The following is a 67,867-nucleotide window of genomic DNA, read 5'->3' on the forward strand; positions in this document are numbered from 1 at the left end:
AATTATCTTCTTTTCTGGGCTTTTAAACATGAGCAGTGATTTCCTTTGTCAGTTGTATTTCCTGATGTAAAAGATATTCCGCAAGAGTCAGCCTTGTTAATAGGTGATTACTGTGCCTTTATGGGAACCAGGCTTTGTACCACTACACAGTTGATTGCCACATTTGTCGTTGATGGTAAACATATAAAAAGTATTATTCTACTTTGCATGTGGTCGTGTACAGAAGATTATCCGACAGCCACAATCAAATCTTTTCGTGGAGTCATCCTTGAAGATGAATCTATTAGCATTTCAAATCATGGCTTTTCTGAAGCTTAAGTTCAGGCCATTTGCAAATTTTATGACAACAGAGAGCAGTACATGTTTTTGTTCATAGATTGTGTTAAACCTGTTATCTCTTTCGTTGAACGGATATCAATCAGACCTCATAATGGTCCCTGTTTCTGGCATCTCCAGCTTCTAATACCATGTATAATTGTAAACGCCAGATTGTTCTGGATTTGACTTGACAGTAAAGAGCTGAAAACTATTTACATTTTGCTGCGTTAACGGCAGCCCGTAGCCTAAATATTGCGCTTGTATCCTCAGCCCTTAACAAAATAACAGTAGGTATGGCGTCAACTTTTCACCAGCCTACATAGCCTATTCCTCTATACATCTTAGCATTCAAGGGGCATGGGGTGGTAGCGTCCCACGTTTGAGTGCACTTTCAGTTAAGCTAAATAAAGACCATAAACGAATCAAGGATCGTTATCGATTTTAACATCCGACGAACTGTTCGTTTACATTTCTTATAGGTAATGAGTCAGGGCGTACTGACACTATCCGAATTCGAAACACAATGAATTTGCTCATGGTGAATACTTTCACCAGAAGCATTAGGAGACCAGGCATCTGTAACTTACAGTGGCCTCTTGTACATGTCGTGTCGGTTTCAGAACTAGCTCATTGATATACCATGTTTATCATGGATACCCCACTCTGACACAATGTACGGGGGCCGTGGAATAGCCAAGTGGTTAAAGCGTTCGCTCGTCAGGCCGAAGACCCGGGTTCGAGTTCCCACATGGGTACAATGTGTGAAGCCAATTTCTGGTGTACTCCGCTGTGATATTGCTGCAGTATTGTTAAAAGGGTCGTAAAACTAAACTCACTCACTCACTCAAACCCACCCACACACCCTATCACTCACTCACTCAAACCCATCCACCCACCCACCCACCCACTCACTCATACCCACCCACTCACTCACTCACTCGGACCCCGAAACGACCAACCCTTGCTTTATCCCTCTCAATGCCGAAAGTCAGAGTAACACCACGTAATGGCGTGTAGGTCCTATTTGTCTAATTAGTCTGTGAAATTAACAACAAATAAATAAAAAATACATTAAAAGGTAGAATAATTGATCTGTGCTAAATTGTATCATTTCTTTTTATATACTAATGCACATTAACAAATGAATCGTTTTATAATAAATACGATATGATTTTATATTAAACTCTCACATAAGCTTCTTACGAGGCGGGGCGTTGGGGTAGCCTAATGGTTAAAGCGTTCGCTCGTCACGCCGAAGACCTGGGTTCGATTCCCCACATGGGTACAATTTGTGAAGCCCATTTCTGGTGTTCCCCGCTGTAATCTTGTGCTGGAATATTGCTAAAAGCGGCGTAAAACCATACTCACTCACTTCTAACTCCTCTGTTTATCTTGGGTTTTGTATGACAAAAAGTCAGAGATATGTAATTTGGCACAAACCTGTCTGGTCTCTTATTTGAATCGAGTGTCGGAGATTCGCTTTACCAAGAGGATCTACAAACTGGATAGTGTGAGAACTCAACCAAGCCTTTTGACATGACACGTCCCGGACAGAAACACCGACCTTCCTCTCTCCGGACAGACCATTGACCTTACATATAGCAACTTGTTCAAAAACATAAATTAATGAACTCCTCAATCACTTCTGTATAAGGGGCGGTGGGGTAGCCTAGTGGTAAAAGCGTTCGCTCGTCACGCCGAAGACCCGGGTTCGATTCTCCACATGGGTACAATCTGTGAAGCCCATTTCTTGTGTCCCCCGCCGTGATATTGTTGGAATATTGCTAAAAGCGGCGTAAAACCATACTCACTCACTCACTTCTGTATAACATCTCCTTTACGCCTTTATAACATCCTAAATACACATATACGACGTCCCGGTTAACTGGGTGCATAGAGGTGTACTGACAGAATTACAAACACAGGTATTACTCCCGACTTAGTTATTGGTTAACCGATCGGTCAGGTATTCAACTTCCAACGTTTGGCCTGAGATCCGCAGAGAGATGCATGGCCTCCTGTCTTATCTGATCAGCTATGTGAATTTATACGCCAACTGCCTCTATCCAAAAATAACAGGTGCTCCACCAATATGTTGTAACTAATTTGTAGTTTGTATGTTATTGATCACGTTGCTAGGATACACCCAATGTACATCTTACAAGCGATAGAATTACGAAGAGTATTTTGCGGTATTCTGCATATTCCGCTTCCAATGGCATAAACCCAAGTGTGGCGATTGTTCGTTTTCCTCCCGATACATAATATAGAACTAATATCTTACTTGTCTCCTATCTGACAAGCAGTCATAGATTAAATACATAAATTCAGCGACATTCTTCAATTTTGGGATTGCGAATATATTGACGTCCATTAGGTGAAAGACTAAGCTTCAAAGGGCAGCGTTTCTAAGGAGGCTATTATAAACTGTATTCATAAATTATGGATGAGGATATGTTGTGATGACCTTTCCGAAGACAGTAATGTGCCTGCCAGCAGACGATTCCGCTTCAAATTATGGTCAGATCAGAAAATAGAACGATGCACACAACGTTAAGAACAAGTAAATGATGTAAAGTTTGGTCGGCCAGTTAAAAATATAAAGGATAAAAACAAAGAAATCCTCATTTTTTGTAAATCTACATAAAAAGAAACATTTGTAGCTTCGATTCTGCTGTATTTGACCTTCTTGGGAGTGGCTGTGGGACATCTGCAAAATCAATACAAGAAACATGAAAACACTAATTCTGAATCTGGAAAACACTTATTCTGCGTCTGGAAAACACTTCCGTTTTCTTTGGTATTCGGGAAATGGCAGCAAAACCATTTGTTGTCAAATTTGCTGATTTCAAAACCATAAAACAAATTCCAGTGCAAGCAAAGACGGTAGAGAACGTCAAAATCAGAAGTTATTATCACAAAGTGAGACACATGTTTCGTCACTCCTCATCATATGATGGTGCATTTATAAATGAAATGTAAAGGAAGAAGAATATTACGATATTACACTTAGTCTTCGTGTGAATGTTCAATTGTCCTCTGCCTACAACCTTCAGCCCGGCATTGGCACAGAAAGTCAGCAGTTGAAAGAACCGAGTTCGAGACGGTGAAATAAAAAAACCCAACATTTTTCGGGCCGGCGGCCAACTTTCAGTCGGTCGGGGGATGAGAAACACGAAAATAAAAAATGTTGCCCTAAGTGTGAACATGGTATATCACGACAGTCTACATTGGTATAAAAAAAAGAATACAATACGTTAATTATGTGTTCGATGTTGTTCCCAGATGTACTTTTGTTATGGTGCTTCATGCTTAGCCAGAAACATTCTGAAAAATAGGTTCAACTACGAATTCTAAATCTTCCTTGAATATAACCCTTAGTTTTTTAAGCCTTATGTATAGTATAAAAGGGATGTATTCTGAAAGGAAGTGAATTTCAGCGTGTGGCAAAGGTTAGAAATCAGCGTAGACCCTCGGTGTGTTTAAAGTTGATATCATACAGTATAGACTAAATAGGCATAAACTTAATATCGACATGCAGAGTAAAGGGATAACAACGTGCAATAAGTTTGATGACAGTAGCATTAGATTTTACACTTTACAACAATATAAAAGGTAATTGTACCTGCAGGGTGTTAAAGTCAATCGTATTGTTGACATTTAAGTAGACGAAAGCGACAGCCCATTTCCATGATCATGATACATCGCCACTAAAAGCAAAAATCATGTGTATGATTCTGAATGATAAGCACCTGTTTATCATGATCAGAGTCCTATGGGTCCAGCCTCGCCAGTGGCAACAGTTACAGACATCTGCGAAGGCAAATGGTTTAAAGTAGAACTATAATAAAATATTATAATTAGTGCAAGTTAGAATACGGAATTCCTTCGAACATCAATTTTACAGCCTAAACTAATTTTTATTTGAGGCTTCAAATGTTGTAACCCTGATCAATCAAATTTTAAGTAATCTCGTGAAGCTCTTTGAAATCTTTGTGGAATGAGGGAGTTTAATTTTACGCCGCACTCAGCAATATTCCTGCTATATGGCGGCGGTCTGTAAATAATCGAGTCTGGATCAGACAATCCAGTGATCAACAGCATGAGCATCGATCTGCGCATTTGGGAACCGATGACATGTGTCAACCAAGTCAGCGAGCCTGACCACCCGATCCCGTTAGTCGTCTCTGACGACAAGCATGGGTTACTGAAGATTCTAACATATTGGAACATAACAGAGCATCCTCGTTTAGATTCAAACATTGTGTTATCATGACCAGAGAATAAAGATATATCGTTAGCTATCAGAAAGTTGAAGCCACCACACTTAACAAAAGTCTTCCTGTCTTTTGTCACTCTGAATCTTGATATCACGCTGGACATAAACAAATTAATCTATGACAATACGTATGCTAAACACACGTGGCTTGTATCTTGTTGCAAGGACCTGTAGTTTAACAGCCAGAATGGATGGATCTTAAGTGCTGAGGTTGATTTGTAGTCTGTTCAGAACTGTTATTATGCAGACAGGTTGGGAACCACAGTGTTTGGGGATTTGATATAACAAATATCTGCCCGATAAGAACGAAAGTGGAAGGCATGGGCATACAAATGCAGATATGAAGAATCAACGCCAGAAGTGATGTAGGTCAGATGTTCACCTCTTTCCTGGAACCCACAGATACAGGTACTATGGTAACAAGTCAGTACAGATACATATGTTGTCAAGAACTTGCCAAAGATCTTTGATGCTCCCACGCATACAATACGTAGATGTAAGTACATGTATATGTGTGTGTGCGTGTGTGCGTGTGTGTGTGTGAACAACATTTCATGATGATGTTTCCCTGTGAACTTTACCTTGGCAGGTGCAAATTTATATATTATCTAGTCATGGGACATTACTCGGGGGAATTCTACCCGTATCCCTGACACTTCGTGTGGACATATTGTGTTATAAATGTCACTTTATAGTACAAATAATCCAAATCAGTGCCTTAAAACACGTGTCTCGACATGTATTTCCCATTTACATGATAGACGTTCGTCTACATCTGCTGACAGCTTTCAGGATGTGTACTGTGTGTGGTGTACTATTGGATAACGTGCTTTTAGGTATTGATTCGGATTAGGTTGATTCAAACCTAGTCCTTCACTCTTTTCGTCTGCTTATGAGTTACTCAAAAATGAGAGTGAGGAAGTAAATGCACCTCTGCTAGAAATTATCTGCCCCGAACAACTGACAGAATATCCTGGCACTTATGTCGCGAACACTGACATTGTAAAGAAAAATAATTGTTCGTCTTTATCAAACACCATTATCAAATTACCGCGGACACATTATGTATGTATATGTACTTCGTCAACAGAAACCCCAAATGTAGGTGACATATCTTCGTCTTTCGATGTGAGCCATGGATCCCCTGAGAACAAGAACGAAGCAGTCTGCAAGTACGGCGTTATACTGGAAGACAGTTTCTTGCGTAAATTTCCAGTTCAATTTGTTTCTCTATCGCTTTTAGAAATCGTTTAAATAAAAACGGAGGGCGGCCAGGCCATTTAAGACATTTACAGGAGAGTGACTGCAAGAAATCGATAGACACAGAATGAGCGAGTCCACCTAACGCGATACTGCATGGAATGTAATAATGTTTGAGGATACAAATGAGAACTCGATTTCTCAACAACTTTCTTGCTCTGAAGCCGAAAGTATTATGGTGGAGTAACACGGTGAGCCGAACGGATTCGTCTAATTTTAATGCTACTAGTTTTAGAAAGTTGTAAGGAACGTGCCAATTTTAGCATTGTTAGGAGAAGAAACCTTGGCATCCTACGTTGAAGAACCAAACCCAAAACAAACCAAGACACGACGATGTGCACGGAAACAGTGAGTGAGTGAGTTTAGTTTCACGCCGCTCTCAGCAATATTCCAGCTATATGGCGGCGGTCGATAATCAACCGAGTCTGGACCAGAAACGCAGTGGGCAACAGCATGAGCATCGATCCGCGCAATTGAGAACCGATGGCATGTGTCAACCAAGCCAGCGAGCCTGACCTCCCGAACCCGTTAGTCGCCTCTTACGATAAGTAGGGTTCATTCGAACGATTACGACAAGCCCGAAGGTTCACGGGTACACAGACACAGAACCAGGGCCCCATTCCAGACACGATCTTAGCGCTAGGAGGATCGTAACTCCATACTTGAATATTACCCGACGACAGTAGTAGCGATAAGGTTGTTTTATGGAACGGGATCCAGATGTCGTTGAATATCGTAGGAGACAATACGTTGTGAATGTATAACGGGACAGAGCACTAAGCTAATGGTAAACCGAACTATCTCACTTTGACTCCGTGTTTGTAAGGCTGCTGCTGTATGAATGTTATCAGTCGTGTATTCGTGTTATATTAGCAATATTCTTACATTATATATCTATTTGTTTACTACCTCTGTGTTCTGGTGGATGGACCATTGTCCTTGTGGAAGTTGGATTGATTTATCCCGGCGTCACGCAAAACGACATTATAAGACATCTGCAAACACACACGCACATACACACGTACGCACATATGCACATACGCATCCATGTCTCGATAAAGTACGAAAGTCTTAAACCCCATTTTACCTGAGTCTGTTTGATCAATCATGATACTTTGTATGATGACAGATGATATTTCGGTATATATATATATCAAATTATCATGATATTTAATAATCGCCATATCATTTTTAGTTTTTACTAGTGCATTCATTCAACGATTTGCTACAGGTATGGTAGGGCGGTGAAGTAACCCAATGTTTAAGGTATTCGCTCGTCATACCGAAGACCCACATGTTATAATGTGTGAAGGCCACCTTGGTTCCCGCGGTATGGTAATGCTGGAGTATTGCTAAATGCGGTGTAAAATACTACTCAGTCACCTTTACGACAGTAATAGGTAACTGCAAGTTGCCACAGCTGCCACATGCTTCCTCCGATGCACGACACGCGCTAACATATCTGATGTTGTTTATGCGTGAAGGTCCGGGTTAGAATGAACCTTCAGTAACCCATGCTTGTCGTAAGAGGCGACTAACAGGATCGCGTGGTCAGGCTTGCTGGCTTGGTTGACATATGTCATCGGTTCCGAATGGCGCGGATCGATGCTCATGGATTATTGCTGAGTGCGGCTTAAAACTAAACTCACTCACTCAGTCACATATTCCTATATACTCCAGTATATTTTGCAAAAGGTTATGAATTTCTGAATTTTAACAGAAACAAAGTAAAACAATTACAAAAGACTCACCCACTCACTCTGATGTTGTTATCAAGGTATATTGTGGTGGAGAGTATCACACGGATGGACATCTGACAGAATGTTTGGTGCTCTGTGGGTTCACCGACCACTCCACACACTACAGGTTTGCATAAAGTGATCGTCTCATTGCGTGACCATGTAACATAAGCATTGACAGATACGAACAGAGAAGATGAACAAGTCGTCAATGTACTCAGCATTGATTTATCTAGGCGACAATGAGATAGACGACCCCCTCTCAGAAGCCTTACAACTATTACAGGTACATACATCAGTGACATGGGATGTGCAGGTACTGTCAATCAACCCTCAGTACAATTGCACTCAGGCAATCCTTCAGAAAACAATCATGTAGAATTAACGACGGCCAGCGTTTAACCCACTCAATCAACACTAGTACCCCTGCACTCAGGCAGTCCTTCTGAAAGCAATACTATGGACTTAACGAAGGCCGATTTTTAACGCGAGAATAATACCATCATAACTATTGGCACGTCATTCAGTATACCAGCCAATTCAATCAGGAGAATGTGGGTTCTGAACGAATAAAGTATCTGAAAACAGCATTTAGCCAATATAGGTGTATATATGTTTACGTGTATGATACCGAGAGGCATTATTCACATGGCACAAAATTTCGACTTTTCAAGTCCATGTCAGTTAAGCTTTGCTCCTCACTCAGGTCAACAAAGGATATTTCTCGAATATGCCTTGATGACTAGATGAACTCATGTTGCTGTGTTTGCCTTGCACTTGTGTCATCTTCAGACACTGATGGTATCCCCAACAGAACATCTCCGCCAAACGTGCTTACACTGATTATGTAAATCAGATATTGCTCGTCTATATTGACGTAACAAACTAGATCGATATTTCATTATACTCGTTTTACTGGAAAGATTTCAATCTGCTTGATCATAAAATTTATAGTAGAAAATAAGAAGATATTGCTCTGTGCCCCAAGGGAACCTATTTCACTCGATTAGCTCAAGTGAGTGTAATAGTTTATGTTAAAACATCCTTATCAAACGAGTCATTTATCACCTAGCATCATCCGTTTTTACTGATTCCATAAATCAAAGGAGAGGCAAGAGTGGTGTTAAAATGTCCGTATTTACGACTACCGCTTACACTGGAGATAAACAAAATGTCTCCCATTTCAACACTTTTTCAAACTGAGAAACGAATTCCCATTACCGAAGTATCAGAGCACCAGCAAGCATCTTATCTTTTAAAAAAACTTAATATCTCTGATCTTGATAAAAGAAAAGTAAAAACTACGTTGTTATGAGGGAGTGAATGCGCTTAGTTTTACGCCGCTTTTAGCAATATTCCAACAACATTACGGCGGGGGACACCAGAATGACCTTCACCCATTGTACCCATGTTGGGAATCGAACACGAGTCTTCGGCGTGACGAGCGAACGCTTTAACCACTAGACTACCCCACCGTCCAGGTTGTTACGAAGGGATATGTACCATGTCATAGTATTGAAGATCACTGCGTGCTGTGCCGTGTTGGACTATACTTACTTACTTTTCAGGGCAAATTGTGTAAATGGCCGGGACTACCGGTGCGTACACAGGACATGCGTACCCTTTTCGCAAACACCTGGTGTTATTTTCACAGTTCGAGCAACATTTAAAGCATAATAATCTTACTGAAACATTGCAGTTTGCATACAAGTCAAGTCATATCATGACATACATTGGGCAACAGAAAGCTACGCTTTTTCTCCTTGATCTGTCAGCTGCTTTTGACAATACTACATTGCGACACAGACTCAAAGACTCATTTGTGGCACAGCCTTTCAGTGGATCAAGTCAGTGGATATCTTTCTGACCGTACTATGTCCGTTAAAGTTCGTGATGAGCTTTCTGTCACATTCAAAAGTCATCAGTATGGTGTTCCTCATGGTTCTGTTCTCGGACCACTTGTATTTACTTTATACATTCGGGTCCATCGGAGATATTATCAAGAAAGCGTCTTTGAACTTCCACCTGTATGCTGATGATAATCAACACATATATGTCCTGAAAAACTGCAGAACTCACTATCAACATCGCAAGACTCGATTAGGGCATTGATGACATACGGCATTGGATGAGTCTGGATTATCTTAAACTGAATGGCAGGAAGACGTTTTTGATTCTCACTTCCAGGCAATAACTAAGAAAACTTAATCATAGGTAGGATTGACCAAACTATTGTTTTGCCAACAGCTAGCGCTCGTACTCTTGGTGTCACTAGTCACTATGGACACTCACATCTCATATCATGAGTAGAGCATGTTATTCATTGCATTTATAATATCAGCAAAGTTTGCAATCTCCTGGATACTTCAACAGCTAACTTACTGATGCAGTGTCTTGTGTCTTCCAGGGTTGATTATAGCAATTCTCTGTGTAAATCTCACAGATAAAGCCATAGCCAAGTTAAGGCGAATTCAGAACTAGCTGGATGCATTGCAAAGATTCCTACAACAAAACACATGACTCCTGCTTTAAAAACCTTGCACTGGCTTCCCATCTCCCTTCGACTAGTCTTCATTATCTGTATTATCATCCATGACTGCCTCAACAATGATAGCTATCCTTCATACCTTAAGGATCTCCCAGTATTTTCCTGAACGTGCACATTGATCCTCCAGTGAGGTTCTACGTAATCAGCCTGGGTCTACAAGGTGTACTTCTACGATGTCTGGCCGTCCCTTCTCAGTTTTCAGTCCTCGGTTATGGAAATCTTTACCATCTGTACTAAGAAACACCAAATCCAAAGACCTTTTAATGTTTCTCCTTAAAACTCACCTTTTCCGCCCAGCATTACACTAGACCTTCAGGATTGTGCGTATACCATCCCAAAAAAGTGGTATTGGATTTACAAGATTGATAAAATGCAAATGATGAAGCCAAGGAGGAAACAGATGATGAAGAGAGTTAAGGGAAAATGTGAAAATTTATTCCATTCCTTATGTCATATGTATTTGCATTGGCTAGTAGTATGCTTGCAAAATGGAATATCCCATACGTTTTTTGAATGGCATATGTGCTTGGAGTTGTTTTTTAACTTTCGTTTTTGTCATCGCGTCCGTGAGCACCCGTTGATGAATACTAGGCGCTTATGAAACCAATTATGATGATAATCACTCATGTTCAGTGGTTCAAATACTCTTCGCGGCTAGTTTGAAACCTGTTTCTGAGGATAGTCAAAGTCAAGACTGCCTATACCATGGCACTGACGGTTGATATTTACAGGATATAGTGATGGTACGAGGGGCGTTCAAAAGTAGTCAGAGTCACTTAGAAAAAGATACCAATGCAGCTGTTTTCATGTTTTATTTTCCTACATATTATCTGTCAACCTCAAGAAATTGGTTCCAGCCTCACGATCTCTTTATTGTTTGACTTTTTACCTTGGTAACCTCCCAAAACGCAAAATCTGCAATAAGTGCATCACAAACTTCAGGAAACCAAATATGCAAGAAACATTTTGTGTGTTTAAGGTAGGAAGAAGACCGCTGAAATCAAACTTCGATGTTAAAGTGCATAAAAAAGCAATTTGAAACTACAATCCCCCTTCATGTTTACTGAAAGAGCTTGTTTTGGAGACATGACCCACCCCTTTCAGATGAAGTAATCATAAGGACCTACAGTGTAACTTTTTCTAATGTTTTCACTTATTCATACATGATGCCAAGGGTTCAAATTAAATACTGAGTGGTCACACAAGTGTCAGCTCTCAGTATATTGTAAACAGTGACAGCTTGAATATCTGGACACAATGTTTTTGAAAGATTATAATGGGGGAGTCCTTAACACACATCCCCCGTCTAAATATAAATCATGCAATCCAAATCCTTGAATGTTCATTATGACGGGAGGTACAATACTATATCGGACATATTTTTATGATATTTTCTATGGGTATACCATTATTCAAGAAGTACCAAATGATAGACCTTTTCTTCATTTTCTGCATTTTTAAAAGAAATATTACACCCCAGTGTGTTGTGATGATTGATATCTCGTTAACCACATTACCCACATATGTGACATTTTGGATGTGGCTTTGCTAATAATTCCTTCAAAATCAAATGTAAGCTTTTCAAACATTGGACATCGAGACTATAGTTAGGCTGGATACTTTTTGAACGCCCCTCGCATATACACTCTGTTGTTTGGAAGACCCGTTTTCCTGACTGTTACAGCGTCATTAGTGTTCGAAGTGACCCGTGATCATGAAGGTTCGGGTTAGAATGAATCTTCAGCAACCCATGCTTGTCGTAAGAGGCGACTAACGGGATCGGGTGGTCAGGCTCGCTGGCTTTGTTGACACATGTCATCGTATCCTACGTGGGCAGATCGATGCTCAGATCGATTGTCTGGTCCAGATTCGATTGTTTACCGACCGCCGCCTTATAGCTGGGATATTGCTGAGTGCGACGTAAAACTAAACTCACTCGAAGTGAAGCTGTTACGGTGCGTAGTCGCTGTTGCATCCTGGTTAATGGTTACGTTTAAAACACGACAGTTTCTGGCCTGCATAACGCTGTGTCCTTTAGTCTATTAACCTGGGATGTAGAACAGAAGCATTGTTGAACAAAAAGTAGGATGTTGCTGTAAGCAGCTAAATTGACTTTTGAAGCCACTTTCTACAAAAATCAGAGAGAAAAATGAAAGCATGTTTTATGATGTATTGCTTTAGAAGACAACGTATTTCCTTTTTTATGGACATTTCTAATGCATCTGTGCAACGTAATTCGATTGCCAACTAGCCTGTCGACACCTCAACTTCTGCAACTCTAGGTAGTTCACATTTAATTTCTGCGTTTTCTTCCTGATACAAGTTACGCATTAGTCCAAACATAAATTGTTTGGTTTTGTTAAACTACAAGTACACTTCCGATAACCCCACACATAGGTGTTATCCATAGAAGCAAGATGTATGGACTCATAGAATTTAGAGACATGTAGGATTTTACTGATATTAGGAGTTGCTGTGTATTCATGTGATTATACAAATAAAATATACTCCAACAACATGATACAAGACACTTAACTTAAGCTTGATAGGGATGTGCAACTTCTTTATTATTTACACACAACGTTTCTGGGCTAATACTTGCCCCTTCATCAAGTGAATGACAGTCAATAGTCCAACAACATGGTTATTGCTTTTATTGGTTCGTGGGTATTCTATAAACAGAGCTATCTGTAATCTGCCTAATAAAGGTAACCCGTGAATATATGGGTTAGAATTTAGTCTTCAATAACCCATGCTTGTCGTAAGAGGCGACTAACGGGATCGGGTGGTCAGCATCGCTGACTTGGTTGACACATGTCATTGTATCCCATCAATGCTCATGATGTTGGTCACTGGATTGTCTGACTCGATTATTTTCAAGCCGCCTCCATATCGCTGGAATATTGCTGAGTGTGGCGTTAACACCAAACCATCAAACCAACTTAACAAAGCTGATAATATGTTTTGTTAAGGGTTAGGTGGCGGAATAATAAATGGTTAATCTCGATTACGGGGTGGTGGGGTAGCCTAATGGTTAAAGCGTCCGCTCGTCACGCCGAAGACCCGGGTTCGAATCCCCACATGGGTACAATGTGTGAAGCCCATTTCTGGTGTCCCCCGCCGTGATGTTGCTGGAATATTGCTAAAAGCGGCGTAAAACCAAACTCAGTCAGTAATCTCGATTACGTTCTTTTATGTAATATTTATCAATACGAAAGCGAGGTGGTTCGGTCTGACCTCAGGTACATATGCGATCAGAGTTCTAGCTTCTGATTGGGTTTAAGGGTTGTTTCATGCATGTATATTTACCTTAGTATCTGTGGCACTTTGCCTCCAACCCTAACACAGTCAGCACAGCACTTCAAACGCTAGTCTTTTAAAACAGTAAGCTAAGCTATAATAGCTGACCAGATTAATATTTTATTTGAATTAAACTCATGCAATACCACAAATAAATGAGTAAACTAGTTATTTAGCCAAGCAAAATTGGGGCCGTTTTGCAAAGGGGCCGGTTTAGCCTGATCCCGTTATTTATAGTATAACATTTGTCATTATTGTATGCATTTTGAGTGTATGCATCTGCAGTTTTAAGAAAGTGGCAAATGTTAATTGCAGATGCCAATTGGTAGGAGATGTGGGCCTTATTTCCAAAATCGATTCCATAAATTGGTGAGGCTAATTATATTTTCGTTCCTTCCGCAACAATGTGGCATTGTTTCTGACTGTAACGTATGTGTTTGTGCAATGCAAAACTGAAGATAGTTTATAATGAATGCAACCAAAATATATGCTCTATGCTAAACGTGAAATAGTCTTAAACTCTTAACACAGGTCATACCTAACTGTTCTAAAGGACCATGAATTGTATAATGGGAGATAACCCTTATTACCTCAACGGGCAACCCATCAGTAAGAAGAAACATAAAATCTCCTGTCCTGCTGGTCTTTCATCCCTGTTGGAAGAGTTCGGGTTCGGGAAGGGCGGGAAGGGCGGGTAGGGTATCGAGAAGGTTGAGAGCATGCTGTAATTATAGAGAACTGGGCAACTTCATTTTACACACAGTTACATTATACAGAGCTTAAATCCATAATACACTAGCCATATTTCAGCATCTACCTTGCCGTCAAACGCCATTAACCCGAATTATAGTGTCATTTTACCCTGTCACTGTTCACAAACTGGCTTTCTTTACATCACCTCAGCCACGCAGCAAGCTTGATTAGCATGAACAATGGTTGGCGCAATTTTCCCATTTTAGTTGAAGCGCGTTTGCCTTAGTTGAGTCAATGAGTTACTTGAATTTTCACTTGAATCAAAGAAAACGTAAGTTCTGAATCTTGTGATAGGTAACACAGACATGGACATCTCAGCTGTGATTATCGGGTCTTAACCATAACGCATTGAGCACATCGTTGATGAAAGCTGATGAAATGCATTGAATTCCAAATATGCGACATTGCAAACGTCAGCATTGTTGACACGACTGCCATCTATGATCCCGATTAGTGACGAGGTACACTAACATGGAACATTCGATATTGAGTTCTGTCACGACATGTTGTCAAATGAGACATGTAGGCAACACAGCCGCTTCTGTCCCACCTACATCAGTGGCTGTGAAGGGATAAAGCACTGGCAAACAGCTTCTGTGCATGTTGGTCGTTGTTTCGAATCCTAATTTTACCGTATTCTATCCCAGCTCGTGTTGAAAGGTTTCAGAATGACAGATGTCCTTGATATACATTAATTTGTAGCTTACGGTCTCCATCATTGAACTGGCATGTGGATGACACATAATGCTGCTGAAAGTGCTGTTAGGCTTGTAATTCTAGATAACTATAAATAATCGATGTTTTGACATAAAGCACTACAGGGTATGTTGTAGTCTGATCAAAGCTATGGTTATGTCAGATCAAAGACGTGTTTTTTTTATGAGCTATTCTCATTTACAATGAAAGGGATTGTGTGTGCATGCAAAGCTCAGGGATATCAATAATAAAGAAGTTTTATAAACCAGATTATTCTAGGGATGCTCAGATCTTACAACTAGAGAAAACTCATGCCTCCAAGCACATGATTAGTGACGTCACGCTCTCCGCGGGTTGCACAGCGACGGTAATTTTACTCTATTATTCTTTTAAATAAGTAATGGTTTAGCCCCTGATAGTCAGTTCATCCATCATCAAAGCGAAAATGTACGATTTTATTTACCGCCGATTAAGACTGTTAGTAAAAGATACAAGCTGTATAAAAAGCTAGTGACCTAAAATATTCCTATCGTTTACTTATTGGTATATACTTACAATTTTGTTTTATTATTTCCATCTTTTGAAGTTATATTTTTCCATCCATTCTGAACATTCATAAGTTAAGTGTGCATCAGACTTTATGGCTATTGTTGTAAATGTATTAGCAACACATACATAGATACACATACATAGATACATTTATACACACCTACATACACATACATACATACATACATATAAATACATACATACATACATACATACATACATACATACATATAAAAACATACATACATACATGCACACATACATACATGCACACATCCACATCCACATATACACATACATACATACACATATACATACATACATAATATTCATATACATATACAATACATACATACATATACATACATACATATATACACATACACACATATACACATACATATATGAATATGTATACTTTTATAATGTATTCAATTTTCAGGAATCAGTGAAGAGAATTTCTAAACAGTAAATGGAAAGAGGACCAGAAAGCATAAAAGCGTGCAAAGTTACAATTTGAATATGCAATAAACTTGGAGGTTTCGTAATATCTTACTATTTCTTTTTGAATGGTTAAAAAGCTTGGTTTAGTCATTTTTCTATTAAATTTGTAAAGGAGAGATTGTGTTATCGTGATATTAACATTCAAAGGATTATTATGTTAACCCTTTAAGCCAAACAATATATGCTCTTCATTGAAGGTGATTCTGCCTTCTGTATAATTGCCAATCCATTCTAATAGCTTTCCCCATATATCAACAGAATGTAAACATTCACATAAGATATGTGAAATTGTTTCATTTGGTTCGTTACATAAGGTACGAGAGGCAGATGGTACATAACCAATCTTAAATAAATAACTATTTGTGCTCAGGATGTTGTATAGAACCTTCAACTGAAACCATCTTAATTCACTACTTGGAGTACATCATTTTACCATCATATTATAGTTTATCCGTTCTGAATCAGTATATGTTTTCCCAAGGTAGCTTTCCCACTTTCTGTACGTCTTAAGTTTTGTAAAATTAGTCTCATGCAGAAGTACCGTACATCCAGATTTATTATGTATTTTTGAAATGTTGAATGGCAATATTGGCCCTTGAGAAATTTTCAATAAATGATTCTTTTTAATATTTTGTAAGTCACGAAATTCTACTTCTATATTTTTTAACAAATTCATTAAACTCATATATTTTACCATGTTCATTAATAAAATCATTCTAAATCAGAAATGTTATACCCTTTTTATGCCAGTGTGCAATATATATGGGCTTACCATCAATTTTTATGGAATTGTTATACCAAACTGATTTCCTCATAATGTCTTCAATGGTTGTTTCTTTAGTGTCAAAACAGTTCAGATATAAGCACTATAATAGCAGTATCTCTTTCCAAAAGGTGTTATGAATATTTGGAGCAATATTTTCTTAGATATTTGATTAAAAAAATATGATTGCCCACTTGAATTTTCCAGTAAATAATCTTTTAATCCATCCTAATTTATGAGCTGCAATTACATTTTCTACAACAGATACACTAACGCCACCATATTCTGGCTGTAGTGACATTACCTCATTCTTGATCTTGTCTGGTTTGTAACTTCCAGATAAATTGAAAACATTTTTTCTGAAATTTTTCTATTATATGTTTTGGCGGAGTAGGTATACTGCTGAAAAGATTATTAAGCTTGGGTAGAAACAAAGATTTTAATACTACATTTCTGCCAATTGGTGTTAATGTTCTCTTTGCCCATATATTTGCCGTATATACTTACAATTACATAGGTCCGCAACAATCGTAATGGTCACATATATGGTCCCTCGAAGTCGTTGATGATTCTATTCAACTGCTGGGGAAAAAACACATTTCTTTCTCTCGTGCCTCACTCACATAACCATTGATCACAAAATGGTTATGACTGCATAAGGTTGACGATATCACGCTCAGCAGGATACCCATCTCATAAAACATGTACAATCATCTTAGATGCATGTTGCATCTGAGCAAAAAGGGAGCAATCGATCACGTGGTTAGTGGGAGCTTAAACACGTCTGAAGTAGTGTACTGTTACTCCTATTTTCTGTGTTTACAGTGGTAAGTTTGACATCACTCGCTCTGAACCTTTTCCAAGTATGTTTAAAATCGTTCATTTTATAATCGACGTCCCGTTTCTTCCATATCCTGTGTCTGTGTAAAAGAAACCCAAAGACTGATTCCCAGACGAAGAGGTCACCTCATCTCATTACCTTGTGTCATTGACGTTGTGACTTTTAGTGGTCTGTGTTCTGTGAATTTGTAATTGTTCCACGAGTGTATCCTACAGGGTGAGTGTTGATACTGTTTTGTTCATTCTTTAAAGTACAATGCCTCTATTTTCGTTGAAACCTACTAAATCTGATGACGGGTCCTCCAGTACACCATGTTTTCCCTGGAGGATCCTCCGAAAATGTAAACGTACAACTGCCGTCACTCGCTCAGTCTCCCGATCACCTTCCCCTCAGCCCACCACCTCTAGTCCCTGTAATCACCCATGTCACATTGACAACCCCCACTGTGATAACCGTTGTTGCTCTCCCCTTCCATGTTCCTCCCCGCCCGCTGACCACCCCCCACCCCGTGTCTGCTGCACAGACCTCCAGATGCCACAGTTTGATGGACATGATCCCCGCTCTGCATCTTCATGGCTAAGCAGATTTCAGAAAATTGTCAATATTCAAAATTTCGCAGATGAAGAAATCATCAGCGTTTTGCCCCTATATTTATCGCAATCTGCGCTGATTTGGTATGAAGGACTTCCCTGTAAAGACAATATGACATGGCGCGAGCTCAAACAAACCTTTCTAAAAGGGTTTGGTCCCACATCTATCCAACATATAAATCGTAGAAATGTCCTTATCGACAGGAAACAAAAAGAGCATGAGTACTTTCGATTATTTTTTCAGTCAATTCGGCACGAGGCATCACTTTTGAAATGTAACAATGACCAATTCATAAAAGACCTCATTTTCAGAAATTAACTTCCTCACTCATATCGTTGAATTTATTGCCACCAGGCGCCATGACATTTTGTCGGATATGATAGAAAGTGCCCAGGTAGCAGAGGACACATACCAAATGTCTGGTATGGAGGGAATCATGTCTCTCATCTCATCCATTAAAGTTAAGCTGGACAGACTGGATGAAGAGCAGCAGAAGCAAACTAATTACGTTCAACCCTCCCCTTGCAATGCATTCCACCAACCCCTTCCCCTGCCCACAGTTTTCCCCATCCCAGTACCTCCAATCCCACCCTAGTGTATCATGAGCACTGACACCCATGTATACAAGTGCATCCACTGTGGGCTATATCATCTCAATACCCAGGAGTGTCGTCTCAACCTATTTTCAACACCACTTTAATTAGTGTCTTCTTTGTTAATGCGTTCCGTTTCATGTCCCTATTCTCTATGCTCTCTATCGTAACATATACCTGTATGTGTATGTTCCATCAAATCAGTTGTCTGTTCTCCCGACCACCGCTTTTTAAATAGGCCGTTGTTTGATTAATGTTTGAAGTTGAAAGATGTGTTTGAAATATGTCTGAGATTGATTTGCCATGCCTTGCGTTCATGGGAATGTTATGCCCATAAGCTGGAATATGATGGGTTTTTTATATAACTAATTCTGATATTTGATATGATGTTATAAGGACTTGAAAGTATGGTGCGATGAGAGAGAGAGAAAATAGAAGAAGTTCCATGTTTATATTGTGTGAAAGCTTACCTATCTAGGAATTTGTTATTCGTGCATAGGATAAAAGGTGAGGCGAAACATGCAATCTTTTGCCTGGATTTCTTGCCAATTCAAGCACATTATACTGTTATTTATGTTATTGTGTTAGAAAAAGGGTTCCACGACACAAGTCGTTAACTGTCCCATACAAATTTTCAACAAATATTGTCATTCTTGTGTCGATGTTTCTGTCAGTAAATCTCAGCTGAAATCATATTTTTAATTTTGATTCATCAGGGTGTTTTTAAACAATGTCTATTGTATTAGAGAATATTCCCACTACTGAGGAGTGTGTGTAATTACTGTAACATTAGTTATAGCTAGCTAGCTATGATCTTAATTTGTCAATGTGAAAACATATTGATTATGTTTATCTAAATTAAATGTATTTTGTAATTCAATTGCTACCTCATTCGCGTGCACAATGCTTATAAGGACACGTCCTTTTTCACAGAAGGGGCGTATATCGTACGCACGTTGACGGGGTATGGGTTAATTTGCGAACATTTCGTTCTGATTAGTACTGCAGTACCTCAGCTTGGCTAAAACCTGTTTAAGCATCCCTTGGCCGGGACATCACTGTTGTTATGTGACATCGTCACATTGATGTTGAAGGGTAACTCCCTCGCTGTTATGCCGTTATACTTTATAACCCTACCATGGTGACATCGGTGTCCTCACATAAAAACTACATCCCATAAGAACTACAGCTTAAAACAACACATATTATGGTCAAGTGCACAGATTAACTACATGCTGTCACCTGCGTCTGCTAAATGGATTTGCCCAACAGAAAACAAATAAAACAAACAACCCACATATATAACATTGTTGCTGCGGCAGTGCAGGTTGGTTTTGATAGTAAATACCGACTTCTGTCTTCGCAACCGTGGCAGATGGTGAAACCACAGGTCGATCTTTCCCTTACAAGAAACAAAAAGTCAGAAACAAATCCTTTGCCAATTTGTGTTCCAACAGCAATACAACCAGTTACGTTCCCAGCATAACACCCATAGATCCATTTTAACAGACGGACCCAAGGACGATGGCCAAGTTACCAGTGCTACAGTCATTGGATCCAAGACTGTTTCCTCCAGAATTCCTGACAATAGTTCCATTTTCACTGCTGAGGCCAAAGCTATCTCCACAGCTTTGACCTATATTAAACAAAAGAACCGTTCCAAAAACTTCAACGTTTTTACAGATTCATTATCTTGCCTTCAAAATGTTACTTGCAGTCACCTTATCATCCTAGACATGTTAGAACTTTACAACGATATTTCTACTGGCAAATGTGATATCGTCCTCTGCCCATGTGTGTCTCTTGCGATGAGGTGTTCACCATCAAGCATAGTCTGCTTGACTGTGTGGGCTTTTCGACTGCAAGGGATTCACATTATGATGCAAGAAATCTGAAACATCTATTTTCCCGCGTGAGCGGGCATCTGTTTGTTAACTACCTGAAGGAAGTTGATCTGTATAATAAATTGTAACTCTGTAATGTGATTAACAAATCGCATGCTTTTGAATTTAGTGCTATGACATTTTCTGTTTTAGTTTTTAAATGACAATGAAATGAATATATATGTTTTTGAAATAAAACTTATTTAGATTTTGTACTTGAAATGTTTATTAAAGCAGACTTCTTGTCGTCTCTATATGGCTGGGAAAATGCCGATGTGACGTAAAGCCCATCTCAACCCAACTCAACTCTGGTTATTACATTACCTTTACAACAACAAAATTACTGGTCAATAGGATTTTAAGCATGTAGTTCTTCAGGGAGAGCTGATGGGCTGTGCCCATTACATGTCATGGGGATGCGTCTACTCAGATAATTAATCCCTAATTAAACCCTGTAGTTAATTTGGGATGTAGTTCAAATGGGATGTAGTTCTTATCGGAGTAAACCGTGACATCGCTCTGACGCCATACCTCTACTATACACCTGGAACTTAATTAAGCACCCCCCCCCCCCTATTTTCTGGATGATGAGAAACAAAACTTGCTGTAACTCTCTCACTATTCCAAAGATAGTGGAACCTGAGCTATTGTGAAACATACGATCTATCGGCAAATGAAAAACAAGACAATGATTCCAATACGTGTTGTTTCAAGAGCGTAACCAATGTGATTTGGTCACTATTGATTCTTGATGAAAATAGTCACTGAACAAGTATGGTCGTAGCATTGCCAATGGCTGACTATTACAAGAAATGATGCACAAGGAATGTCACATGTTAACATCTGATGGGTGTGGCATCAGTATCGGGTGTATCCCCCACGTGCTCCTCATCATGCTACTGGTAAACCTTCTGATACGATCAAGTGGCAATTGCCGCCATTCTTCATGCAAAGCAGCTTCCAGCTGTGCAAGATGCTGGAGAGGGGGTTCTCTCAACCTCACACTGCGACCAAGAAAGTCCCAGATGTGCTCCAAAGGATTCAAATCGGGGCTCATTGCTGGCCAAGGTAATGTCATGATAGCCTCATTCTGGAGATGTGCGGTCACAGCACGTGAACGATGCGGCCTGGCGTTGTCGTCCATGAATATTGGGTGAGTAGCCAACGGGTGGTTGTCAAAGTGAGGCACGACAACTGGATGGAGAATATCCCGGATGTACTGCTGACCATCAAGATTTCCTCGGACAGTCACCATTTGAAGTTTACAGTCGTGTGAAAGACAACCCCAGATCATAACGGATGATCCACCATAAGGAACAGTAGGGTGGATATTCCTGGGCACGTAAGCAGTTTTTTTATGCCTCCACACTCTCATTCGACCATCTGTAACGTGTAAGAAACCCATGTGAGAAAACTGGTATCACACATATGTGTGAGATCGATTTCTAATCCCGTGATTGGCTACTCCATGGTGATGACCTAGGGTCAGGTTATGACGGACTACTTTCCTGATTAAAATTCATTGATAAGTTACTCGTGCTTCAATCGAACAGAAACCTGTTACTCTTGCAAAAAAATACCCCTTTACACCTACCTGTTATTTTCGCGATTGCAACATAAACAGGTATCTATACAATGAGTCACAAGTAGAATAAATATAACACGAATCTATTTATTTTCTAATTCTTTTTATTAAAACTTTTGATTTCTAGTCATGAATTCAAAATGGCTCGAACAATCAGTGATACCTGTGTAAACAATTATGTGAAAATCACCGTTAGAGATAAAGCCTGGGATTCCCTTCGAATATTCAAAATGTACAACATTGGTACTTTTACTGGAGAGATGCGACAAGTGTCATGTGTCGTCTTGCAAAAATACCTGACACGATAACGCCAGTGCCTGTCCATTGTGAGATCGATTTGCCTCGTTGTTTCTTTGATGCATTGATGAAGATGACCTTTTTCACTGATAAACATGATGAAGACCCACTTCCAGCTCCGAGATACTATGTGATTCCAATGTTATCAAATTCACTCATGACAATCAGAACCAAAACACACTCGTTGAAACAATGTACAACATGGAACGTTTTGCAAGGCTTCATGAGTGCAAATGGCGGCACACGTCTTTTCTATTCAATCGAACATGTACAGGAACGGTTGATCTACACAAAAGTCATTGCTCAAGACATTCCTCCGACGCATGATAATGAAAAGTTTATGTCTTGATAACATACAGGATGTAATCAACTCACATTTCATACTGAAAACTCCGTAAATTCCATTACATTCCAAGTGGCAGTTTCTGGCTCGGGAAAACGAGAAGGCTGTGGCGAAGAAGAGTAGTCCCCCATTGATAGTGAACGTAACCTCAGCAATGTCACATTCAAGCACACTGGGTGCACCTAATTACACACACTCAAAAGTTTTGGCTCCAGTCGATGGAAGAACATTGAACGTAAACTAGTATACACAAGTACAGGTCCCCAATGTGCAGAGATAATCAAAACAATCTTCCGATGACGACAACCACCAAGCGATAACGATGACGTCACACGCTCAAATATTTTACGCTTGCAAGAATTAAAATCATCCACATTTGCATGGTAACATCATCGTTTTAGAGGGTTTAATTAATTTTCTGTGATCTTATCTAGTTATCATTATCACTATTGCCTTGATGTTGCGAAGAGGTGGCAGAAACTTTTTTGTGGAGGGTCACCATGGGGATGAGTAGTGATTAGGAAACCAAGTGACGTCACTCATTCATAAACGTTGTGTTGTGTATTATTGCGCACCTACGATGAGAAAAATGAAATTTGAATCTATTCGACCATAAAATGGTGCGATTTTATGGTGTGTAAGAAACAGATTACTGTACTCGTGTCTGTCAGATACCATTTATCTTACAACTCGTTGTCGCTCGTTAAATACGTTTTGAAACAACTCGTTGTAAGATAAATGGTATCTGACAGACTCTACTCGACACGCTAATGCTTCCAGTTTCCTTGCGTACACTTACTTACTTCAACAACACTTGTACAACAATTCGTACACATGTATGCTCTTCCAATCGCAATATGGATACATTCCCTGACGTTGGGATGTGGTGGTTTAACGAAGTGGGATAGATTATTTTTGGTGTTTGCAGTGTGCGAAATAGCCACTGGTCCGCTAGCCCGTGGCTAGTAAAATTCCAGACGGGCTCACTATTTTTAGCTCCACGGTTACTGGCCCGACTGGCTAGTGAATTTTCATGGGGTCATTTTGTAAATATATCACTCTCTCCGACTTGTTAAGTTATAATACTCTTTTAAATCATGTAAGATTATGGCCTGATAAAAATGTTAATCATAATAGCAGCATAATAATGAAACCTGTGTCATGCCAACAATATCATATTCTCGTCTATTTTCGTAATCTTTTGCTTAGTTTCTATATTCAAATTTCGGGCTAGTGAATTATTTTGTGGGCTCGTAACTTTCAGGCATAGCTAGCCCGACTGGCTAGCAAAATCTTGAAACTATTTCGTACACTTGGTGTTTGTTTTATTTCCGATTGGCTATCTAATGTCATTTGGTTTGTTCATTGCAGTTAACTGCTTTACGGATTATTGTTTCCTATGTTCCTTGTATTATTCCTTCAAATGGAACTACGACTGCTTTGTCAATTGGGCTTATGTTAATCTGGTCAGTGTGCTCGTATTTGCTGACATATCACAACACATATTCATAGAATACGTGACGGCAACATTCTGAAGACAAAACATCGAAGACACATTCATGAAACATAAATACCCAGGATATCATCCGAAGCCCTCGTAAAATATGTCAGTGCTCGCCACTGACTAAAACATTCCTCTTCTATGCTGTGTGTCTGTGCGTGCTGTCCTTCTGTGCTTCGTCAACTGTGAATAAGTGAGTTAAATTTTACGCTGCACTCAGCAATATTCCAGCAAATGGCAGCGGTCTGTAAATAATCGAGTCTGGACCAGACAATCCAGTGACCAACAACATGAGCATCGATCTACGCAACTGGGAACCGATGACATGTGTCAACCAAGTCAGCGAGCCTGACCATCTGAGCATGGGGTAATGAAGATCAATATTCTAACCCGGACCTTTACGGGTTCGTCAGTTGTGACTGATGAGATCAGGTTTAAGCGCTAACGGTAATGTTAAAGTAACAGAATATGTGGTTGACGTGAAACGCATGACACAAGACATTGGCGACATTGAGTAGAGCATTGCCAAAGCACGTGAGTTAGTTTGCTTTAATCAATAATCATATCAGGGCTTGATGTGTGAAAGAATCCACGAACTTCTGGAGGACACAGGCGTTAAACGTAATCAAGATTAATCTAGGTTTCTAGACAAATATTATATTCATTGCGATAGCTAGAAACCTGAGGCGTCCAGAACCCAAGAATTATTTTTACCATTTCAGTCAGTTGTTTGCTCTCCCACTGCGGCATGCAATTAATCATGTCCCGCCATTTGTCCATGCTGTTTGAACATGCAATCAGCGAAGTCAAACAGACGTTTCTATATAGTCGCCTCTTTCAAACAGCGATGGAGGTTGTGAATCGATTGTGACCTTGGTCTGAAGGTGGGTATTCCAAGAAGGATTTGGTTCATATTAAGAACTCTCAGTTGAATACGACATGGTTTATGTGGAGCTCGTACGTGATCAATTTTAGATGAAATTTCAGAAGAACGACTTCGCTTATGTAACTCGAGCATTTGAAACCGAGCATACTTCATGTTCATGGTTAATAACAGGGTCTGAACCAGCCAACATTAGCTGCGGCCAATAATGTTGTTCGAATAAACCTTGAATATGTCTGGTCCGACTCTCTCACAACTTGCATGTACGTAATAGTCCAGCGTTGCGATGTTTCGAGCATTTGTATTTGACTGACGTGGCCATGGTTTCTCGATGTTCATGGACAATGCGATCAATAGGTTAGGTTGATATTGGACTCTCTTGCACTAAAGGCAATGTAACGCACGCACGCTTTCTACCTCCCGGCAAAGTGTGTGGTCACAGTTTGACACCTACTTTCTAAAAGACATTTCTCATTATGAGAAGAAGATATCTAACGGCAGTGGGTGTTTATAGAATAACCTCATAAAATCTTTCTGTATCGATCATGTATCACAGCCTTTGGGAGTATCTTAAACGTAATTTCAGGAGGGAGAGGCAATCTGTAATTCTGAGTTGTCAGTAGATCATTCAAATGTCAAAATTGTCTTCATTTAAGAAATTGTAGGAAATGTGCGTTTCCCGAGCCAGCCAGCTCGAGCGGAGATTACGTAGTAAACCAATCTAGCGATTGAGCAATGCTTGTGAACTACATAGCATGAGACCCGTGAAGTAACTAATGCTTGTCGTAAGAGGCGACAACGGGATCGGGTGGTCAGGCTCGCTGACTTGGTTGACACATGCCATCGTATCCCAATTGCTCATGCTGCTGATCACTGGATTGTCTGGTCCAGAGTCAATTATTTACAGAACGCCGCCATACAGCTGGAATATTGCTGATCGCGGCGTAAAACTAAACTCACTGACTAATTAGGCTGAAGCAAAAATGTTCTGTTCGGTGAAACTATGTATTCTACACCCAATGGCAAAAGTAAGCAAATAAGATAAATAGAAACCGTTCACCAGTACACATGATAAGGTGCTTACAGAGAACAACATGGTTTCCTTTGTTTGTGGTGACAAACTTTTCACTCAGCGAAAGTACAGTGCTCATTTCGTGACCGCCATGCTTATGAGAACGTTTGTTATATGTTCTGTTAAGAATCTGTGGAGTCATAGTATTGTTGGTAAATGTATAGGAACTTGGTACTTCGGTGAAGTAAAGTTGTAGTGAACTTGTAGTTTTCTAACACATGCAACCAACACTGGCGTGTTAAACACAATTTTGAACGATTTCGTTTCTGGTTATCCATCTTAAACCATGTTGTGACAACAACACGATGACTCACCCATTAGCACCAGTCGCATCAGGTCAATCGGCATTCCGCTTGTGATGATCCAACACGTATACACTGTCATCCTCTTCTTATTGAGGTTATCTTTCAAACATAGTTTATGCATTTAAAATGAATTAAAAATGAAAGTAATTTCTGTTCAATTTCTCTTCGAACAAATGTCTGCTCTCATTATTGCGGTAACGTGTGAAACGTGTGAAAGGTAATTATTTAAATAGACAAAAATGCTCGTATTTTCTATTAAGTTACCCATGAGTTCAGTGACACACATGTCCCATAGACATTTCAGAAAACATTCCAGTTAGACGACGTGGAATTAAGCCTTATGTGAGTAAACACTGTTCAGAAATTGAGGGACAGCAATGGTCCATCAAATCAAACAATGCCGAAGTTTTGTAACAAGAACATCTAGTTTTCGAAAATATACTGTCACATATATTCTGTTCATGATCAGCACAAACAAAGAGCCGAAACAGTTTCAGGAAACATTCCATCAAACACAGCAGCATTTGTAAAGCTCTCAGTGCGTGATGTCCATATTGCCAGTAGACATCATTCAGCAATCGACAAAACTATGGAAGTTGGCGTCAACCCTTTGGTTGCCTCGTACCGTAGCTGGCGACATTGTCACACAATTATTCTTGTTAAACATCCAGGTCTGGTTTCATTCTAAACACTGCAAATAGAAATGCATTTGGGCACCTCTTTGTCCGTGTGACTTTCAAAAGGGAGAACATGGCTTTTAGTCGAATGGTGGCTTAACACCACCACATGTATATATTGTCCATCCATGAAATGGGTCATTATTGATGTTGCCTTTATTCCACTGTTACATTTTTCAAATTTAAATGTACAAGTATATTTCTCTGCGAATGAAATGTACTGAAGGATTTTACTTGTACTGTTGAAAACTGTTTGTATCTCTAAAAAAAATGATCCCGAGAAGTCTTTCGATATACTTGTTTCTGAAATTGGGACCTTTAAGTTAACTACTATTTATCACATTCTTGTTTGCTGGAAATATCAGCCTCATCTGGTTACTCCCACCAAGGGGCGGTGGGGTAGCCTAGTGTTTAAAGCGTTGGCTCGTCACGCCGAAGACCCGGGTTCGAATCCCCACATGGGTACAATGTGTGAAGCCCATTTCTGGTGTCCCCCGCCGTGATGTTGCTGGAATATTGCTAAAAGCGGCCTAAAACCAAAGTCAGTCAGTCAGTCAGTACTCCCACCAAATACATATTAACTAAAAATGCCAATATTTGTATTATTAAACAGGGAATTGTATATGGATATTGTGTCGTGTTCCCGTGTAACCTCATTGAGCATACACAAGCGTGTGGAAACAGGCGTTTTACAAACAGCCATTATTATTTATTATATTCCTGCATTGTGTTCATTTAAGATAGACAACGGTACATTTGTAGGAAAGTAGACTCGTAAATAACGTTTTACATCCTTTTCATGAATGTCGAATAGGTCAGCAGTAGTTGCATCAAAGGTTAAGCGTGATTATATCAGAAGTCGTATCAGTAAGCGAGAGCCATCAGCACTCAGACGTCGCGTGTTCAAACGCCATGCCAAAGGTCAGTACAACGTTTCGTGATGTATAGAGCAGTACGGAACTGTGCTAAGATCAATATCAGATGTAGAGGTTCCTCAATTTACTGTTATAAGGTAGAAATGTATACCCACAACATTAGAAAATTACAACAAATTCATTATTTAGATTTCTCATGATTGCTTCAATTTCACTGGTGTTTGTGGAAAGTAATGGGGGCAGTATGTCTCAAGAAAAATCGATAGATATATGTGTAATTGCTGATTGTTTCGCGTGATCGTTGCCATTTAATTAGTTGGTAAGAGCAGAACACATTAGTCCTGATAGACAGAAAATATTAAGCTAACGTTAAGAAGATTAGTAAAGTCATAATTGATGAGTGATGTCCGATGTTTTTTTCCGATTACGACACACATGAGTTCATGGTCAGATGTACTTTTTAACTAGTCATAACTATGTATTAGGACATGTTGATCAAGATGAGGACAGGTTCGAACAATTGAAAATAATAACTTTACTACGAGTAGAATGGTGCAGAGTTCCAAATGACCAAGGCGAATCACCGTCAAGCGGTTTCCCAATATGGGATGAGCCTACGATAAGGTAACTGTTGTAGGGTCCACTGACATCTGAACGCAGTTACGACATTACCTGACAGAACTACTGAGCTACGATGAGACAGACCCGTGAAGATCCGGGTTAGAATTGTAAGAAGCGACTAACTCGATCGGGTGGTCAGGCTCACTGGCGTGGTGGGCACATGTCATCGTATCCCAATTACATAGAACGATGCTCATGCAGTTGATCACTGGTTTGCCTGGTCCAGACTCGATTATTCACAGACCGCCGCCATATAGCGAGGTGCGGTGTTAAACAACAAACCAACCAACCTAAGCCGAGGGTAGTACAATGTTTCCTCGATGGAACTGTGTTCCGATTCCACCTGATTGGTGAAAACATGAAGCTGACGTCACGAACAACCATGATGCAAGTACGTTTTTTCAGATGAGCATTTATTGAATATTTGAAATTGTCACTGCGTGGAAAGAATTCATTAATGATCCGATTGTAGGGTTTCCCTTGTGTTTACGCTCTACTGTGTTCATATATTGCAATTTTCCACGCTCACGTCCAATAACGCCTCTACGTTATTAATTAGTTTACGGATATTTTCTCAAAACCTAATAATATCAATAATAATGACTATTATAATAGAATCTTTTAATAAATGTTTTTGCAAGAACATATTGCCTGTAGGTTTGGGAACAAAATTTAATTTCATATTCGTAATTGTTATGGCTGGAATGTTAAACCTTTTATAGCAGCCACATGGGAACGTGCTTGCAGTACAAGTGAATCTTTGAAAGTTATTTGAACAAACAACTTCTGGTGATTGAGGATTTGCCAACTGTCGTAGGCAGACAGGGGAACAGAATTCATGAGCGTGATGATCAGTCTTGGCATTAGTAAATATACTTTAAATTGGAATCTTTTTCCATATTCTCCTAATGGTTAGGACATCCATAAAAAACAAGTCATAATAGATTATACCGCAAACGGTATCTTCAGCTTAAGGAATGCCTGGCTGCTAAATGAATCTGGTCTTTTGCTGACATATGTGTCTGTGGGGACTGCGGATCAGTTGTGCCGTCGGCACATTGTGCGTGTCCCAAAATCCCTGTATGATGGCCATCGGTTTTACGCTTTACTTATTGCGTGTACTCATTCAACACTCGTTACGGTTTCGTGAAGGTAGAGTGTACACAAAGGTTCCATGAACAAGCAACACTCTCATACTTTTAAGGTTCAGTTCAGTATTAAATGCAGCAAAGATACAATGAAGTATATACAAAAGGCAAAGAAAGATATTCGTTTACGTTAGATTGATGTGGCACAATGCTGATGACACAGGACAATAAAGATCGGAATTTCCAATCAGTCCATTTTCATATTCAAATTGTTTCAACTTCACTACAAAAGCCATTAGATGCAGACTGACAATCTACAGTACTGGGCCCCGTTCGACAAAGCGATGTTGGCGATACGACTATCGTAAGCCTATGTTAACGTCTAATAGTTACGGGACCGCCTCCGTGGTGTAGTGGTTAGAGTGAGTGAGTGAGTGAGTTAATGTTTAACGGCACATCGGCAATATCGCAGCCATATCGTGACGAAAACAATTTATACAATAAAAAGTGAACATATTTTGAAGATTAAAACCTGTCGACGATGTGTAGTGGTAAGAGCCTCCGCCCGGAGAGCGGAAGGTCGCGGGTTCCATCCCCGACCGCGTCATACCAAAAGACGTTAAAATATGGTACTTGTTGGTCCCTGCCTGGCGCTCGGCATTAATAGGTACAACAAGGACTGGTCGGCTCGGAGTCAGTATACTGTGTCTGAGTGGGGTATTCATGCTTCACTGCGGCATGGTATCTCAGTGGGCTAGCACTATAAAACCAGCTTCAGTGTGGGCTAGTACAAGCAGCCGCACATACACATACACACGCATGCACGTCGTCATATGAGCGAAATATTCTCAAGCACGACGTTAAACCCAATTTCACCTCACCTCACCTCACCTCTAACAGTTACGATTATCTTAACGCTTAGATCGGATTGGAAACGTGTCCCTGTTTATCACAACTGAGACGGCATCTATGGTAGCAGATGGAACTAATGGAATGCTTCTTTAGTGTTAAACAGACCCGATGACCTGGGTCACCTGAAGACCGACTGGTAATAGTTGATGACAATATGTACAAATTCGATGGCATAAAAACGATTGCTATAAGATACAGTAACATTTGATCAATACGAATATTTCAAAGTACACATCGGGTAAACACACTGAACGTTAAGATCAATGGATACAAATAGCAAAATCTGTACAATATATTTACCCTGTTGTTTATATATTCACTTCGCTCCCGACCGGTGTCGTTTCAGGCATGTGATCCCGTGCAGATACGGGAATACAAATGTTGTTCAGCAACCCATGCTTGCTTTGAGAGGCAATGAACAGGAAAGAGTGGTCAGGATTGCTGACTTAGTTGATGCATGGCACCGTATCCCAATTACGTGGATCTTTGCTCTTGATGAACATCTATGTAATGTCTGGTCCAGACAAGATATTTACAAACAGTTATACATATGAGGGTTAAGGTTGCCTTTTGGTCTACTGCGCATCCATTTGCTGTATGGAGTCCCCGTGACAGGATCCGAAGGTCGTGAGTAACGCCTATTGTTTGAATATATTGTCCTGCACGTTCTAAAACATATCATGTCAGGTAAGCAATGCAGGTATTACGAAATAGGGAGGAGGTAATTTGTACATTGCGGAACTCTGATCACAACAATATGACAATGGGTGTCCCTATTGCCATCTAAAAGATTGTGCAGTCAGTGCAAGCCATCGCCTTACTGAAGGGTGATCTTTGTCAGGTCCCTTTGGAACAGTAAACTATGGAGTTGTGAGAACAACAACAATCATTGCATTTTAATACTACCTTGTGTAAGGTATGGTCAATCACAGTGTGTCATTTGTTTAACGTAAGCCATTGCAGCTACAGCCTTAGGTCGTTGTCGGTGTAAACGCTGACGTAGCTGTTTCTGTTGACGTTGGGTTGTTTGGAACAGCAGCACAAAACACGGTGTAGGCTTTGTCTGATGGCCTTGCTGAGCATCCATACATACGGAAGCACTACAAACGTGGAGAAACTAAGCCTGGAGGACACAGCCCAGAACGTGTACATGGACGCACAAGCGTCGTTGTCGTCCTTGGAGCAGTAGTTGAAGGCCGTAGAGAACACCGAGAAGGGGAGATTGAGAGTGATGACAATGAGACACGCCACCAAGATATCGATCGGGAACTCGTTAGGTCGTTGTGTAAGAGAATCCCTACCACGTTTGATAATGGTGCAGAGTAAGAGCAGCATGCCGAGGAAGAATACGATGACCGCCTGGGGCAGGTAATGGAGGAGGCCAAGCATGGTACGGTAGTTCTCCTTCAGGTTGAAGTCACAGCTGGTGGGTTGGGTCTTTCCGTACACCACGAGGGGGACGATGAGGATGGCACTCCCGAACCAGCTACAGAGGATCAACTCTGTAGCCACACACACTCTGATCTTCTTTCCCGTTGTGTGGGGGAGGAGCATGTCTAGGTATGCGTCAATACACAGTGCAGTTACTAACATTAACACCACTGACACGTTAAAGTAACCGATGGATTCTAATACGATTGAGAAACAGTTTTCAGGTCCAACTATGTGATGGTTCGTGATGGAGCTGTATGTGTTGGTTGTGCCGAGCACTCCAATCTGGATCAGGCAAACAATGCAGATATTGACTATGATAAAGTGTTTGGAGGAGCGTCGCAATTTGGGCTCCAGCAGGATGCCGACGATGACTGCGAAGTTTGTCACGAGGCCAGAGATACAGAAGATGAGCTCGAATGAAGCCAGGGCTTTCCGGTTGATGTAATGGAACATGCTTACGGTTGTGTCGTCCTCGTCACCAAAGTTCTGGAACAAAACACAATTCTTTATAAGTTACGATGTCATTTGTTTGTCAGAGATTGCCATTTTGATAAAGCAGGAGTATTGCTGACAACAGCGTTGAACAGCACAAGAACTAGTGTTTGGGTGCAAAACATTTAAACAGCATTCATCAAAAACTTTCAATGTGTCCAAAGTCCACCGAAATTCCTTTGTTCGTTTAATGTAGCAATACATCCGATGAAAGCCGCCAATTAATAAACCCCCCTCCGGGCAGGATCCCCTGAGCGATCTCTAAATGTCAATAAATGCCTCTTTTCGTCTCTTCTTCCACATGGGTCAATGACCTTGCAATACATAGTGTAACATCTGTAATTTCAAATACATGACTGATATGGTCAGTCAGAGTACAAGAAGGTCGGATGGCAGAAACGGACGTAATGTACGGCTAGTTGGTGTTTCAGCCAATGCTTCAGCAATGACTACGTTTACGATTGGGAATCGCCGTTTGACTTCCTGTGTGTGAGTGGTACACCAAGAACGTTGACCCCATAGTTCCGTGAGTGTGAGTCCAATCCCATTACTGCTATTACTTGTCCCATTTTAACTTATTTCAACCTACTTACAATAAACTGCTCTGCTGATGTCTTTTTAAACCTCTCTATTGTGTTTAGTCTTCTAAACCATCCTGAACTACCATCTAACGGCACAAGCGTATTGGACAAGAGCAGGAATACAACGTGTAGATAAGGTCACCTTCATTCGGTGAGAAGAGGGTGTGCATTGAGAGGAATTTACTGAGACAAGTCGCATGTCAGCATGAATGCGATGCAATACCACGCATCCTACAACTGCCTACGATTTGACAGCTAGATTCTTTTCAAGTTGGTCTCGGTCTTAGGGGAGGTTTCTCTAATTAAGGCCTGTAAGACCAAAGGAATAAAGTACGCGTCGTTGGTTACGTCAAAGGGGCTGATGGGCATGGTAGTCTTCAACTAATTCTCTCTCAGTGGTCCTTGTTAACCTCGTTCATGTTTGGTCATTCCTCTCAATCAAGACGGCGCATCCATACTCTCTTTCAATAACTTTCAAGACACATAACGGTGTTGACAATGGCGATAAAAGGAAAAAGAACGAAAGATATATGAAACAAAATATGATGAAGACCATTGCCTCGTTAAAAGATTAAAACCCTAATTGTTACACGGACCATGTGGGAAATATTCGTCTCGAATAACTGATGGCAGCGCGTTCCAACCCTTCGGGGCCACCCCAATCCAGAATGTCCGCACCACAGCATATGTGTTGTCCAAAGCCAATGGAATAAAAATAATTGGTGTATATATGTTTTTTGTAGAAATTATATTCATTAACAAATAAATGCAAATTCAACTTTTTGTAGCATGAGGTTAGAACAGTGACACACTGAACAGGTAATTATATGCCACTTATCCACCTGTAACCTACCTATGTTTTGGTGGTTTTCTGTATAAAACTCTAATTACTTGAAATGCGTTATTTTATGTTCAGTTTACGGCTCCACAGATTGCAGAATAATTTTAAACACAGATCAAATAAAAAAACACACGGTCAGTTCTTTATAATTTGCTCTCTTAGAAATATAGTTTGAAATCTTGCTCTTACCTGAAATACACTGCAATAACATATAGTTTGTTCTGAACTACTGAAACACTAAAACATCGCGAACGTTATTCAAATTTCCATCCAATATTGTTCTCATCAGGTTAAATCATGCATAAACCTATTAGAAGATCGCACGTTATTTACAGCAACCGAGATCGGATTACCAATATTGATGCCCTAAAACGGACCCTTTTGACAGAGGCTCTTAAGGCTGACCCGTTAAACTGTTCCATGTGTAAAATATTCCCAGTAATGCACCAATGTACTACTCCTATGTTTAATTAATTGATACAATGCTAAATATATAAAGGGAAAGAACGCTGCAACTGAAAACCGCTTGTGATAAATCATAGCCAAGGCCTATGTACAAATTTCCATTAGTCCAAGAAATGCCAGAGTCAACCCATGCTTGTAGTAAGAGGCGACTAACGAGATCGGGCGATCAGCCTCGAAGACGTGGATGGTCCTTGTCGTCGTATCCCAATGCGTAGATCGATCCGCATTGTGTCAGTCACTGGATTGACTTATCCAGACTCGATTATTACAAACATACAAGAATCCGCTGATCGCGTCCATTTGCAATGACATGGCAAAGTGCAATTGGGTATGTGCCCTTTCATTTCATTTGTAGGAAGTACAAACATTCGCTGATGCTCATCTAACAAAATACCCATGCAGCAAAAGAAAGATATGGGTAGTATGAACGATCTAATTTTGCCTGATCCAATATTTCGAATGAAGGTAATTATAATTTTATAAAGAAAAAAATTACATTTGTATGTTGATTAAGGCCACACACAGCAATAGTTCAACTATAAGAAGAAGGCCAGCGAATGGATTGAGCCTGGGGTAAAAAACTTACACAATAACAATAACTGAAATGATCACGAGTTCCATCACACGTTGCTAAAGTTACATAACCTGCCCATTTTGGTAATACAGAACAACAAATGAGAGGATCAGAGACAATTCATCGTCCCTGAATGGAATGAGAGCCTTTTGCATTGAAAACATAAATGTCTTACAGTCTGTATATGTTTTGATCAATCATACCTTATGCTGCAACAGACTTCAGTGTGGTAAGTGTAATGAGGTTCATGTGTTAAGCAATAGCAAGAACAATAAAATTAATAATATACGTGTATAATTTAAGTCGACAATGTTTGTCCAAAGGTATTTTTCGAATCTGTATGGGTCATTTGATGGTGAAGACAAATTCCAACCGACTCGCAGAGAAACAAACATTTAACGACCATCATTCAAAGTAACGTATACTATTTTAGATAACTTCGAGCTGATTCTACGTGAAATTGTGGAACTGAGTGCCCGAACCGAAACTTTTTCATCAGGGCCCAGAACCAATCATGAAATCATTATGAAAAATACGAAGAAAAAATATGAAAGCTGTAAAATCATGTCACAGCTTCCAACTGATGACAAACATATTGTTAACCCCCTGTGATGGCATCAGGTGCTTGTATGAATATATGTATATATATAGATAGATAGATAGATCCAGCAGCTGTGAGCGTAGGAATATATGTACTGAAATAAGTCCTGTCGTCATTTTAGCTGATCAGCCGCTTATAAACATTTACCTTGTCAACCACTGAGTATCTACCGAGACATATTTCATACAGCGAAATGAATCACTGAAAATTCGTCATAACAACCGGGTGTTTTGTAAAAAGCGTACAATGGGGGCATCAGTTTGCATTAATAAATACACAGTCACACAGTCCCTGAACCACATTATTGTGCTTTCTGCCTAGCCCATTGTGTAATGTTAAAACCCTGAATGAAGCACGTCAACATTTCATCAGGTTCTTCTGCCTTCTCACCGAGATTCATTTTCAATTTAAAAGAATTTATCGCTATCCAAATTTTATATATTCATAGACTAGGCATTTGTCTAGCTATATCGTGGCATAGTTCCGCGCATCACTTTGACAAGCGACTTGACAAAACAAGTAAATTTCGTTTTAATATACAATTTTTTAAATCAGCAAACCATACAGCTAAGAGCGAATTGTTGATTGAAATGCTTAGCTGTAAGCCAATAGCCTATCCTTGAAATATAAATAAGACATACATTCTCAAATGTTGCTAAGCAACTACGAAATGTAGACGCCATAAGCCGGGGACTGGTAGATAATATATTGATCTAAACAACAGGAACGAAACTGACCATGAAATTAACAGAAAATGTTGGGGAAACTACGGACATTCCAGACAAATGATCATCATCAGGTGCAGCATGTCTTCCATCAAAGACACGTTTTTCTTCGAGTCATGATCTGTTTTCCTTCAACCGCCGTGACGCTGACTTATCACAAATGGCGTTGTCTTTTGCCCAATGACAATCGACCTCGGAAAACACTGTTTTGTATTGTGAAACGTGCGTAAGTTACATTCAAGGATATGTTGTTTAAAAACAAGTTAAGGAAACAAAAAATAACAATAAATTGATGGTCATGTTGATGGAAGATAATGATAGCTGCCACAACATATCAGCTTATAGCAACATACCTCATTCCCTTAGTTTTTAAGAGTTTGGTGATTACAGTTTCATAACTTAAACATTTCATGCAACTTCAAATCATCACATTCTAATAGAGAACATACAATATCGAAATCTAAACGTTTTGATGACGAAAACATTCACGCAGTATCTTGTACACACCAATGATCTGATGTAATTGATGGCACGAGTAACACAGTTGTCAAAGACGTCGCAACTCGGTGTGGAAAGTTGCGTCCCTTGGGCACTTCAGAAGGTTCGAATCCTGATTCGCATTATGTTCCTAGGTTTTCATCATTCCGTGGTCATGGGTTTCACCTACTTCTCCCCGATCAAAATTACACTTCGTGACATAATTGAAATATTGTAGAGAGATAAGTATATAAGTAGAGAGGTAGACAAACGTTGATATTCCAACTATTGAAACATGTTGAGTTGTTTAAAATCTACAATTTAATTATCTTGAAGCAGGATCTAATTTTGTCCTCATACATTTGAAGAAGTAGTTTGGACATTATAATTTAAGTTGTATTGAAGGCACGCGAAACTGATATTGTTCAGTTAAGTTGATTGAGAGTAGGAGTGGTGTCCAATCACGCATAGCATGACCTCATACACATACATCTACACACAAATAGTAGTGAGTGAGTGAGTGAGTTTAGTTTTACGCCGCACTCAGCAATATTCCAGCTATATGGCGGCTGTCTGCAAATAATCGAGTCTGGACCAGGCGATCCAGTGATCAACAGCATGAGCTTCGATCTGCGCAATTGGGAACCGATGACATGTGTCAACCAAGTCAGCTAACCTGACCACCCGATCCCGTTAGTCGCCTCTTACGACAAGCATGGGTTACTGAAGATCAATATTCTAACCCGGACCTTCGCGTGTCACACACATAGATATATGCATAACACAACTGCATAGTAAGTCACTGCTGCAACAGTAATATGGCTACAGCAATATAGCATTGGTTATGAGCAGAACAATTCACAGTTAATGTCAGTATGCAATGATAAATAACATTAATTGTGTGCAGAGTGAAATGCTTTTGAGCGAATCATTTGATTGTTACCGTACAATCATGAGACCACTGATAAAACAAACACCACTGAGGAAATACGAACATTTCATATCACTTACAGCCCACGTTGATGTGACGACATGACCTTGGCATCTGTCAAGACGCTAACTGTTTTCTCTGCGATATTTTTTCTAATGTCCCCGATCACCATGGTAACAGGTATTTTGTTTCATTTCAATTACCATATTCCATTAAATCTCGAATAGGGTTCAGGTATCTATTGTTTGATTAGACACAACGTCATATCTCCAAGTACATGGAACACCAAGATCTCGGAAGCCATTCAAGTACTTAACTGAACTTTTATATTAGCGTACCCCAAACATCAGTATTGATTCTTTTGTCAAACAAATGAATCCATATTCAGTCACTATTGATTGCCATGAAACGATTACTTCACACAGATACACATACACACGCGTGCAGAAGAATCAAACCGTGACAAAAGCAATAGAACCCAGTACTGATTCACATACACCACATTACACTAACGGCTGCACCAAAACAGAGTACTGGTGCACGGACACCACAATAAACTGACAATTACAGAACACAATGCTGGTGCACGGACACCACAATAAACTGACAATAACAGAACACAATGCTTATGAACAGACATAAACAATAAACTGACAATAACAGAACCCAGAGCTGGTGCACGGACACCACAATAAACTGACAATTACAGAACACAAGGCTTGTGAACAGACACAACAATACACTGACACTAACAGAACCCAGAGCTGGTGCACGGACACCACAATAAACTGACAATTTCAGAACAAAATGCTTATGAACAGACATAAACAATAAACTGACAATAACAGAACCCAGAGCTGGTGCACGGACACCACAATAAACTGACCATAACAGAAGCCAGAGCGGGTGCACGGACCACAATAAACTGACAATTACAGAACACAATGCTTGTGAACAGACATAAACAATACACTGACAATAACAGAACCCAGAGCTGGTGCACAGACACCACACTAAACTGACAATTACAGAACACAATGCTTGTGAACAGACACAACAATACACTGACACTAACAAAACCCAGAGCTGGTGCACAGACACCACAATAAACTGACAATTACACAACACAAGGCTTGTGAACAGACATAAACAATACACTGACAATAACAGAACCCAGAGCTGGTGCACAGACACCACAATAAACTGACAATGAAAGAACACAATGTTTGTGAACAGACACCACAATAAACTGACAATAACAGACAGAACCGCAATAAACTTGACAATGACAGACCACAATGCTTGTGAACAGACATAAACAATACACTGACAATAACAGAACCCAGAGCTGGTGCACGGACACCGCAATAAACTAACAACTACATAACCCAATGTTTGTGAACAGACACCACAATAAACTGACAATTATAGAAGCCAGTGCTGGTTCCGCATTATAGGGACAATTATAACAGAACCTGGACCAGTTCACAGCCATCACGTTTCATACATGCAATAGACCCCAGAGCTGGTTTTACTTCTACAGGCTATTTGACGGCACTCTGTAAACAATCTAGTTTAGGCCAGACAATTCACTGACTGACATCATGAGCATCAGTGTGGATACGATGACATGCATCCACCAAAACAGTAAACCTTGCAAAACATGCCCTTCATAGTCTTCGCTAAGCGTTACCACTATGGCGACAACAGACAATTGCGTATGTAGATAGTCCTTGTGATTATCGCATTATTGACCATGGATGGTCTGACCTTTCGGTGGTAGGCCTATAGTAGGGTTCTCAGCAACTCATAGGCGTCGATCATCCATAATGATGTCAGGTGTTTCTTCAATATTGTGGCAATGGTAGTGAATTTTCTTAGAGGATCCCTCTTCCCCTTTTGTACTCCGAAATGGACACATTGTCCACATTTATTATGACCGTCAGCCAAAGAAAACATGATGTCTGATTATGTATTGGAGTAACATGCAAGCACGGAAATTTGTGTACTTAGTGCAGTCAACCTGTTAAGGTTGTACTATAAATCCTGAACTGGGACATAGATATCATTGAAGGACTGTAGACTATACTAAGAGATGGACTTAAACTTGCCTATTGACATGCATGCACGCGCATTAGCACGCACGCATGCACACACACTCGCGCACGCACATGCACACGCGCATAAATCATGGCTCGGTTGGCCCTTGCTTGTTCGGTTCAGCGAAACATTCAGATCAGCATATCGCCTATGTTTTTGTAAATATCCATAGGTGCGTCATTGCATCTTTGGGGATATTGTTTCGTTGTAAAGCAGTATGTGGCCTCACCAGAATGGCACTGAAAGAACATTTTTGTTTTCTCTTTCTTTTCGTTAACACCGTCTTATGCGTTAAAACATTTTTTCAATTTTCTATTTTAAAAAGCTGTAGACTATAAAACCCATTAATGGTAGATGTTCTTTTCATGCAGACACCCTGTTCCTGTAAACACTCTATATACACCACACATTTAAGATTGGGTGAGTTAAAATATAGAGTCCCGTCGGCACTATTGCAGCCAAAGCGTGACTGGAACATGTCATACATTATATCTATAGATTATAACATCTGTCGACAAAGGACTATAAATCGCCATCACATTTACTACGTGCATGATTGCTAGCTGGATTTACACAATCCCTTTAGCCGCTGCCATGTGTACTCAGGCTTAGTCACCTATTAAAATAACAAGTATATTATAATTAAAAACCTGGTAGTTGAATAGTTTGGGACTTACGTACCCGCTCAAGAGGAAGATAATTTTACAATACTTTAACATTTCAACGCGAGCTGGCGATTAGGTGCCTGACTCTTAGCGTGTTGATTAGAATCCCGGATGGGACTCAACCAAACAAAAGTACTAGAATCTGAAATTTACTGAGAAAGTGTAATTCCACATATAACCTGTGTTACATTTGACCATCTTTCTATATGGCATTGTGTATTCATAGCTTTCAGCCGTGAAAGACGTGCCAATTTATACTTATCAGAGGGGTACACAAAGTCCGCAGTCTAGACTACCAGTTGCTGCCTTCTATTTTTGTGGAAGCCGCGGTTGATGAGTGAGTTAGATCGCTGACTTTGTATGCTGGCGATTAGGAGCATGGGTCCCGATCCACAAAGCATTCGTAGCACTACGCCATTCGTAAGCCAAAGGTAATATATAGAGTTACGACAGGTCGTAACTTTACGAACGCTTTGTGGATCGGGACCCTGACTCTGAGAGAGTGGGTTCTAATCCCGGATGGGACTCAACCCCCCGAAATACTAGAATCTGTACTTTACTGAGAAAGTGTTATGCCCAGTATAACGAATGTTACATTTCACAACATTCTTAAAAACATCGTGTATTGATATTAAAAGACCCCCAGCTTGTGTCTAGGATAAAATGGAGTGCCATCTCGGCATAACTGAGACTTATATGCTTTCTTCAACAAACACTTACTGTTGCACTGTTGAGGCGCAACACAATTACTAGAATCTGTACTTTACTGAGGTCCCCCGCATGGGTACAATGTGTGAAGCTCATTTCCGGTGTCACGGGCCGTGATATCGCTAGAATATTCCTACAAGCGGCTTAAAACTAAATTCACTAAATTCCCAAATATATAGTATGACCAGAAATTATTGAGAATTTTAGGAATATGTTTAATTGGATTTCTAGTATAAACAACCTTGACCAGCTACCAAGTGCTTGGTTTCATTCAAAAGAGACAACTCCGTTAATCTTTTTTCATTAGTTTGTGAAGAGTTATCCCCCTTTTTTACTTGCTAGCAGACGACATTTTCAGGGATCCTCAGTATGGATGATGTAGAGAAGAGGAAGTTGATTTTAGAGTATTATAACAAGGACATCAGATCAGCTAAAGTGATTTCAAGTAGAAAAGGCATCCCTTTGTCCACTGTTTATCGTGTTTTGAAAAATATTGCAAATGGATATGGCATTGAGCACCAGGGAGGCGCAGGTAGGCCCAGAAAATTGACTCTCGGTGACAGGAGGCGGCTTGGTATTCTTGTTTCTAAAAACAAACGAAGGAGTTTAGAAAACTTAAGGCTGGATATGATTGATAGAGGAACTGTGGCTGTCTGTAAGGAGACAATTAGAACTGAGCTGCATGCAATGGGTTGGCAGAAAAGTCGAGGACTTCCATCACCGAACATGAAACCTGAACAAAAGGAGCGAAGGTTGATCTGGTGCTTACAGCATAGAAATTTTAACTGGGACAATGTGATTTTCTCAGATGAAAGTTCTGTGTGGCTGTTTCCTAATACACTGAAATTCTGGACCAAACAAACTGAAAAACCTTTGTATCAGCGCCCAAAGTACAGTCCGAAATTTAACGTGTGGGGTGGCATATCTGTGTTAGGGGCAACGCCCCTCTGTGTATTTGAAGGGAATATGAACAGTGAGCGGTACACAGATATTCTCGAGGGACATTTACTTCCATCTGCTCACGTGTTCTATGGAAATTTTTGGATTATCCAGCAGGACAACGACCCAAACATCGCTCAAAGCATTCACAGGCCTGGTTTCGGACCCAAAATATGACATTATTAGATTGGCCAAGCTATAGCCCTGACCTAAATCCAATAGAAAATGTTTGGGGACTTATGAAGGAAAGTGTCAATAAGAAAAATCTGACAAATATTGCTGAAATGAAAGAAGAGGTGGTCCGATATTGGGACAGCATGGACCATGACTTTCTAACTTCTTTGATCAGTAGTATGCCCCGCCGCATTGAAGCCTGCATTGCTGCCCATGGTGACTTGACAAAATACTAACTGTTCACCTGTCTTTGAATCTGGAGTTATGTTCTGCTAATATTCACATTTGATACGTGAGTAATGAGTGAAAATTTAAAAAACATGTACAGTCTTTAAATTCTCAATATTTTTGGTTGTACTGTAACATGTGTTAGATTCCAATTCTTTAAAAAACACCCAATACTTAAATGAAAATATACATTATTAAAACCATCCCCGACTGTTTTCAAACTTTTCATATGATACATATTACTTGTAGACGATCTCTACATGCAGACACCCTTAACGAGGAAACCCATTCATACCCATGAGTTACCAGGAATTTCCAGAAGCGGAAGTCAATACTGCATATAACAAGCTGTTCCAGGAGCACAGGAGATGTGATTATCTTCCATTTATGTAGACATACTACAGGCGGAATAAATCAATACCATTTCTCTTTGGTGCCAGGAAAACGCAGTCATCGTTTCGAGTTTTATCTGTTGGCTCTTAACGTCGAGGTATTAACGCCTTGAGGTCCTGCCACAGTGCGAAGTATTGATCGACGTAGAACATGTATGGAATGCACTATGTCCAATTGTGTTTTGCAAGTGAATCTTAAAATGCAAATATAATCGCTACAATTACAGCAAAGCGATGAGGCATAGAAATAACAACAAATGTAACAGATGATTCATTCTATTGACAGTGAAATGCAATCAGCATAGATTGGTCCCCAGCAGACACACTTCATGTCAAATAATCGGGACTGGTCCCAGGACCCTTTATCACCCGTGTAGTACTGTAGTGTGGAATTATTCTGACAACATGTTTTGCATCAATTGTAGCAACAAAAACGATAACTGGCTTGCATTTTACTTGCTGTATTGATCGTAGAAACAGACGATGCAGAGGAAAGCATCCCACCTGTTGCTGATGCCGTGCCGGTCGTTCCAGTACATCGGCGTGTGTTGCCACTTAACGACAACTGACTGAGTGGACTACTTAATTGTAAGCGTAGTTCCAATGAACGACGTCACTTGCCCGAAACCGCTGCCACAACCTGACAAAAGGTTGTCCTAAGACGTCCTTAACTGTTGGCAGTTCTCGTAATGGCTGCCGCCCAGGACTATACTTTTACTAACCCGTGTTAAACTAAAGTACCCATCACTGCGTAAAGTACCTGACGTAGCTGCAAGCGCCACTTCAGACAAATAAACGTTGCTGCAGGCTGGATAACATAGCTATTGAAACTTTCTGTCTCTCTTTTATTGCCAATTACAGGAGATGTAAATATATACTGGACCGCAAAAGAAACACCGATAGAAGTTTCTTAAAGCACACACTTTAATTCGCTCTAATTAACAATCAAAACGGAGGATTGAGTTCAAACTTGAAAATTATGGTTAACACATTTCCGGGAATCACATTTAGAGTTCACGCAAACAAAATCACCAAATATGGTACCATTAAGATACCTGAAAGTCAGTATCATGTGTGGCCTTCATGGGCATCGATGGCGGCGTTGCATCATCTGTACATGGAATGAATTAGCCGGTTGATAAAGGACATATAGGCACTTGGGTCCATACTCTGCGAAATGACTGATCGAGTCCAATCGCAGTTGTCGGCCTTGGTTGGCGGTCATTCAGTCCTCTTTGAATCTCGTTCCAAAGGTGTTCTGTTGGATATAAATCGGACTGAGTGCAGGCCATTGTAGTTTGTGGATGCCGTATTCTCTTAGGATGTCCAATGCTACTTTGGCAGTGTGGGCACGAGCGTTGTCTTGCTGGAAATGTGATTTCTGTGACGTCCAAAATGTGGTACAACGTGAGGTCTTATGGCTTGGTCAATATAGCGAGCAGCTGTCACGTCATTTCCTCGCCCTGGACCGAGATTCTGGAACACCACGGGGCCAACTCTCTGGTTCGGACCGATTGCACCCCACACCATGATGCTTGGACCACCCTACGAGTCTCTTTCAATAATACACTTACTGGAAAACCGTTCCCCATTCCTTCGCCATACTCTCACTCTGCCATCGGCTGTCAACAGAAAAAGCCCAGTTCTCCATAGTCGATAACGCCAATTTCGATGCTGAGTTGCCCACTGCAGTCGATTTTGGCGGCGACGAGCGTTGAGGACAGCGCCACGATATGGTCTGTGACAGCAGAGGTTTCTTCCGCGCAAACGTCGACGCACTATATCGGCACTAATGGGTCTGAGTCCTGATTGTCTGGCGTGCCGTGTCCGTCGCTCTGATGAAGCGATCCTGCAGATGGATGCGCACAATCTGTCGGTCTTGACGTTATGATGTTACTGAAATTCGTCCACTCCATACACGGTCTTGGATGCTGCTAGTGTGGCCTGATACTGCTCCTGCAATCGGTAGATTGTCCTAACATAAACATTAAAATGTTTGGCTACCCTCCCTGCAGTCTGACCAACTTACAATCGTCCCAAGGCTTGGTTCCTCTGATCTCTTGTAAGTCGTGCCATGACGATTGTGTCAAAACAAATATGATTTCAGGCGAGTTTGGGACGCGCTTTCATTGGTACGTCTGTCACGATACGCACGTGCATTTTCATTTCCATGAATGTCATAAGGAACCTTTTACCACGTCTGCCTTTTAGGTGCGTTTGGTCGATATGCTTTTTCATCAGGAAATACACTGATGTTGGTAATAACTGTCAATTTGGATTGAAAAACATGTTAACAAAACTGTAAAATCATAATAAAAACACGACCTTGTAACAAAATTTTGCATTTGGTTTTGAAAGGTGACGTTTCTTTTGCGGTTCAGTATATGTTTTGTAGATGTTGCAGATGTTGTATAGATTACAAAAACCCAAATAGTTACATCTGTCTCGTTTAAAACTAACTTTGCTTATGGTTAGCCATCATCAGAAGCATATTGTAACCTTGCCACCATTGTGTTGGAAGATGGAAAAAAGTTGATTTTAAGCATGGTGGAATCCCAATAATGAAACAAACAACATGAAATAAGACCTCACTCATACGTGTAATATTACAGACAGATGGTTTGGGCTTTCTAATACGTGTAAATATTGTGTTTGTAGACTGAACCATAATTAACTAAGAAGGAGTGTGACACGTACATTTTCTGAATTAGTCATGGCGGTCATAAAACCTTTGTATTACCACGCATGCACGACTCTATATCTCATCTTCGTGATGTTAATCATACGTGATCACCTCATACTGAGGCTTCTCAATTTAAAATCGAAAGGTAAAATTAAAAGGTATAATTCATTAATTATGGGATTTATTCCTCATGTATTAACGTTATTGTAGTAAAGTCAATTTTTATCTAATTCTCTAAACGCTTCAACAAGATAATCACAATATGAAAAAATGCAAGCAGTTTCACAAACTATCCTAAGGTTCCTTATCCATTTCCAAATAAGTCATCTTGCAAATCGTAGATCTGCTGTACATTCTGATGTACATACATTTATAATGAGAAACTTATTATTTGTTGTTAAGTTCGCGCACTGCACATCCGACATCAAGTCAGCGAGCCTGACCACCGGATACCACAGAATAACTTAATGGCTGGCAATCAAGAGTTATTGAGACACCAGTGGGCTTTACATTTAGAACATTACGTCATTTATTCCCATATGCCTGTTCTTTCACGCCTTTGAGAAAAGATATAGGCTATTGCAGTTATATAGCAACGTGTGTGACTCTGTGTCTGTGTCTGTGTGTGTCTGTGTGTCTGTGTGTGTGTGTGTGTGTGTGTGTGTGAATCTCTATATGCGTGCTAGTGTGTGTTCTGTGTGTCTGTGTCCATTTGAACAAGTCCGGATAAATGTTTCAAAGTTTCTTTCCCACTGAGAAACCAGTCAGCAGTTTAACATTGGTACTCCACTTTAACACAATCATTTTATCAATGTTTTAAATATAACTGGAGCATATTTTCGTAACGTTAAAACAACAAAAGTTTTAATTTTGTACTAAGGACAAGTTCTCCGAAAAGTAGTTGACGAAACAATTTGCCTGTGTGCCATAACACTTATCATAACATACTTTTGATTGGTGATCAAACACTTGAACTCAAAACGTGTTGTTAACTTGAAGATCGATAACAATTTAAAAACAAACACATATATTACTCTTTTTTGCTCTTCAGTGTCCAAATGTGTGTAGCGTCATCCCACCTTCTGTCGTTAGTTCATTCAGCAAAAGAGATATGAGATATATCATATGAGATGTTGTTGATTCTTATCGAGTACATCATTATGTCATAAATCAAGTTTCAAATTATGACTTTTCAGTTTGTTTGGACGAATGTAAGAACAAATGCGCGAACGTCTTTACGTTCAGTTAATCAGATGCATAGACTGGCGGAAACATGTTGCACATCCTAACATACGTGCATCGAACTGTTTTACCATCTCCCGAGGTAATAACTGTTGGAACAAAATACTAATATTTGACTAGAGCAATAAACATGTACTTAGTTCTTGAAGGATGGTCAGTTGTTCTCATCCGGTCGTTGATATAGGCAATGGACTTATAATTAAGTGTTTAATGTCGTCGTGCCCATTTATAAAAACATAAATTGTGGAGACATTGTAAATGTTCATTTAACGTTGCAAACTTTGCACTTGATACTCTTCCACTGGAAATACAGTATCAAAACGTGATGATAGTTGTAAGTTAACAATGAACCAGAACCATTATTACACAGAAAGGTAATAAAGTATATTGCATTAAATATTTACAATGTGAGCATGTATTGTTCCATTCAAAATAACAACGATGTATTTAGATGTGTTGGTAGTCTTCAGTTTCTGAAACTATATGGCTGTTTTGAACTAAAAGAAACAAATACATAAAATACGTACATTAACGGAAAATTCAGTTTTTAAAACCTCGAAGATACCCGGTTTGAGTACTCTTGTAGTTTCAGTCAAGAGATAGACCAGAACATGACCTGACTATAGATTTGCAGTTCTGGTAGATGATATACATTCGTATATCATTTAAATGATATACTCTTGGAATCTGAAGTCCAGTCATACTAACACTAACATCACATGTAAATTGTGTTATCCCAAAGAATTCTGTACGAACATTTTCAAATACGATGCATATTGTCATTTTATGCTGAATTGTTCACTTTACACACCCATACCTAAAAACCCAAACCCCCCCCCCAACCCCAAAGTAAACAAAACACACACACACATAGGATCTGTTTTACCAGCAAAATCAAATTCTCACTCAAAGACATTTCCCAATAAAAAAAATAGCAAAGTGTTTTGACGGTGTACTTCACACGGTATAGATAATAAAACATTGCCGTATTATGGTAGCAAATCTACGTCAAGAAGTCAGATGTTAATGGACCTACTTGGCACACTATCAAAAGCAATCAAGTCAAACTAGTACTATTATAGAATTTCTGGCCTCAATCAAAATAATACATAAAGCATGATGTGGGCAGACTAAATATCTACAAATCGCTGTAAAAACATAATAGCAAGATAATACCAACAGAAACCGAATACATTAAAAGCGACATGAAGATACGGTTTGGTAAAGCCAATTGGCAGCATTCTTAGCATGTTCTATCAGAATTCGGATGAGACGACTTAATGGATTCGGGCGGTCAGACACAGTGACTTGGTAACTTAATATCATTGTGCTCGGACGATAAGGTAGTTGCTGTCAATACCAATCACTTGATTATACGCAGTCCACAGAAAGCTGCAATACTGGTGAATGCAGAGTTTAAACAACGAAACAAACATACTCATCCCTGTTGGTCATTTAGAGTCCATCCTGAGCAGCACGGACCAGGGTCTGATGTGACAAGCTTCTGAAACTGTTGCCCATCAGTTGTAATAATCTACATACATGCACTGTACTGACCGAGTTATCCCAAGGAAGTCACAACTTCTAAATATACACATAACGACGCCGAGATAGTTTCGCATCCTGTCTTACGTACAACGTTCAAACTGAAAAATCGATATCAGAATAATGGTCCGTGGTGGATGAGAACCTTAAACGGCTAAATGTACAGAAGGCCCATAGCAGATCACCAATCTATTTCAATGTTGTGTGTTTAAAGTGTTGTCTGTATGTGTGCTGAATATCCTCATACATCCTGTCAGACAATCTAATTCAATTGCTTTAAAATACCAAGTGAATAATTGTCCTTGCCCGTATTAACTACTGTGTCGAAAACATGCATTTTGTACACGTATGGCTACCTATGACAACTCTGTAATGATTAAATAACAGTGAGTAGTTATACTGAATCAGGAGAAAACAGGCAGAAATAGGTTTACCCTATCTGTCTGTGTGTGATGTTTAGAAGATCCGGATATAGAACTCACAACGTTTATGTCCATGTAATGTTCTTTAATAAGTCGGTTTGCATGCTATATTATGTAATCTTATTATCGTAACCCCTGAACGTTTGCCAGTAATTATAACTGGGATTGGATCAACGTGCAGAGTACGTACAAGTCGTCTCTGAAACTCGACAGCAGGACTACAGCAGGTGAGCTTCAAAATGCGGACAGGTGTAACGCTGTTCCTCTTTCCAAGCATTAATGAAACATACAACTTCCTTTCATGTTTACCCACACGTTCGACGCGTAACCCAAAAAGATAAACGATGTTTCCACCACCAGTAATGAGATAACAGCCTTGACAAGCATACTGATATACAGGCAAATAAATACGATAAACTACCGCATCAGATTACCTCTGTGGATTCCGCCATGCTGCACGGTTCTGGGGATGCTGCTAGTTCTGTTTACAGATAACGATAGGGACAGATGGCAGCTCCATAGCTTCTCCGACTAGATAAGCTAGCTTCAGCTCCGGGCTTTTTATCCTCTCTCAAAATCGTCAAACGGCACTGAGCTCCACCGACGGGCTATGCACAGCTCAATGTTGTGAGCGGAAGACAGAGGCGGTGTTCTGGCCTGAAGTTCACTGTGGCTGATGGTTCCCTGGCTCTGTCAGGACAGTCGCGGTGTAATTAGCTTCCACTCCCGCTATACAGACGTGAAGCAGCACAGTTGTGTTTTAACAGCTGTGGTGTAAAATTCCACCAGCATAGCGACATGTAAATCAAGCATAAACAATTATGCGTGAAATATACGAAAAAAACAATTATGCGTGAAATATACGAAAAACACAATAATAATATTCATACAGAATTCACATCGATGTGAATATTCTGTAGCTTAATGTGTGTATTTGGAATATTTTCAAAAGTGTCGTTTTATTTTGATCCACTGGGATATTTTAGCTTAATTGAAACAGCCCCATCAATATTGTGTGTGATTTGACGATGTATGGCGAATATGTTAAATGTATCAATTGACGCGTAATTGATTGTCTTGCAATTGGCAGCTGACAGGGTACCCAATTAATACTATAACTAGAACATTTTACATTCAGATATAAATTGTGTTGCGTAAACCTCTGTCGTTTATCTGTAAGGCATTGCTACAGTGGCTGTGCCCGAGATCAGAACGCGTATTGATTGTGAAGTTAAATGCTGACAGCCGTGGTGTCCTCATCCATTATGCAGAGGCAGAGAGTGTGTTTTCTATTACATGTAACCGCCAGTCTGCATAGTGTTCGGGTCTACGCAGTCAGCAATAGTTCCTTGTAAGACCAAACAAGCTTTGTTATGTATCAAGTTTCGATATTTATATATGTCATCTGATACAACCATTTGTGTTGTGATCTGAGGCAATGTTTTCTTTTGTTGTCTGAAACAATATTTTGCTTTGTCTCTGGATGCAGTATTTCTATTACGCATCGGACATAATGTATATTTTATCATTGGTTACAAACTTTGGTTTTGTCATATGATTCTGAAATTCCATCTCAAAGAGGACGTCGTTTTATCTTCTGATATAATGCTTCATTTTGGCACCGTACACAATTTTGTTTTTTATCATCTGATGAAAATTCCTCCCACTGGATTGTTTCAGTGGATAATCGGGACTGTTCGTTCTCCAGCATGGACTGTGTGTTAAATGTCATGATGTTTTGGCAAGTAATGTTCTGTCGTGTCAACAAACGTTTGATCCCGTCAGAGGCGCGTTCACATCTTACGCATAGGCGGATCGGGTGGTGGTGTGTGTGTGTGGGGATTTGCAGGGTTGCGCACCCCACCCCACCCCCTTTTGTCCTGAACGTTTATTTACTGACCATTGAAACTCTCGTGAAAATGAAGTGTGCACCCCTACTTTCGCCAAGAGTGTGCACCCCCTTTCTCAAAAAGCTGTATCCACCCCTCTCACGGTCATATACGTTGTTCTATTGTAGTTTGATCGTAATGCCATGCTCCCCCGGTGTACTACGGTCAACACAGCGGTGCAGTAGGGTCAATCACGGTCTACTAGGGAGCTCTAGGGTCGGCCACGGTCAAACTACGGTAACAGTAGGGTCTTCGCATTCAGGTAGAGATAGTTGGAACATGTTGAAACGTTTGGGGTCTAACCACGGCCAAATCATGGGTTTGCTAGAGTATGATCATAACCACGGTGATCTACCTTGAACTACGATTAAATACGTATAACTACGTATAACTAAGGTCAAGTACGGGTCCACTACGGTCTACTACGTTCATTCCCGACTACGGTTAACTACGTGCGTGTCCGTAAGATGTGACCGTCGCTTAAGTCTCGTGGTAAACCGCTTTCACATGTCATCCAAGATACAATTTGTAACATTCCATTGTCATTTACACCACCTGTCCATATCCACCGCTTCACGAAGATGTACAAAACATTGTCCTGCCCTTGTTATAAATGGTCCAGGACAAATCCAGTTGCAGATATATACGCCAATTCAATGCCAGCCAACATATTTTATTTATCGTAAAAATACAAAATTGCAGTGGCAATTATACACATGATTCACTGAAAATCAACACGATTTACGAACAGTGTAAGAATGTCGTCAAGTACCAGTTGTACATGCTACACAACCGGTTTGTTGACACAGCAGTTTCATTTCCTGACTCAAGCAAACAAACAACACCAGAAATCAGAAATAATAGTTTCATTTCTTTATCGCTGCTTAATACTTCATTTCATATCGATCGAGTGTTGTGACGCATGTTGGTTAGGCAAAAAGACGTACATCAATATATATCACCATACACTTACAGATACGTTATTAATGACACATATATAATGCATAGGTAACATAAATTATATAATAAATACGTTAATAAAAAACGGTATGATAAACTTCACATACAGTTAACATGCTCTTACTTTGTCTCACCTATGTCTATGCTCTTCACGTATCATTTCAATGAATGATGCCTTATATGTCATAATTTAAGCAACAAAAACTATATGTAGGTATTACGTACATTTGTTAGAAAATAGAACTGGTATTTAGCGCTGATAGAGTAGAGATCATGCAATTGTTGATTATAAAGAAATAAATGACTGTAAATATCTCGTTAATTTTATCTTTGTTGAAACGTATGTGGAAGTCTGCGTATTAAATATATACTCTAAGGCACATAAGGAGAAGGTACGTTATTTAAAAAACTAAATTGCTGTTTCAGCAACATGGAAACAGCAATATTGTTTTACGTGGTATCCTAGAAATCTTCTGGGCTAGTGAGAATGTACATATCACGTGTACAGGTCTTCCTGAGACAGCGCCCTAGTAGTACCCTTCTTGCCCCTTTCGTGGTATCCTGGCCTGTCAGCCACAGGTAGGGTAGTGCCACATAAATGGAGGTGCTTGTGCAGGTCGCGACGATCCAGAATATCAACATTCCATAACAATCCCCTCCATTGCATGTATTGAACCCAAGTGAGAATATAAAGTCTGGCAGTTTCAGCAGGACCACAGCGGCAGATGCCAAATAGATCTCCTTGGGATGACGCAGAGTCGTGTCAGGACAGCTCCTCATCTTACGACTGAAGCACATGAACAGGATGAGGTTCGCCAGCAAGAGGATCAGACATTGGGGGATGTAGTGGATGACGTTCAACGCCAGCATGTAGTGTTCCTTCATGTACACGCTGCATATGTCGCTGTAGGCGCTGACGTTCATTAACGGCAGCAGCATGAACGCTGATCCGATGACGATGAACACAACACATTCCAACGCGATGCAAATTCTAAGGGTAGGTTTTACTGGAGGGTTCAAACAAAAGGTTAGGGCAGAGTCAAAGGCAACCGCAGCGACCAGGAGGACAGCGACGGAAATGGAGATATAGCTAGCGGCACTGATGAAGAAGGACACGCCACATCCGTATGTGACGGCAATGTTGTCGATATTGTAGATGTGAGTGTGCACGATAAAAGCGCTGAGGCACTGCTCCAAGAGACACAAAAGGCTAAGGCAGGTGATGATAAAATGCTTAGATGAGCGTCTCAGTTCCGCGTCAAGACAGCATATGAGAATGAGGAAGATGTTACCGATGAAGCCCGCGACGGCAAAGATCACGCCAAACGTGATAAAGACGTTACGTGGGATGACGTCATAGAGACCAGGGCCGAATGGATCCTCCGTGATCGAGTCCGACTGAAATCGTAACATCACAGTGGTGTGTACAAATGAGGCATGACAACAATAAGAACGTACTTAACCTAGACAACAAGCGCATGAGAAGTATATGGATAATTTTACATTGTCTCTTTGGCTTTTGGGTGATATAGTGATGCACATCATAGTATAAACGTATAATGGATCATGGAAGGATTAACAAACTTATATGAATAATCTAAAACAATTACATAAAATATTGCATATGTTATATTTGGGATAACACTTTCTCAGTAAAGTACAAATTCTATTACCTAAATGTAACAAAGGCATTGTGTATTTATAGCTATAGGTCATGGGAACCGTGTCAAATTAAACTAATAAAAGGGGCAATCTAAACTGCCAGAGATTAGGTGCCTGACTCTGAGAGTTTGAGTTCGAATCCCGGGTGGGACACAATCGCTCAAAATATTAGAACCTGTACTTTGGCTGTGGTGAGGTGTATGTTACACAAAAACCTGCTGAAGCGGTGGTGAGGTGTATGTTACACCAAGAACCTGCTGAAACTGTGGTGAGGTGTATGTTACACAAAGAACCTACTGAAACTGTGGTGAGGTGTATGTTACACCAAGAACCTGCTGAAGCTGTGGTGAGGTGTATGTTACACTAAGAACCTACTGAAGCTGTGGTTAGGTGTATGTTACACTGAGAACCTACTGAAACTGTGGTTAGGTGTATGTTACACTAAGAACCTACTGAAACTGTGGTGAGGTGTATGTTACACTAAGAACCTACTGAAACTGTGGTGAGGTGTATGTTACACAAAGAACCTGCTGAAGCGGTGGCGAGGTGTATGTTACACTAAGAACCTACTGAAACTGTGGTGAGGTGTATGTTACACAAAGAACCTACTGAAACTGTGGTGAGGTGTATGTTACACTGAAGAACCTGCTGAAACTGTGGTGAGGTGTATGTTACACAAAGAACCTGCTGAAACTGTGGTGAGGTGTATGTTACACAAAGAACCTGCTGAAGCTGTGGTGAGGTGTATGTTACACAAAGAACCTGCTGAAGCTGTGGCGAGGTGTATGTTACACAAAGAACCTGCTGAAGCTGTGGTGAGGTGTATGTTACACAAAGAACCTACTGAAGCTGTGGTGAGGTGTATGTTACACAAAGAACCTACTGAAGCTGTGGCTGTATGTTACACCAAGAACCTACTGAAGCTGTGGCGAGGTGTATGTTACACAAAGAACCTGCTGAAGCTGTGGTGAGGTGTATGTTACACAAAGAACCTGCTGAAGCTGTGGCGAGGTGTATGTTACACAAAGAACCTACTGAAGCTGTGGCGAGGTGTATGTTACACAAAGAACCTACTGAAGCTGTGGTGAGGTGTATGTTACACAAAGAACCTACTGAAGCTGTGGCGAGGTGTATGTTACACAAAGAACCTACTGAAGCTGTGGTGAGGTGTGTATGTTACACAAGAACTGTGGCGAGGTGTATGTTACACAAAGAACCTAAGCTGTGGCGAGGTGTATGTTACACAAAGAACCTGTGTGGCGAGGTGTATGTTACACAAAGAACCTACTGAAGCTGTGGCGAGGTGTATGTTACACAAAGAACCTACTGAAGCTGTGGCGAGGTGTATGTTACACAAAGAACCTACTGAAGCTGTGGCGAGGTGTATGTTACACAAAGAACCTACTGAAGCTGTGGTGAGGTGTATGTTACACAAAGAACCTACTGAAGCTGTGGCGAGGTGTATGTTACACAAAGAACCTACTGAAGCTGTGGCGAGGTGTATGTTACACAAAGAACCTGCTGAAGCTGTGGCGAGGTGTATGTTACACAAAGAACCTACTGAAGCTGTCTATTGAGGCTGTGGTGAGGTGTATGTTACTCCGTGGATCTAATGAGGCTGTGTTGAGATTTGTGTTTCAATATGTAACTACAGGGAGTGTCCTGACATGGATACCGCGACAAAGTGGTACTGTGGTTGCCACTCGATATATGCTACTGAAAGGACCTATTGAACCTGTAGTGGTATGTTCGAGGGATATTTTGTGATAACATGCATATTACACACATGACTTTGTTGAAGCTGTTGTGGGATATATGGTACATCAGCACCTTATAAAGGCAGGGTTGAGATGCATCCTATACCCCCGTCCTGCCTAGCCTGTGCTGAAAACTCACTCACGAAGGACTTACCGAGGCAGTGGTCAGCTCCATGATAGGCAATGTTCATTTACCCTCAGAGGCCAAGAGTCTGGAAGAAACAGAGCACTCCATTATGTATGTACCGAGCAAAAGAAGCCATCAATGCAATCTTTTTTTTTATGTTGCGGCTTTAACCAAATGCATAATTTGACAAAGGAAGACAAATGGCCAATTCCTTTCAGCATTATCTACAACAGTGTCATCAGGACGGAGGTAGAACGCTTCCAATAACGCTGATGATATTCAATGAATATAATATGATTCAGAATATATAATTCATTATAGTATTCACTGGAACCATCAACGTACATCAGTACTGGTGATGGTAGTAAACACATATTGATGTTGGTATTAAACAAGTATTGCACAGCAGTATTGATGTTGGTAGTAAACACGTATTGCACAACAGTATTCATCATGGTTGTAAATACGTATTACACAACAGTATTGATGTTGTATTTATGTTGGTATTACACGTATTACACAACAGTATTGATGTTGGTATTAACACGTATTACACAACAGTATTGATGTTGGTATTTAACACGTATTACACAACAGTATTGATGCTGGTATTAAGCACGTATTACCCAACAGTATTGATGTTGGTATTTAACACGTATTACCCAACAGTATTGATGTTGGTATTAAACACGTATTACCCAACAGAATTGATGTTGGTATTTAACACGTATTACCCAACAGTATTGATGTTGGTATTAAACACGTATTATACAACAGTATTGATGTAAGTATAACCCACGTACCATATGACATTATTGATATTGGAATATAACACGCATCGCCTAGCATTATTTGGGTGACACGTTAGGAAAAGCATAACATTATCTGACGTTAGTCTATAACACTTATTACACGACTATTGGTGCTGATGTTAGTGAAACGTGACATGGATACTACCATAAGCAGTCAGTCGTAACACTTGCAACGGTTCACACTTAGTGAGTGAGTGAGTATCGTTTTACGCCACTTTTAGCAATATTCTAGCAATATCACGGTGGGGCACACCAGACACATTGTACCCATATGGGGAATCGAACCCGGGTCTTGATAGAGGCTTGTTCCAATACATCAAGAATTTGTCTTGGATGTTCAGTCTGGTGTATTTTGCGACCCATAATTTCCCAAACATGCTCTATGGTATTGATATCTGCGCTGGTGGGCCCAAGTAGAGTTGCTACCGTCGTTGACGTAAAATATCGGCAACGGCACGATGTGGCCTAGCATGTTCGTCCATGATGGCCTTGAAGTATGCTTATCGAAACGTGGTTTTAAAATCATGTCTAGGATATCAGCGTTGTCCAAATTAGATTTTGTTCCAGTGACGTCGAGCCTGACACTGTGCTACTCGTGCTTCTTTGTGCTCTGAGGATAACAAAGAACGTCTGATAGGTCATATATAAATTTCCGACCGTTTAGAGACGATTTTCGACCGTTCTGTTGCACAAACGACGAATCCACTCTGTTTTCAACATGCCATTTGACATGAACGGATGAAGTTTTGAGATTTTGAGAAGGACTGTATCCTCCCTAGGAGTTGTGGATCACCCGTGGTCAACCTGAACGCTGACGGTCCTTAATTAATGGCATTAGTTCCCTGACGTTTTCTGGCCCATCGGCTCATAGCTGATGGATGAGAACCACGATCTCTTGCAATAGCCCTCAATGACATGCCACTGTTGCCAACACACCACATATCGACAACATGCCACCTTTGAGCAGTTGTCAGTTGAGGAGGACGAATATTTCCTTATCAACAACAACTCAATTGATTTGAAGACGAGTCTACTGAGGCGTGATAGTGGCTTAATGATGGGCACACATATTGCATGTAGTTCTCGCCTTTCATCGTAGCAGGTGCATATCTAACATCAAATCATAGTACGCTCCATGGGTTAAAATAATCATACAAACAAACATAATTATGATAGAAATATAAATACATAAATTGCTACATGGCGGTTCAAAATCGTAGGTATTGCGATACTTTTTTCAAGAGCATATAGAGCGCTTTATCAGAATTATTTCACGCTACGTGGGAGAATATGAGATTATATAAGATGAAATATTTAAATGAATCTGTCTGAAAACCCCATATTGCAGAGCTTGTACTGCTTCCTGAACCGATGTTTCGTAAATAAAATGTTTATATCACGGACGGGTTTTGGTTTGAACCCAAGGCACGAACCAAGTCTGCTATCACTACCACTTGAACTGTCCGACTGTCTTATAACTGTAGAAAGCAATTATGAAAGGCACCAGTAAGATTGTTATGTCAATATGCGTGCAAGATGCCACGGGTTATTGCTCAGGATATAACCTCGATCGTCTATCATTATGTTCTTAGAAATGACTGAGTGCCACGAGGCACTACTAGACAACGTTTTCAGAACGTTTGTACAGACGTATAATTACCCTAATTATTTTCGGAACGGATATATCTCTATAAACCCACAGTAGATAAATAAAAATGATCCTTATATCTATATAGTTATTTGAGCGCTGCCTATATTGACAGCAAAACTACCAGACGTTGTATCTCCTGAGACATTATACCATCAATGCGAATAGTAGCTCGAATATGTTGAGACTCAGTCCACCCTGCAATCTCATGATATTACTATAACAGCTAACTTTGAACTGTAGTAATAATAATAATAGCATATTTGTAACGCGCATATATACATGCTTATGCATGCTCAAAGCGCACAAATAAAAATGCAAGTAAGGCAAAGAGCTACAGTTCAAAGGCGTGTGTTTTTAGATTGGATTTAAAGGTATGAAAGTCACAACAGTCTCTGATACTCTGTGGGAGACTGTTCCAGGCCATTGATCCTGCATGGACAAAGGACCTGTTTCCATACTGCACTGTCTTTACTTTGGGAACAACAAGCAAGGTCGTATCCTGTGAGCGGAGAGATCGGGAAGGCGTGTACACGGTTAGAAGATTGGATAGATAGGAAGGCGCAGTTCCAGTGAGACAGCGGAAAACAAGGCATAAGAGTTTAAACTTGATCCTGAACTCGACTGGAAGCCAGTGGAGAGTGTACAGTATAGGAGTAATGTGTTCATATTTTCCAGAGCGAGTCACGATGCGGGCGGCGCCTTTCTGCACTCTCTGTAGCTTGGCTATCTGGGTCTTTGATGCACCGGCCAGTAAACAGTTACAATAATCAAGCTTACTCATTACAAGTGACAATACAAGAGTCTTGGCAGATTCAACTGTAAGACATTGGCGAATATGTCCAATGTTGCGGGGTGACATGAAACAGGTTTTGACAAAATGAGATACATGAGAATCATGTGACAGGATTGAATCTAAAGTAACGTAAAAAGAGCATTAATGTTGTACTACTTACGTCTTTGAAAGGTTACAGTGGACGGTGATAAATATTTTTTATATCAACAAAGACTAAAACAGCTAACACTATCAACGATGTATTACAGGTTTCAAGCACTTGATACAAAACCCACGGCTCTGAAATCGATCCCTTGTTCTGTACTATCGTTCTAGAGAAAAGGTTAGCCAATGTTTTAGAAGACGGGAAGTTCCAAGTGACAGTGACGAAAATAATGTCCGAGGCAATTAGCTATGTCATCAGTGATTGCTCCTGTGAACACTGAACTTTAAACGTGTAGAGACGAGTATCACCTGCGGGGCAGGATATGCTCACCTTTACTCTGACAACCAGGTGTCATCAGTACTCGATAACGATTCAAATACATGAGACATGAAGGAGTACAGTGGAGATTACCTGAAGTTATGGAGAGGAGAGGTGGCATGAAAATAATCCATTTTGATGTATGCACACCGCTGATAATGAGCAGCATTATTGAGCGCGTCAGCATGGAGATCAGCCAAATCAGCAAGTCTGATATTTACTCGGATTTAGACTGATCCAATTTTGTCGATTCTACGGCCATATTAGAAATCGTATACATATATAATCGTTCAGATGATCTTGTTTCAACTGTGTACGCGACACCTGATTCATAACAAGGTCAACAAGAATGGCCGCAAATAGCTACAACACTGCTGACGCAACTCTAAACAATATTTACTCCCTAACTGACTGACTGACTGAGTTTGGTTCCACGCCGCTTTTAGCAATATCCCAGCAACATCACTGCGGGGGACACCAGAAATGGGCTTCACACGTTGTGCCCATGTGGGGATTCGAACCCGGGTCTTCGGCGTGACGAGCCAACGCTTTAACCATTAGGCTACCACACCGCCCCTTACTCCCTAACACACGCACGAGTAGATTATACATATAGAATACTAAACACGCTCCCCTGTAATACCAGCTTCATGAATTTCAGAACCATTCCTGGTAACCTTCGCACGTGTTTAGTATTTATTGTGAAAAAAGAATGCAGTTCCGCCTATATATCCATTATCGACTTATTGGTATTAGACAATGGCATTTTCAACGGGTGTGTTAAATCTAACAATACTGATGGTGAAGTCTGTCATATTATTCACACATTATCCTATAACCATACACACATACAACTGGCCCGGCAGCCGGGAATGTCGAAATACTAGTAACCTACTTCCGATATAATGTATTCCTGCCTCTTGGTCCTATAAAAGATTCATGAATTTCAGCTCTGAAATTTTATAAGAATCAGTTGAACATATCCCTTAACATTTAATCGAGCAATCATTCCAGGCAGTAAGAATCTTTTGCGTTAATGCAAACATGGCCAATGTGATAACCCCTCTGAACTGTAAACCAAGACATACATACCTTAAATTGATAACAGTCAAAATTAGATATAAAAGAAAAAACATTTACTTTTGTACTTTGATTTACATCATGATATTAGAGTCAATAGAATTTGATAAATGCTTACATCAGAGAATAGCATCAATTGTATTCTGTGTAAAGGTCAGATTACTTCCTAAAGTAAGATCTTTCGCGGTACATGGTTCTCTCCGCCGACCGATCCCAGTTCCCCAAACATCAGGCACTCGTTTACAGGCGAACTGGAATATAACCAGTACTTGTAACGCAAGGACAACGAGTGGTACAAACGTAACCTTTCGTAAATTGATGAGCAAATTACCTGACATTTGCCCAGCATCGTGTGATCGGCCTAATGGTGAAGGTCTGCCCCAAGCCAGTCGGGTCGCTACTGGAAACACTTCAACATGGCCTACTTAGCCTCAGGAACCGGTGTTGGTGCAAGTAGAATATCGTGGAAAATAGTCAGTGTAATGAAACCTCGGAGCGTAAGCCCGGGCCGCTGATATATCATGTTCCACACGTCAGCCCGTGAGATGAAATATACATGCAGCGCTACTAAAAACCATGTTCTCAGCTTTGTTCTTATCCGGTATGTTAAGGGGGAATCTCGACGTTTATTTTCGTTGCACATATGACGATGACCCGCAAGATACAGCTTTTATAAACTTGCTCATGTTTCACATTTTTTAACAATCGTTTTTTACAGCCGACAGGTAAATCTGCCGCAGTCAAGACAGAGCGTATAGAAAGTTTTAGTATGGCACCATTCAAGGTCCATTCAACACGAAGGAAGCTGCATTCACCTGTCTTATTTGGTCCGAACATTCACTGCCTATCAGGGAACTTCTGGAGGGAATCAAATTATTTCGTTTCAGTAATTGATGAAAATATTTTATTATTATTATAAAAGGATATTTATATAGCGCAAATATCCAGGCAACTAGTGCATGCTCAAGGCGCTGGTATTTTTTACCCTCGATCATTGGATGTCAGTCTCAACGGCACATCGTATTATCAATCTCAACTCCCTGGGCAGTATACAACTCTTGCAGCCACTGTGGCTTTCTCATCCTAACGACGTAAAATATCAGGCTTTCTCAACAAATATATAAATGGATTTTATGAAAATATAACTTTAATGACAGAAGATATCCAGTTTCTATTGTCGACAAAGACTCCACAGGGGGTGAAAGACACACTAGTTCTGAGACTAGTATGAATGGATCTCTGAAGCAATGACCAAGGAAATATCATTATCTCCAACAACATCCCCTGTGCCCCCTTCAGAACATGAAACGCTCGCCCCGTTTTTCAAGGAGCGCCTAAGGTCAGTGATGATATGATATGAAGTACGCACTAAAACACATCTCTGGCGCCAGATATTTTGTTGGAATACTGCCAGGAGCAAACCCGATTCTCACACTCGTTTAACATACGCCAATGGAGTAGTGGTGCTTAAAATTAAGGCATGGACATATTGGGACACCTCTCTGTAGATTAATACATGACAGAGTAGACTGGATTTACGTCGTCGGAAAGAAATCTTAACGTGGTGGGAAAAGCACACACTGACGGTCGGAGAAATCAATGGCAGATGTAATTTGAAACATAGGCAGATGTAGCTCACACAGACGTTTGTAACTTATCACCTACGCACGGTGACAATACAATAATTATACCTTAACACCTTGACTGATCACTAGGAAACATGTTACCTATAACCAAGATAGATTTAAATAACACTGACAGATGCAACTGGTAAAGTAGACAGATGCCATTTGTCTCACAACGTATTGTTCTAAACGAGCGTAAATGTTTTCTTACACACCATACAATCACAGCATTTTATGGTCGACTAGCTAGATTTCAGATTTCATCATAGTGAGTGAGTTATAATTTATCGTCACATCGGCAATAGTTCAGCCATATCGTGACGAGAACATTTAATTGTTATACATAGTAATTTATGGTAAATCATAAAAGCCTGTCATCGAAGGACAGTAAAACCGACTAGAATATCACAATATCAAGAAATAAAACTAGCATATATCTTTAAATATGATTTCAGATTAGGACAATACAATATTAAAAAGGCTGAGGACCGCCAACAACTGAATGTAGACCACTATTCTAGGGACCATGGGGACAGTACTTTGGCTACCTGCATGGACCCTAACTGGAAGATTTCATCATAGTGGCGCCCCCTACACAAAACAACACAAATGACGTCACTTGGATTCCTATCGCTACTCATTCCTAAGGTGACCCTCCACAAAGAGGTTTCCTCCAAGGCGATAATGACAATGCAAACTAGATAAGATCACATGGAATTAATTAATCACGCTATGCCGACAATGTTACCATGTAGATGATTGTACGTCTTGCAAGCATAAAATAAGTGAGTGTGTGATTGTTTGGCGGTGTCGCTCATTGCGTTTCGATACAGTTGTCGTCACCGGAAGATTGTTTGGATAATCTTCGCACATTGGCGATCTGTACTTGTGTGAAAGTTTTATCTCCAATGTTCCGCCATAGACCGAAGCTAAAAATGTTGTGTCTGTAATTAGGAGAAACCCGTGTGCTTGAATATGACATTGCTGAGATAACGTTCACTATCGATGGGGGACTACTCTTCTCCGCCACACCCTTTTGTTTTCCTGAGCCCGAAACTGTCACTTGTAATGTCACTCAAGGTACGGTGTTGTGAGATCGAAATGTGAGTTGATTACATCTGCATGTTACGAAGGCATGAAATTTGCTATATTATGTCCCTTAGGCCTATTGTAAGCAGTGGCTTGTGTGTAAATTTACCGTGCCTGTACAGGTGGTATTGATTTTAATGGACGTGTGTCGTTATTTGCATGTTCACTTTTGAAGCGTTCCAAACGTTTTGTGTTCTGTATTGTTTCAACCAGAGTGTTTTGGTTCTGATTGTTATGAGTTAATTTGTTAATAGGAATAATCATAGCAATTGTACTTGCTACAGTGTTGGCTTATCGGTTGAATGAATGACTTCCGATTGCTACAGTGTTGGCTTATCGGTTGAATGAATGAATTGTACTTTCTACAGTGTTGGCTTATCGGTTGAATGGATGACTTCCGACTGCTACAGTGTTGGCTTATCGGTTGAATGAATGAATTGTACTTTCTACAGTTGAATGAATGAATTGTGACTTTGCTACAGTGTTGGCTTATCGGTTGAATGAATGAATGACTTCCTACAGTGTTGGCTGGTTGAATGGATGACTTCCGATTGCTACAGTGTTGGCTTATCGGTTGAATGAATGAATTGTACTTTCTACAGTGTTGGCTTATCGGTTGAATGGATGACTTCCGACTGCTACAGTGTTGGCTTATCGGTTGAATGAATGAATTGTACTTTCTACAGTGTTGGCTTGTTGGTTGAATGGATGACTTCCGATTGCTACAGTGTTGGCTTATCGGTTGAATGAATGAATTGAATGAATTGTACTTTCTACAGTGTTGGCTTATCGGTTGAATGGATGACTTCCGACTGCTACAGTGTTGGTTATCGGTTGAATGAATGAATTGTACTTTCTACAGTGTTGGCTTATCGGTTGAATGAATGACTTCCGATTGCTACAGTGTTGGCTTATCGGTTGAATGAATGAATTGTACTTTCTACAGTGTTGGCTTATCGGTTGAATGGATGACTTCCGACTGCTACAGTGTTGGCTTATCGGTTGAATGAATGAATTGTACTTTCTACAGTGTTGGCTTATCGGTTGAATGGATGACTTCCGACTGCTACAGTGTTGGTTATCGGTTGAATGAATGAATTGTACTTTCTACAGTACTTATCTTGTTCCGACTTTGGCTTATCGGTTGAATGGATGACTTGTACTTTCTATTGGCTTATCGGTTGAATGGATGACTTCCGATTGCTACATTGCTGGCTGAACTGTTGAATGAATGAATTGTACTTTCTACAGTTTTGGCTTGTCAGTAGAATGGATGACTTCTGATTGCTACATTGCTGGCTTATCGGTTGACTGAATGAATTGTACTTCCTACAGTGTTGGCCTTTTGGTTGAACGGATGACTTCCGATTGCTACATTGCTGGTTGAACTGTTGACTGAATGAATTGTACTTTCTACAGTTTTGGCTTATCGGTTGAATGGATGACTTCCGATTGCTAAATTGCTGGCTGAACGATTAAATTAATGATCTGTTCTTAGTATATCGCTGTCTGTATCGCTGGATGAATCAAAGGAAGAAGTTGTTAACATTGATAAGGTTGTATGTAACCTTATTTCGTCACTTCTTGAATGCCTATTCAACAGTTTGCATTGCTAATGGGTGATTGCATCACTTGGTTATCTGGTTTATTTACAAGTCGCCGTATGGCCGAAGTACTGACGGGCTGCATTAGGCAACAAACAAACACTTAATGTATTTGTGCAATATATGCGAGTGCTGAGAACGCCCAATAGAACATGTTATGCTTGCTCATAAACACCTGAAATCATCACCTTTCGGTAACTTTTTCATACAATTTTAACCGTATTTATTGCGTTTTCCGTCCAATAGAATCTGCTTCGACGATAGACTATATCTTCTCTGATGTTTCATCAGGTGCACGGTAATCTTAACTTACACTATAACATAGTAATCTTACATGACTTTGTAACATAGCCTACGATGATCCGACCTGACCACCCATACGATAAACCCGTCTGACTCCGCTGCACAGGTATATACTGATAGGAGCAATACTGAACAGAAAACCTATCTCAGTTTGTTCCTGTGAAAACAATTGATATGTTAAGCGCTCATAAAATCGTTAGTTAGTACGCACCGCGTGTGTGGCCAGCTGACATCGTGAAATAATGTCGAATAAAATATCTACTGCATATTGCACGTTAACAGGTATTGTAAACCAAAAGTCACTGTGTTCTTTAATCTGATTGGTTGAAAAACGTGATCAAATGGTATTTGATTCCCGGAAATTCTCTGCGTATTAATACATACAAACATCGCTCACACCATTGTATTGTTACGTCGTCAGCTGTGATGACGTGATTAAAATCATATTGTGACGTTAAGTCCGAATGACGTCACAAATGAGCAGTTCCAGATTCTACCATGGGCGACAGCCGAAACGGCCGGCTGATGACATTTCACTGCTGTACCCGTACTCGATGTCAATGAGAGCAGACACAAAAATCGTGTGTCGACCTTTCGGTTTACTTTTGTGTTTACAATGTCGATAAACATCATGTGTTGGCGAATTTCCGGGTGTTATTGAGTATTTGAAGCAAGGAAATATTTCATTTGAAACCTCCGGCTGACGCCGTCGGTTCCAAATGAATTCCCGTGCTTCAAATACTCAATAACACCCGGAAATTCGCCAACACATGATGTTTATCTCCTAATTCGGACGCTATATCATTTGTAGGCACCGTTTAGTCACTTTGAATTAGGAATACATCTTTATATAAAGAAACATATTACGCGTTTTCCCGTACAACAACAACGGAATGTAAGCATGGCTAATTAACAATAAACTGACATATTATAGGTCACACTTTGGCGTTTGAGTATCTCAGTAGGTTTAATGCGTGATTGTTTGTGGAACATATCACAAGTAGCTCAGTAAAACAACATCAAGCTCACTCTTAAAGTTGCTCTAATGTTAGCCCCAAGGATCTGGTTGGTTGCTTTGTTGGATAACGCCGCACTCAGCAATATTCCAGCTATGCGGCACGGTCTGGACCAGACAATCTAGTGATCAATAGCATGAGAATCGATCTACACAATCGGGATACGATGACATGTGTCAACCAAGTCGGTTAGCCTGACCACCCGATCCCGTTAGTCGCCTCTTACGACAAGCATGGGTTACTGAAGATCATTTCTAACCTGGATCTTTACTTGTCCCACCATGATCTGAAGTCGGTCGGTTTGATACGACAAAATTAAGAGATACGTTTAATAAGACAAACATTGAGAGATATGGATTTACACACCCTCTCAGGGGGCAGTAATTTTACGGTCCTTCAACACACGTCGAGGGCTTCGCAATGAACAATTTCGGTTAATCATATCCAACCGATTATAAAATATTTAACTATATGCATAAAAATTGTCAATTAATTCCATTTCCTTTAAAACCCCAATACGTAAATGAGCATTAATCCTATTAAATAGATCCTTCATTGTTGATGATTTGAAATATTGATCCCTTGCGATGGAAAGATCAATACAGTCAAGCAGGCAATATTCATACATCATGTGAGAAACAATCCACGTAAGCACAACCATATTTAGTGGCTTCTGTCGTAACACCAGCACCACTCCCTTCCCCTCACCCACCCCCACCCTCCCTCCCTCAAAAGAAGTTCGAAGTAACTTCCCTCCAGCTTACAAACATCATACAATAGTGGCTTCATCCACTTCATATAGTACTCGCACCCTTGAAGTTGTACTGGAAAGAAACCCATACCAAGCTGATGGGGTAAATGATATGATTTTTTTATGATGTCGGGGGCTACCGCTTGAGGCGGCTCGGTAGAATTTCCCCATGCCATACATGCCTATGTTCAGCTGCCTGTATCGTGTTGTATTTAAGTTCAGCAGTCTCTGTTGTAAATACGCTCCATTCGATGGCACGCCATATGCTATAATCTGTCGAAATGAAATGGTATGATTATACCTTCCCTGTTTGACGTTATTTTTAAATACTGACGAGTTCCCCCAAATGCAGTTCTATAATCATGTGTAACATTGACATTCATCGGGAAACGAGGGTTGCCTTGGTGAAGTTCCGTTTAGCCAGGTCACTCGCTACGGTCAGTTTTGCATATGCACAACTAACACTCAACTTCACATTTCACTAACATGCATTTAGCACCATACTTCACACATCTTACATAAAAAATAATGCATTACACTCAATACTTCACACAAAGTACATTACAAAACATACATTACACACCAATACTTGGTGTACGTGGTGTTAATGTGAGTGAGTGAGAGTTTAGTTTTACGCCGCACTCAGCAATATTCCAGCTATATGGCGGCGGTCTGTAAATAATTGAGTCTGTACCAGACAATCCAGGTATCAACAGCATGAGCATCGATCTGCGCAATTGGGAACCGATGACATGTATCAACCAAGTCAGGGAGCCTGACCACCCGATCCTGTTAGTCCCCTCTTAAGACAAGCGTGGGTTGCTGAAGATCAATATTCTAACCCGGATCTTCACGGGTGGTGTTAATGTGAAATATGTAGTATATAGCATACGGTGTAGTGTGCATGATGTGAAATATTTAGTATATAACATACGGTGTAGTGTGCATAATGTGAAATATATGGCATATAGCATACGGTGCAGTGTACATGATGTGAAATATATAGTATATAGCATACGATGCAGTGTGCATAATGTTTATTAAATACTAGTAGTTTATAGCATACGATGCAGTGTGCATAATGTTTATTAAATAGTTTTTTAGCATACGATGTAGTTTGCATTGTGTATGGTGTTTACCTGTGTTACAGGTCGTGGTGTGTGATAAGTTATATGTTGTGTATGATGTGTCATACATGGTGTGAAGTACAGAAGGGACAATGTTTAATATAAGCAGTGTAATGCATGGCTTAGTCATACATACATGTATTTACCGCTTGGTCTTTAACGC

The 67,867-nt window shown here is 40.2% G+C and overlaps 2 protein-coding genes across 2 annotated transcripts; both read right to left on the reverse strand.

Annotated features, from left to right (window-relative positions):
* Positions 1-31,491: 31,491 nt before the first annotated feature.
* On the reverse strand, positions 31,492-49,707 carry LOC124270691. The gene is made up of 2 exons (XM_046705718.1): positions 49,430-49,707; positions 31,492-32,696 (listed from the first exon to the last, which is right to left on the reverse strand). Exons 1-2 carry the CDS (start codon positions 49,445-49,447, stop codon positions 31,740-31,742), a joined length of 975 nt encoding a protein of 324 aa, XP_046561674.1. The 5' UTR covers positions 49,448-49,707; the 3' UTR covers positions 31,492-31,739.
* Positions 49,708-51,549: 1,842 nt separating this feature from the next.
* On the reverse strand, positions 51,550-60,647 carry LOC124270692. The gene is made up of 3 exons (XM_046705720.1): positions 60,521-60,647; positions 55,418-55,475; positions 51,550-53,242 (listed from the first exon to the last, which is right to left on the reverse strand). Exons 2-3 carry the CDS (start codon positions 55,436-55,438, stop codon positions 52,307-52,309), a joined length of 957 nt encoding a protein of 318 aa, XP_046561676.1. The 5' UTR covers positions 55,439-55,475; positions 60,521-60,647; the 3' UTR covers positions 51,550-52,306.
* Between the last annotated feature and the right edge of the window lie 7,220 nt (positions 60,648-67,867).

Source organism: Haliotis rubra, unplaced genomic scaffold (genome assembly GCF_003918875.1).
Source record: "Haliotis rubra isolate DU_JTF1 unplaced genomic scaffold, ASM391887v1 Scf154, whole genome shotgun sequence".
NCBI classification, from domain to species: Eukaryota; Metazoa; Mollusca; class Gastropoda; order Lepetellida; family Haliotidae; genus Haliotis; species Haliotis rubra.

Excerpts from the sequence above, each read along its gene's own strand:
- LOC124270692 (XM_046705720.1), bottom strand. The coding sequence starts at position 55,438 with ATGGAGCTGACCACTGCCTCG. Across the intron at positions 53,243-55,417 it reads TGGAGCTGACCACTGCCTCG|TCGGACTCGATCACGGAGGA; the intron begins GTAAGTCCTTCG and ends TTACGATTTCAG.